Below are 72,089 nucleotides of genomic sequence, written 5' to 3'. Positions count from 1 at the left end.
CTGATTTCTTCATATGATTATTGGTTGTGTTTATTATTAAAAATGAATATGATTGATTGATAGATTGTTTAGGTGGACAACTGAATATATTTTTTAACTCAATCTAATGCTAATAAGGGTTAGGATATTCGTAATTGTTGAATAATTTCTTACACAAGTAGAGAACGTGAGACCTTGCGGAGGGATTCCGTAAAGCAATCGCGTGTAAACACAACACTAGAAAGTAGACCGAGCGTACTGAGTCTAACTACTAGGATTAAACCTAAATTCACAGACCATAAAGCATTCGACTGAATTACATCTTGTAAGCGTACCTCAAGGTGGTTCAGACGGATATACTCTGGCGACTAAGCGTACCTGTTGTCCAGTGGCTTAAGGGATTTTGGAGATAGCTAAGCGTACTTGTTATCTTACGGTTAGTAATAATCTATGATTAATGATGAATGGATGAATATACTACTTGATGAATATTTAGTTACGAAGAAGGATTCCTCGATCATCTCACTCCATATTGCTTGCAATCTTAATTAGTTTTCATTGCTTTATTATTTATTTAGCTTTTGAATCTAAAACAAAAACCCCCATTTGTGACATTTTTGACAACTAAACTCCCTGCTCTTCGTGGGAACGATCCTTGCTTCCATTATATTACCAGCTAATTGTGTGGAAATAAGATTATTAATTTGTTGAGCCTACGACACCCATCAAATATTGGTGGTCTAAATGACACAAGTTCGTTCCATGCAAGGTATGACCTATATAACCTGGATCCATGACACAAGCCTGTTTCATAAACATGGTGACCTATAAACTCGATTAGGATGTGAAGGCACGTTTATATGTGTATATTTAGTTATTAAACATTGAATATTGGTAGTCGAGTAAAGATGCTAGAAAATAAATAACTATTGATGAGTTAATGTCATAAAGTAGGCCCTATGAAGGTGTCAGCTTGTAAGTGTGGTGGAATGTTGGAACCCCTAGTTTCATATTTCCTATACCGAGGTTAAATGAGATGTTCAAGGGTTCATGTGCACCCTCACTTTGTAGATTGGCTTAAAAGATGATTTTTAGAGATGTTCTTACCTAAACACCTGACTTGATTTTAACTTAAACAATAAATGACCAAGGATCCTAACATTCGCGCTTCCAAGTCCAACATCATCGTTGGCTTACTCGGTCCACATTGACCCCATGGTTGGCCGTGATGCTGCACGATCAAGTTTTTTTAATATATTTATAGAGTTATTTTATTAACCTTGTGTAGCGTTGAAAAAGCGGGGATCTAACAACCACACCCAATATTTCGCTTAGCAATCTGTATGGACAAACTCCAATATACTTTCTAGAGAATCAACTAGACAGTCAGACTCAATCTAGAGAAAAAGTATATCAAAGAGTTTATATCTCAATCTCTCGATTTGATATATACTGAAGAAAATAGAAATCTGCGAGTCTTTATCAAATACTAGAGAGATAATTTGGATGGTACCAAAGACCAATATCCAAGTGTCAATCAATTTAAATCAACAACCAAAAGGTTTGATATTCTAATTGATTGAACAACACACAACCTGTGATATTTCAATTATATAACAAAATATAATGCGGAAAAGAAATAACACAGACACCAAAATTTTGTTAAGGAGGAAACCGCAAATGCATAAAAACTCCGGGACCTAGTCCAGATTGAACACACACTGAATTAAGCCGCTACAAACACTAGCCTACTCCAAACTAACTTCGGTCTGGACTGTAGTTGAACCCCAACAATCTCACACTGATCCAAGGTACAGTTATGCTCCTATGTGTCTGATCCCAGCAGGATACTACGTACTTGATTCCCTTAGCTGATCTCACCCACAACTAAGAGTTGTTACGACCCAAAGTCGAAGACTTTAATAAACAAATCTGTATCGCACAGAAAAGTCTATGATAATAGATAAATCCGCCTCCCACGAATATACCTATGAGTTTTGTTCCGTCTTTTGATATATCAAGGTGAACAGGAACCAATTGATAATCCGGACTTATATTCCCGAAGAACAGCCTAGTATTATCAATCACCTCACAATAGTCTTAATCGACGCAGCGAAAAAAGATATTGTGGAATCACAAACGATGAGTCGAAGATGTTTGTGATTATTTTTTATCTTTCCTATCGGAGATAGAAATCTCAAGCCAATTATTACAATTGTTCTCGTACTGTAATGACCCGTCCCTCCACCGATACTGTCCCCACTTAGCCACTGCGGTTATCCGGCAGTGTGGGGTTTTCAACGGGCATCGCTGCGGTAATCCAGCAGTAACTTCCCGGATGGTCACCCATCCCTGGATTGCTCCCGCCCGAGCACGCTTAACTGCAGAGTTTTCTGCCAACTCTGGAGCCAATTGTACTGAAAAGGCCTCGGTGTTAGGGAAGGACAAATCATTACTTATATTCCATTCGGCCAACCACTGCCGAATATCGGGGTATTACAATACCACCACCTTAAATTGGAGCCGTCCTCGGCTCCAGAATATATTCACAAGCCCAGATCTCCGACGTTCCCTGCCCCTCATGAGAAGCACCTGGAACAACCCCGTCCAGAGTGCCTTCCCACCCTCGGCAGGTAAACCGCTGTCGGCTCTGATACCATTTGTAATGACCCGTCCCTCCACCGATACTGTCCCCACTTAGCCACTGCGGTTATCCGGCAGTGTGGGGTTTTCAACGGGCGTCGCTGCGGTATTCCAGCAGAAACTTCCCGGATGGTCACCCATCCTTGGATTACTCCCGCCCGAGCACGCTTAACTGCAGAGTTTTCTACCAACTCTTAAGCCAATTGTGCTGAAAAGGCCTCGGTGTTAGGAAAGGACAAACCATTACTTATATTCCATTCGGCCAACCACTGCCGAATATCGGGGTATTACAGTACCACCACCTTAAATTGGAGCCGTTCTCGGCTCCGGAATATGTACAAGCCCAGATCTCCGACGTTCCCTACACCTCATGAGAAGCACCTGGAACAACCCCGTCCAGAGTGCCTTCCCACCCTCGGCAGGTAAACCGCTGTCGGCTCTGATACCATTTGTAATGACCCGTCCCTCCACCGATACTGTCCCCACTTAGCCACTGCGGTTATCCGGCAGTGTGGGGTTTTCAACGGGCATCGCTGCGGTAATCCAGCAGTAACTTCCCGGATGGTCACCCATCCCTGGATTGCTCCCGCCCGAGCACGCTTAACTGCAGAGTTTTCTGCCAACTCTGGAGCCAATTGTGCTGAAAAGGCCTCGGTCTTAGGGAAGGACAAATCATTACTTATATTCCATTCGGCCAACCACTGCCGAATATCGGGGTATTACACGTACGATAGAAACAACAAGACCAGATCACAACTACGATAAAGTAGTATCGATCTGGCTTCACAATCCCAATGAAGTCTTTAAGTCGTTAACCTGGTTTAGAAAAAGAAACCAAAGGTTAAAGGAGAATCGACTCTAGTTTAGCACAACTAGTATCACACATAATGTGTGGGGATTAGGTTTCCCAGTTGCTAGAGTTCTCCCTTATATAGTCTTTCAAATCAGGGTTTGCAATCAATGTTAGCTTGGTAACAAAGCATTCAATATTCACCGTTAGATGAAAACCTGATTACATTCAATCTAATATTTATCAATTGTTAGATCGAAAACATAGCTTGTTATACACAAATGAAATGCACGTTTCTAGGCTTGTGTAACCGTACCCAAACTTGTACATTAGTTGGTTCAAAAATAGTTAACCAAATGGTTAGCCATATGATCACTTTCATATCAACCATATTCTTCTTTACCATAACTAGTTAAAATGACTCAAATGAACTAGTTAGAGAGTTGTTCAATAGCAAGGAAATCTCATGTACTACACAAGACACAGTTGAAGCAAAAACTATTTGATTCACTTGAATCGGTTCATGAACTATATAGCCACGGTTTGAAATTGCATTCCTTAGTTAATATGAATAAGTTCACAATCATCGTTTTTAGATATAACCTACTCAAGTTCGCGGACAGAGTTCGCGGACTTAACTCACGCACCACTCTGGTTCACTTGATCAACAAAGTTCGCAAACTTCGGTTCAAGGAATAAGGACTTATACATATATGTGTTTCCACAACAATGCTTATATCCTCCAATGGTTATATAATCTAAACTCTCATTTCAATCATTGAAAAATTCTCAGAGGACGTTATATAGTTGTTATTCACAAACCATTTATCGTCAGAGCAAGTTTCAAAGTAATTGAAACATAACATGACTTTCGTCACTAGGTAAAGATAAACTTGGCTAAAGCGAAAGCTTACCAACAGATATTTCGAGAAATAGATAGGCGAGATAAACTCGACTCGAAATACCAAATGTGTATAATCTAAGTCTATATAGCAAAACGACTTTTGTCTTAAGATAGGAGATAAATAGACTTTTGAGTGATAGATAAGTTCAAGTCTCCACATACCTTTTATTCGATGAAGATCCACCAGTTCCTTGAGTAGTCCTTCGTGTTGTATGATGATTACCATGGAGTTCTTAAGCTCAACTACACTTTTTATCCTAGTCCGAGACCTTAGCTATAGTAGACTAGAAATCAAGACTTATAATTTTGATCATTAACATTGACAAACATGCTTGAGATAGCAACGCATGCGACTTCGACCGAGCAATGCTCTAACAGGCGTTACTATAACCAACAATTAAATGGAGCGTAAATTAAACTAACACTTATATCAAATATTAAGTTAAACCACATTTCATATGAGGCAGGTTTATAAGTTAAGCTTCAACTTACAAGAAGTTAGATAACACTTGCACGACACTAGTATAGCTTTGAACATCTCCAACGCAATGGGTAAAGGTCTTAAAGTAGCACGACACCTGGGATTTAAGAACCTTTCCACCAAAATTTTGTTTCCAATATAAGGGTGATGGTCATAAAGAAAAATGACACCTAAATGGGGGTAAAGGAGAAAGTAAATTAAAAACTAGTATTAAATAAAACCATGAGGATTGGAGATGAACTTTAGGTAAAAGCATTTTATTTATTTTATTTTATTTGTCATTAACAATTAACCGAGAAAAAAAGGTGTTAATAGGACCTCCACCTAGGATAATCTTGACTCTTGCATTGGAGATGCTCTTAGGCTCAATTGAACATGTTAGGACTACACTTAGCGTCAAGCACAAAAGTAAACCGGAAGTTACTCTGAAATTTGGTTTCGAATCTAACTTTTGATTTTATTGTTTTTGGAAATGGAGAAATAACTCCTCAACAATTCTCTCTCTACGGTCAAGTTTGGTCGTCGATCTCTTGATGTTGTCAAGGTTCTCTCTTCATCTCTTTAATGGTTTTATTCTCTCCTGGAAGAAAGTTTTGTCTGCACTGGATAGTGAGTTCTTAAGTTTTATTTTTTCCTCTCATACTCATAATTTAATCTTCCTTTTCCCTCTTTTTTTTTTCTTTTTGTCCTTTTCTCTTCTTTATTCCACTGACCATCATATTCTGTTTTTTCCTTATAGATTCAACATCTAATAACATGGCTGAGTTCGACGAAATCCTTCATAGAATTAATAGACTCTTAGAAGAACCGCAAACCCATTCTTATGAAGATATTGACGATACTCTAGAAGTAGTACAGGAAACTAATAAATGCATCATCTTCATATTTAACTCTGGTAAATAATATAACCTAGTAGTACATTAAATGAAGTTCTAGTAAAAGCTTGGAGACCGTCTGGTTCATTCAACATCACAAATCTAGGCAGTAGTCATTATAATGCTAGATTTCAATATCAGTGTGATCTGGAAGCTACTTTTTAAGGATACCCTTGGTTTTTAAAAGATGATCTCATGCTTATAGAAAGGCGCCAAGAAGAACTGCTGATAGAAGAGTATGATCTCAGGTTTGTCTACTTTTGGGTACATGTTTATGGTTTACCTATGAGTTCAATAAAAGTATTCAATATGCTTAAGAATATAGGGATACTAGATCCTATGGTGATAAAGTAACAACTAAATGGGGGGAGTACGCATGGGCTCAGGTTCAACTGAATATCAGGAAACCTCTTCCTAAAGAAATGACTGTTACTCTGAAGTCTGAAATCGAAGAAAAAGATAACAATCTTCTTTCATTATGAGAAGTTACCAAGATTGTGATTCTGTTGTGGTTTTTTTGGACACCTCAGGAAGCAATGTCTTCATCTACTAAATACTCTTGAATCAACACAACAACTCTCCCTTAAGAGTTTTCATCAAGGATGAATGAAAGTCATAAACGAGATACTCTGAAGAGATTAATGCTTTTTACAAATCCTCTGATCCAGGGATTATTTAATCTTTAGGAAAGCAACAAGTGAATAATATGAGTAGAAACAACCAGGAACCGTTGATCCGGGATGGTACAATCAAGGTTGGAGCGGATGCCACGTGTAGTATCCAAGTTAATCTAGCTGCACTAAGAATGGAGGAGACTAACATGCACAAGAGAGATATTATGTGCCTCATTCATCAACTGCGGCTATAGGGATCACAGCAAAGGATATCATGAATTGTAGTATATCTACAAAAAATTACAAAATCTAGAGGATAGAAGGCAATCCACGTGTCTCGGTGAGCAGATTATCAATATTGAAAAAATATATTAGGAGACATGAATAACAAATCCGGTAACTTGGCAGAAACGTTGAGGTAGGGAAGGGGTACACTCCAAATTTGAGGTCAAATCTAAATAAAAACGTTCTCATAAATTTGAGTTCTTCTTGGTGGATCATCCACAATTTAAAGATATTGCTGTTAATTCTTAGTCAACTAAACATCCAGATATTATTTCGAAGATTAATTATGCAGACAAAGAACTCAAAAAATAAGGGAGAAATTCTTTTGGTAATATTTTTCAGGTAGTTGAGGAAATAAAATCAAAGCTTCTGAGTATTCAGATGGAGACCCATAATCGTGATACCATAGTTGAAGAAAAGATTATTTGTGATGAGATTGATAAGCTTAATAAACTCTAACATATGTATTATGAGGAAAAAAACAAGTTTAACTGGATTCCTCGTGTAGATAAGAATACTCATATTTTTTAAGCTTGTTGTTCTTCAAAGAAGGAGAAAAAAATAAATCAAATTTCTCCTTTAAAACTTCAAGATGGTGGTTGGATAAGAAATCCACATAGTGATGTTGCTTGTCTTATGAATCATTTCACCTTGCTGTTTAAGAGAGTCCAAGAGGAAGATAAACATGTCATCTTATTCCAAGCTCCAATAAAGATTGATATTACCAGCAACGATGATAGACACATTTTTGTGTCTACGTTGTCCTTTATTTCATGTATTGTTGGTACTCGATTTTTGTACTTATTATGGTATTTTATGTGTTTTTAGGTATTTTTGGAAGTAAACATTCTTGGAAAAATCGGCTCGAAAATTCGTCTAAAGCACCAGAAGGAACGTGTTATTCAGACTCTCACTTGTGGATAAGGGGCACCTAAATGATAAGGGGTACCCAAAAGGATATTTGCACCCAAGCAGCTGATCAGAAACACCCCTCATGGCATCTGCTATTTGCACCCCAGGACCGGATAGGAGGCACCCATCTTCTTCTTCACGGGAAAGATATTTGGCGGGAAAAGAAATCTCAACTGTGTGAGATTCTGGTCATGATATTATGGGGATATTTGTGTCTTTAAGACATGATTATCTTCTTACCATGATAGTAAGATTTTGTACGTGTCTTGAATGGAAGGAAATCATATACTTTTGGATATTTTCGAAAACGGGGAAGGAATTATTCACGGAATTAATTGAAGATATTCTCTTCATTATTTGGCTCAATTGAATGAGAAGATTTGGATATACCATACAACTCAGAAGACGTGTGAAAATGGAGAGGAAATATTTCCGTGAAATACTTTCATTAACTGCAAAGATCTTTTGGAGTAATTGAGATGATTGTCGACCTAAGATTGGCTTCACAGTATAAATAAGAGTGTCTTGGGTATCAGTGAGGGGATAGAGAGTTTGGGAGAGTTACAGAGCATCACAGAGCCGAAAAATCGAGTTGCAGAGAACACCATTTCTGCTGCTGCAAAACTGAAGAACACGAAGAACAAACTCACGAAGACAGTCGTTTATCAACAATGATAACGACACAGAGGCAGGGGTCGTATAAGTTGAACAACGACAGTTGGCTTTTATCGTTTTATGTAACAGTGTTTTGCAACAATTAAAAACGTTGCAAACACCCGATTTTTAATAGTTTTTCTCCAATTCATCATTTGTAAACACTTTGAGCAATGAAATCAACTTTTGAGCGCGTTCCACAATGATGAGCTAAACCCAATCCTTGGGGCGACGGAGGATGCTATCTTTCCAATGAAAAAGTGGTAATTCTTAATTATTTAATTTGTGCAATTTTTATTTATGATTATTTGCCTAGATTGAAAATAGATTTTATGGTTTTTGTTAAACAATTGTATTTTCTTTTGATGGAACATGCTTAGCCTAGGGTTTTGATGTCTCATGCTTTGGATTAACATTTGTTGTTTCTAAAAATCTACTTTTGCAATAGTTGAGAATCAATTTGAACGTGTGAAATTGCATGATTATAATTAGTATCACTTTGGAATTGGCAAATAGCGGAATCCTAGTCCCAGTCTCTCCATAATTCTCACAACACTTTTTATTCGAGTTTGTTATATTTTTTTTATTTATAAAAATTAAGTCTAAAAAAATCTTCCTTCACAAGTCTCAACGAACCTTTTTACTACAACAACTTTGAAAATACATCAAATTTTTGGCGCCGCCGACGCGGACTTGTCTTTAGGCTAGAGTTTTTAGATTTTTTTTTTAGGTTTTTATTTTTATTTGTTCTTATTTACGTTTTTGGGTTTTTGTCTTTTTCTTTCAGATTTTGGAATTTGGAGCGAAAGAAAATTTTGCCAAAGCTTTTGGTGAATACTTAAAGACTGGAGTAAAAGGCAAAGCGAAAGAAGAAGATTTTTTTTTAAAAAAAGAGAGAAAAAAAAAGAGAGACATTTTTTTTTGTAGATTTTTTTTTTTAGACTTTCTTTTTCTTTTGCACTTTATATTTTTGGACTTTGGACTTTAAATTTTGGGACATTATTTTTAAACCCTACGGAAGGGTAGTTTAAATATAAACTGTTTGCAGAGAAGGACGGTGATTACGATATCACCTCGGCCCCTCGGGTTCGTACATGACATAGGAGTCGTGGCCCGAGTCGACTACAAAGGTTCATCCCCCGTCTGGTACGGGAGGTAAGTTTGTCGAAACACTCGCGAATCCCCTGTCAGCGAGTTACTGTTCCTTCGTATGCATATATGTTGAGGACTTGAAAACGGCTTTAATTTCCTAGTAAAGGGCAAGGACTGGCCATACAAGATAAGGGTTCGGATTTCATCACCGTTCTCTTCTTGCCCGCCTTAGGAAAACGACACCAAACGCGAACCTAAGCCTAAAATTTTGACTAGAACGAGACCGATAGGGTAACGAGCTTAACAGGAAAGTCATTCGAAAAATATTGGTTACTCTTTTAAGCATACTTCGAAGTTCTTGACGGTTTCTGTAAGTTGAATGCGTGACTGCGCCGCCTTGTAATACCGGTGAGGCCTTGGGTATCAAAGCTCCACCGAGCTTCCCTCGCCTCTATTCAACTTACTTTGACTCGGATTGATTCCAGAGGGGTTTGCTTAAATTGTAACGAATTCCCGTTCGAAGGATTAGAAGCTGGTCTAGAAACAATCTAAGTGGAGCCATCATGCTTTTTGTTTGCTAGAAATCAGTAGGTTTGTGGTGGAGTCAGCCTTGTTTGTGTTTGCATAGAACATCCCTTCCGTTTTAGGACTTTCTTTTTGATTTTTTTTTCTAGTGTATGCCCGAAGTTTTTAAACGGGCTTGGAAAAGAAACACTCTAGGTCGTTTGATTAGTGACAAACCTAGTAGTTCTTCTTGTGAAGGCGGGGAGCTCGAAGACTCTTCTTTTGAGAGCCCCGTTTTTGGAAACTTCAGTTTTGAGAATCTGTCTCTTCGTGAGGAAAGTACCCCTAGTACTCCTAGTCCTTTGGTAGTGCCAGAAATGGCAACTTTGAAAGCTTTGCTAAACCCAACTAGGACCTCTCGTCCGTCTTGTATCAAGTTAGCTGAAACCGAGGCAAATTATGAACTGAAACCTGGGACTTTACAGATGCTCCCAATGTTTTTAGGGAAGGAGAATGAGAACCCCTATTTTCATGTTAGGGAATTTGAGGAAGTTTGTAGTACTCTGAAAATTAAAACCTAAGTGATGATGCGTTGAAACTTAGGTTATTCCCCTTTTCCTTAAAAGATAAAGCCAAATCTTGGCTGTATAGTTTGGACTCTGAGTCAATTGAAACCTATGACCAACTTACTTCTGCCTTTATACATAAGTTTTTCCCAAGGCATAAAACATCGTCTATTAGGACACAAATATGTACTTTTCCCAACAAGAGGGAGAATCTTTATATAGGTACTTAGAAAGGTTCAATGACTTGATATCTCAATGTCCTCATCATGGTTTGGAGAAGGTTAGGTTAGTTCAGATCCTCTACGAGGGTTTAGATTATTCAACAACAACCATGGTTGAGTCCTTATGCACAGGTGGGTTTGAGAATAAAACTGTTGATGAAGCGATGACATTTTTGAATGAAATCGCCGATAAGACCCAACAATGGGAAAATAGTAGGGAACCCCAGAAAACAATTCTTCTAAGTAGAGGAAATGTTAATAGGGTAGAAGGATCTCATGAGTCAGATGCCAAAATAGCAGCTATAGCCAAAAGGTTAGAAGCCTTAGAATTAGGTCATTCTAGTGGTAGTAGTGGAAGAAATGAGCCTTTTTGGGAAGGCCATGCTGTTGAAGAGCAAGCCAATGCTCTTTATAACAACACTAGGTTTGATAACCGACAGAAGTTTGACCCATATTCAGAAACCTATAACCCTGGCTGGAGAAACCATCCAAACCTTTCTTGGTCCAAGGGCCAGAATCAAGGTCAGTCTAGTAATGCTCAGGTTCCCCCAGGTTTTGGCTATACTAAGAATCCTTCAGCCCGGCACAGTTTCAGAACCCTTCGGATAAGAAGATTATGAGTTTAGAAGAGTCTCTTGCTTTGTTAACTCGTAACACTGTGCAGTTTCAGCAATCTGTTGCTCAAGGTTTAGAAGAAAATAAGAGAATAGGTCAGGCTAACTCTCAGGCTATTTCCGAGTTGAAAACCCAGGTTAGTCAGATAAATGAGTCTTTAAGAGAAAGAGGTAAGTTTCCTAGTCAGACTCAACCCAACCCTAGAGGAATTAATGAAATAGGTGAAAGACCATCTGATCATGTGAATGCTATTAAAACCCTTAGGAGTGGTAGAGTGATAGACAACAAGGTTTCCATGCCTGATAGTGAACATGTTGTAGTTCACCCTTCTGAACCAGAAACTGAGGAGACTGATAGAGTCTCTAAAGAGACCAATGAGGGTCATATTGCCCGGCTTTGTCCCTAGAGCCCCATTCCCACAGCTGCTAGTTCCAACTAAGAGGGAGTCCAATTTTAATATATTGGAGGTTTTTAAGCAGGTAACTATCAACCTTCCACTACTAGATGCAATTAAGCAGATTCCCTCTTATGCCAAGTTTCTCAAGGATATGTGTACGCGAAAGCGAAAGCTTAATGTCCAGAAGAAAGCCTTTCTAGCTAGTCAGGTGAGTTCTATTATTCAGAATACCACTACTCCTAAGTATAAAGACCCAGGGTCCCCTACCATTTCTTGCACAATAGGTAAATACCGTGTTGAGAAAGCGTTGCTTGACTTAGGAGCTAGTGTGAACTTACTACCATATCATGTGTACCTTAAGCTAGGACTTGGTGAGATGAAACCTACCCAGATGACACTTCAGTTAGCTGATAGGTCCGTTAAAATTCCTCGTGGTGTGTGATCGAGGATGTTCTCATAGAGGTTGACAAGTTTATTTATCCAGTGGATTTTGTTATCCTAGATACCCAACCTGTCCCTGACCCAGAGAACCAGATACCGGTAATTTTAGGTCGCCCGTTTTAGCTACATCCAATGCGATCATTAACTGTCGAAATGGTATTATGAAATTGTCTTTTGGTAATATGACTATTGAGCTGAACATTTTTAATATTAGTAAGCTACCCTCTGAACTAGATGACTCGAACATAGAAGAGGTGAACATGATAGGAACATTAGTCGAGGAGTCATTACCAAACACTTTGTTAGAAGATCCATTAGAGAAATGCCTAGCTCACTTTGGGATTGATTTTGATGATGATAATGTGATTAATGAGGTGAATGCTTTGTTAGATTCAACCCCTTTGTTAGATACTAGTAATGGATGGAAACCTAAAGTCGAACCACTACCAGTTTCTAAGTCTACCCTAGTTCCCGTTAGAAGAGCCTCCTAAGTTGGACCTAAAACCATTGCCAGATTCCCTGAAATATGTTTTAGGCCCGTCTGAGACTTTACCTGTGATTATTTCTTCCGTCTTGGATAGTGACCAGGAAAGTAGGCTAGTAACCGTCCTTCAAAACAACAAGGAAGCTTTAGGGTGGACCATAGCTGACATTAAGGGTATAAGTCCCACTGTTTGTATGCATCAGATCTATTTAGAGAGTGATACCAAACCTTCTAGGGAGATGCAACGTCGACTAAACCCTAATATGAAAGAGGTAGTTCGAAACGAGGTCCTTAAGTTGTTAGATGCAGGCATTATACCCCATTTCAGACAGTAAGTGGGTCAGCCCCGTTCAGGTTGTACCCAAGAAATCCGGTATTACTGTAGTCCAGAATGATAACAATGAGTTAATCCCGACCCGAGTGACCACGGGTTGGCGTGTTTGTATTGACTATAGGAAATTGAACAAGGTCACTAGGAAGGACCACTTTCCCCTTCCCTTCATCGACCAGATGCTAGAGAGATTAGCTGGACATAGTCACTACTGCTTTTTAGATGGCTTCTGGATATAATCAGATCGTTATTTGCCCAGAAGAGGAGAAAACCACTTTTACCTGTCCCTTTGGTACCTTTGCGTATAGACGCATGCCTTTGGGCTTTGTAATGCCCCTGCGACTTTTCAGCGTTGCATGATGAGCATATTTTCTGACATGGTAGAACGGTTCTTAGAGGTCTTTATGGATGATTTTTCAGTGTTTGGTTCGTCTTTCGATGAGTGCTTGCATCATTTGTCACTAGTGTTGACTAGGTGTAAGGAAAAAATTTAGTGCTTAATTGGGAGAAATGTCACTTCATGGTTCGTTCAGGAATTGTTTTAGGGCATATCGTATCTTCTAAGGGTATAGAGGTAGATAAAGCCAAAGTTGACCTTATTAAGACTTTACAGGTCCCAAAAACCGTAAGAGATATTAGGTCATTCTTAGGGCATGCAGGTTTTTATCGTCGATTCATTAAGGATTTTAGCCTAATTTCTAGACCTCTTTGCAATTTGCTTGCAAAAGATGTTAAGTTTGTCTTTGATGATGCTTGTTTAGAGGCTTTTGAGAAGCTTAAGAATTTACTCACTACCGCCCCCATAGTCCAGGCACCCAACTGGAACCTACCCTTTGAGATCATGTGTGATGCTTCAGATTATGCTATTGGTGTTGTGCTAGGTCAGCGAGAAAACAAATTACTTCATGTGATTTACTATGCTAGCAAAACTCTGAATGATGCCCAGTTGAACTATACCACTACCGAGAAGGAACTGTTAGCCATTGTGTTTGCCTTAGACAAGTTTAGACCCTATCTCTTAGGTTCTAAGATCATCATATATACTGATCATGCTGCTTTGAAATATCTTTTGTCTAAGAAGGATACAAAACCTAGATTGATTAGGTGGATCCTTTTGTTGCAAGAGTTTTTTCCAGACATTAGAGACAAAAAGGGTGCCGAAAATGTTGTAGCAGACCACTTGTCTAGGCTAGTTGTTAGTTCCCCTGATGATTCCCTTCCTATAAGGGATAGCTTTCCTGATGAACAATTGTTCTTTGTTATCCAATTACCTTGGTATGCGAATATAGTGAACTATATTGTTACTGGTCGAATGCCCCAACATTGGGGTAAACAAGATCATTCTAGGTTTTTAGCTGAGGTTAAGCACTTTGTTTGGGATGATCCTTATTTGTTTAAGTATTGTCCAGACAAGATTATTAGGAGATGTATACCTGAGAGTGACCAGTCCAGTATTATTTCCTTTTGTCATGATCATGCTTGTGGGGGTCACTTTAGTGTTAAGAAAACTGCTGCTAAGATATTGCAGTGTGGATTCTGTTGGCCTTCGTTGTTTAAAGACTCCCACAGTTACTGTGTGACTTGTGAACGTTGCCAGAAATTAGGAACCATTTCCCGTAGGAACATGATGCCCTTGAACCCTATTTTAGTTATGGAGGTCTTTGACGTGTGGGGTATTGACTTTATTGGTCCGTTTCCTAATTCTTTTGGTAACTTATACATCCTTGTCGTTGTAGACTATGTCTCTAAGTGGATTGAGGCGGCTGTGTGTAAAACCAATGACCATAGGGTTGTGATTGAGTTCTTGAAAAATAATATACTTACACGTTTTGGTACACCGCGAGCTATAATTAGTGATGGAGGGTCGCACTTTTGTAATGGACCTTTTAGGATTTTGATGAAGAAATATGGTATTACACATAAGGTAGCTACCCCGTATCATCCACAGACTAGTGGTCAGGTAGAAGTTTCCAATAGGGAGATAAAACGTATATTAGAGAAAACAGTTAATCCTAATCGGAAAGACTGGTCGTCTAGGCTTACTGATGCCTTACGGGCTTACCGAACTGCGTTTAAGACCCCCATTGGAATGTCACCTTATTGACTTGTGTATGGCAAGGCATGTCACTTACCAGTTGAGTTAAAACATAGAGCTTATTGGGCTGTTAAGCAGCTAAATTTTTCACTTGACAAGGCAGGAGCCCATAGGAAACTCCAGCTCAATGAGTTGGAAGAGATTCGTAGAGATGCATACGATAGTGCTAAGGAGTATAAGAACAAAATGAAACTTGTGCATGATATAAATATCTTAAGAAAGTCATTTTCTCCAGGTCAAAAAGTTCTTCTATATGATACCCGCTTGCATCTTTTCCCTGGGAAGTTACGTTCTCGGTGGACGGGTCCTTTTATTGTTCGCACTGTCTTTCCTCATAGAGTTGTTGAGATCGAGACACCGGATGGTAGTAGTTCTTCGAAGGTTAACGGTCAGAGATTGAAACTCTTTTTAGATCCCTTTCCTACATGTGATATTGAGGAGGTCCCTCTGGAGGACCCTGTTTACCCTTGATTGACCATCGAGGCGATTGTATGTTGTTGTATATTAGTTTTTGATTTCTCTCTCCACCCAGGTACTATCTTTCCGACTTCTCTCTTTACTAATTCCTCATGTTACTTTACTGTTTGGTATTGCTCTTTCATTAGAAACTTTGAGGACAATGTTAGATTTAAGTTTGGGGGTGGGGAAGAAACTTTTTGTTAGCTTTTAATTGCAATAAATAAACTCCAGAGCCTAGAAATTTATGCTTATTAAGGTTGTCACTAACCAATCTAAGTGGAGGGGAACATCTTGGTTATAGGAGTTGAGGAACCAATCTGATTAGATGGAAACATCTAAAGAGTCTATTCATAAAAGCACAAAGCTCAGGTGTTATAATTAAAAAAAAATGGTAGTTTCGCCATATCTCGTTGAATCCTAATCCTTCTTTTTTTTAAGTGATTTGGTGGGGCACACGATTCAAGTTGTTACCTTTGCTAGGGTGGAATAGAGTGATTGAGATACCCAAAAAAAAAAAAGAGACCAGACCATTAGACCAACCGGAATAAATTCAATAAAGTCGACCACTGGTGCCCTTGTATATGCCAGTTGTGTTGACCTAGAGTTAGGTTTATCGACCACTGGTCCCCTTGTATATGCCATTTATGTTGATATTAGTCAGACCGGTATCTCAGTCCATTAGGATAGGTTCATCCTGGCAGAGGCCTTCAGACAGATATGGGAAACACCGTTCACTTTAAACCATCTTTTTATTTATCCATCTTCTTAATCTTTCCATGCGATTGGTTGACTCCGGTTATGATGTCCAGAAACTATCTGAGTAGAGCTCTGTCACTTATATATGAATTTTAATATGCTGGGTGCAAACTCGTGTACAACAATTGGAATTTCGCATCAGGGTACTTCCTCCTATAGTCAATGATTGTATGCCAACCAAGGAGATTCTTTAGTGCCTTTCAAGGTTCTGCGTAGATAGCTAGGGTCTCTAGTAAAGGTTTTGTGGGTACACCTCTGGTAAACCCTCCGGAGACAACACTCCGCCGCTAGGGCCACCTAGCGGTCTAACGGCTTGTTGCACGTGCTAAGTGTATATTTTCTAGATTAGTTTTGCTCGAGGACTAGCAAATAATAAGTTTGGGGGTATTTGATAGACACAATTTTGTGTCTACGTTGACCTTAATTTAATGTATTGTCGGTACTCGATTTTTGTACTTATTATGGTATTTTATGCGTTTTTAGGTATTTTTGGAAATAAACATTCTTGGAAAAATCGGCTATTACACGTGTTATTCAGACTCTCACTTGTGGATAAAGGGCGCCCAAATGATAAGGGGTACCGAAAGGATATTTGCACCCAAGCAGCTGATCAGAGACACCCCTCATGGCATCTGCTATTCGCACCCCATGAACGGATAGGGGGCACCCATCTTCTTCTTCACGGGAAAGATATTTGGCGGGAAAAGAAATCTCAATTGTGTGAGATTCTGGGTCATGATATTATGGGGATATTTGTGTCTTTAAGACATGATTATCTTCTTACCATGACAGTAAGATTTTGTACGTGTCTTGAATGGAAGGAAATCGTATACTTTTGGATATTTTCGAAAACAGGGAAGGAATTATTCACGGAATTAAAAGAAGATATTCTCTTCATTATTTGGCTCAATTAAATGAGAAGATTTGGATATACCATACAACTCAGAAGACGTGTGAAAATGGAGAGGAAATATTCTCGTGAAATACTTTCATTAACTGCAAAGATTTTTTGGAGTAATTGAGATGATTTTCGACCTAAGATTGGCTTCACAGTATAAATAAGAGTGTCCTGGGTATCAGTGAGGGGATAGAGAGTTTGGGAGAGTTACATAGCATCACAGAGCCGAAAAATCGAGTTGCAGAGAACACCATTTCTGCTGCTGCAAAACTGAAGAACACGAATAACAGACTCACGAAGACAGTCGTTTATCAACAGTGATAACGACACAGAGGCGGGGGTCGTAGAAGCTGAACAGCGACAGTTGGCTTTTATCGTTTTATGTAACAGTGTTTTACAACAATTAAAAACGTTGCAAACACCCGATTTTTAATAGTTTTTCTCCAATTCATCATTTGTAAACACTTTGAGCAATGAAATCAACGTTTGAGCGCGTTTCCACAATGATGAGCTAAACCCAATCCTTGGGGCGACGGAGGATGCTATCTTTCCAATGAAAAAGTGGTAATTCATAATTATTTAATTTGTGCAATTTTTATTTATGATTATTTGCCTAGATTAAAAATATATTTTATGGTTTTTGTTAAACAATTGTATTTTCTTTTGATGGAACATGCTTAGCCTATGGTTTTGATGTCTCATACTTTGGATTAACATTTGTTGTTTCTAAAAATCTACTTTTGCAATAGTTTAGAATCAATTTGAACGTGTGAAATTGCATGATTATAATTAGTATCACTTTGGAATTGGTAAATAGCGGAATCCTAGCCCCAGTCTCTCCATAATTCTCACAACACTTTTTATTCGAGTTTGTTATATTTTTTTTATTTATAAAAATTAAGTCTAAAAAAATCCTCCTTCACAAGTCTCAACGAACCTTTTTACTACAACAACTTTGAAAATACATCAAACGACAACATCTCAAAGATTCCCTCCTCTAAAGAAATATGGAATGTGCTGAAGAAGATGAAAAATCTGAAGTCTCCGGGACCATAAGAAATGTCGGTTTTTGTTAGTCAAAAAAAATGTTGGGATCATACTGGTGCTGATGTTACTTAGTTCATCAAAGAATGCTTCTTCACTGCCCCTCCCCCCGAGGTTTGAACTACACTAGTATTATGCTTGTTCGCAAAGTTAAAACCCCTTTCTGTCCTTTTGAATTTCGACTTATAGCTCTTACCAATATCCTTCATAAAGTGATAACTAAAATACTATCCCAAAGATTAAAAGTGCATCTCAATGAGTTGGTAGATTCAACACAATTTCCATTCATCCCTGGTAGATTGATTATAGATAATATTGTTGTTGCTAAGAAAATTCTACACTTGATGTCTAACTCGTCATTTGTTATTGGTTCATTTGCTCTAAATATTGATATATTAGTAAAGCATATGATTAGGTTAGTTGAAGATTTCCTAGTCATTGTCTCAAATCTTATGGGATTATTTGTAAGACCCATGAGCTTGAAATAAGTGTCAACTACCTCCTTATCCTTTTTGGTAAATGGTCAAGCGAAAGGGTTTTCCACTGGTGAGAGAGGATTGCGTAAAGGATACCCTTTGACTTTGTATCTATTAATCTTATGCTCTCAACGGCTTTCCTGGCTATATAATGGTTATCAAATCTGTAGGAATATGCACATGTTATGTCGCACTTGATGTTCGCAGATGATTTGTTCCTCTTCGACACCTTGGAAGATAAGACAATAAATACTCTGCAACAGATTCTTCATACTTATGCTGAGTGGTCTTGACAAGCTTCCAAAATGCAAAAATATATATGGTATCCATTTCAGCAAAGGTTTAACGCCTGATAGAAGATTGGAGATATCATATAAGGTGGGGGAAAAACAAATGAACATTAATGATAAGTACCCTGGGCATCATTTCTCTCATGAAGGTAGAACAATTAATCAAGCATGTTATTGGCACAATTCCTCCGTACTATATGGTCACCTCCATCATTCCAAATAATATTCTGGAAAATCTAACTAGAACTATGCGCAATTTCTGTTGGGGGCATACTAGAGAGACATGCTCATCTTATCAACTGGAAGCAGTTCGAGAAACCTAAGGAGATGGGTGGTTTAGGTATAAGATATCTTCAACATCTAAACAAGGCAATGATTGCTAAACTAATATGAAAACTTCTAGATTATAATGATTGCATGTGGGTCCAGATTACGAAAGCTAAGTACTTGAATAATAAAAAGTCTTGGATTGTGAAGAAACCTTATAAATGTTATTCCACTTGGACTTCAAAGTCGAACCTCAGAGTTGATACGAAGGATGGGTGATGTTGAGTTGTTGGGAATGGAGAACAAATAGACATTAGAAATGATCCTTGGGTTCCAAATTTGCAGGACAAATCCCCAATGTTGAGTAATAATGCCGAAATTTTTATCTCAAAAGTTAGTGATCTTCTTATAAAGAATCCTAGCACATGGGATGAAAACAAGCTCCATTAACTCTTTTCTCATAATGAAGTAGCAAAATCTTGAATATCTACATACTAAATGTGTAAGTGGAGCAGGTGACTGATAAACTCTTGTGGATACACAATCCTAATGGTACTTTCTCAACTAAATCCTTTATAAAAACTCTACAAAGACAAATTACCTTCTTCATCTAATAATAACAGTAGCATTTTGTCTTCAAAGAAGTTTTGGATGATAAAAAACCTTCTATCAAAAATCCACTTTTTGGTATGAAGACTCTTAAATAATGGATTGGGCTTGGGAAGTAGATTGATGAATATTATTAGTGAGACTAATCTTGATTGCAAATTATGTCATCAAGCTGCGGAGACTGCAGAACATATGTTCTTATATTGTCATGTTACTCAAGTTGCTCAGTTTGCTTCACCAATAAGTCTTAGAACTATAGAGATTCCTAACCTGACAGTTAGAGGCCGTGTTGAGAACCAGATGGATGATGGTGGTAATTATAAGAGATTGAAGATCGATGCTTGCCTTTTATGAATTATTTGGAAGACCAGGAATGATGTTGTGTTCAACAAGGAGAAGATTAACATATAGCGTATGATACGAGATACTATTTATTAGTATAATATGGACCTGAACTTGCAAGATATGAATACTATACGTACTGAACAAAATCTGTTGGAGTCTCAAAAGGTCATCTGGTCCCCTCCCCCTCTATCCAAGATTAAAATCAATTTTGATGATGTTGCAGGGACTAGAAGATTTGCATGTGCAGCTATTGCGAGAGACAATAATGCTGGTTTTAAAGGATGTCAGACTTGTGATTTAGAATTCATCTCTCCTATTGAAACCGAGGCTGATGGTGCGAGCTTACGTCAGTAGAGGGTTTAAGCACATTCTCGCAGTGATCAATATTCCGAGGTACAATAATGTTATCTTTGTTAGAGCAATGCTCGGTCGAACTCGCATGTGTTGCTATCTCAAGCATGTTTTTCAATGTTAGTGATCAAAACTATAAGTCTTGATTTCTAGCCTATTTATAGATGTCTCGGACTAGGACATAGATTGTGTAGTTAAGCTTATACTTCATGGGCGTTCATCATTTAAAGACGAATAACTACTAAGGGGAGCTTGTGGAACTTCATCGACAAAAGGTATGTGGAGACTTAAACTCATCTATCACTTGGAAAGTCTATTTCTACTATATCTCATATATTGAGACATAAGTCGTATTACGATATAGTTTCCTATATACACATTTGAGATTTCGAGCTGAATTTATCTCGCTTATATATTTCTCGAAATATGTGTTGGCAAGCTTTCGCTTCAACCAAGTTCATCTTATATCATGTGAAAATTGTCGAGTAACATCTTACATGGTTTGTGTGATACAATCATTTGGTGTAGTCTTGGAATGTTTCGTTATGATTATTTCAATAACTTGAAAATCGCTTTGATGCTAAAAGTATGTGAAAACGACTATTGTCATCCTCTAAGAAAGTTTCAATGATTGAAATAAGAATTTAGAACACTTAACCATTATTGGATATGTCATGTTGTGCACTCTTGCACATATGTAATCCATGTCCGGGAACCATAGTACGCGCACCCGTTTGCATACCTGTTGGTTTGAGAAATCCGGGAACCTAAGTATGCGTACCCGTTCGCGTACTGGCCTACACGTTCATGTCCGAGAATTTCTGATGGGACTGAAAGTAAGCGTACCCGTTTCCGTACTATCGGAAACCAATCTTGGTCCGGGTATTTCAAGTATGCGTACCCGTTTGCATACTTGAAGGATAAAGTTCTAAAATCGGTTATGAACATGAACATAAACATAAACATTTATATAATAAGGAATGCAATCTTTGAAAATCGTGGCTATAATGTTCATGATTGATTCAAGTGAATCAAGCCGATTTTGCTTCAATTGTGTTCTTGTATAATTCTATGAGAATATAGCAATTGAACAACTCTTTAACTAGTTTCATTTGAGTCATTTGAACTAGTTATGGTTAAGATGAATAAGGTTGATATGAGAGTAATCATATGTGATACAGATTTGTTTATCAAGTCTTCGACTTTGGGTCGTAGCAACTCTTGGTTGTGGGTGAGATCAATTAAGAGAATCAAGTGTATAGTATCCTGCTGGGATCAGGGACGTAAGGAACGCAACTGTACCTTGAATTAGTGTGTGATTGATTAGGGTTCAACTACAGTCCAATTCAAAGTTAACTGGTAGTAGGCTAGAGTCAGTAGCGGCTTAATACAGTGTGGTGTTCAATCTGGACTAGGGCAAGGGTTTTTTCTGCATTTGCGGTTTCCTCATTAACAAAATTCTGGTGTCTGTGTTATTTCTTCTCCGCATTATATTTTGTTATATAATTGAAATATCACAGGTTGTGCGTTAAGTTCAATCAATTATAATAGCCGACCTTGGGTTGTTGATTTAAATTGATTGACACTTGAACATTGGTCTTTGGTACCGTTCAAGTTAGTCCTCTTATATTCAATCGCAGATTTCTATTTGCTGGTTGCGGATTGAATTAATAGTTAGACATATTAAACTCTTTGATATACTATTATCTAAATTGAGTCTGACTGTCTAGTTGATTCTCTAGAAAGTATATTGGAGTAAGTCCTCTCAAATTGCCAAACGAATTATTGAGTGTGGTTGTTAGACTCACGCATTTTCAATCCTCTCTTGGCGCATCAGCATCCATATCTCTAAAATCAAGGATTGTTTAGTTCATTTTAATTCTGTTGAATTTAGTTTTATCAAAAAGGATGGCAATGTTGTGGCACATTCCTTAACTGCTGTAAACCACATTTCGACTAAGAGCAAGTCTTATGGTGGAAGGATTCCATCTTCTGCGACACCTTTGCATTTGCAAGAGACCATGGAAGCTCAAGTCTAACGGTATAACGGTGGAAAAAAAATTCAAAACGACAAAAAGATTTGTGTTTTACGCTAATTGGAATATCGTTTTTTTAAAAGAGAAAATAAGAGTTTTAAATTAGTTAAAATCTGTACACATATATAAGCTTTAAGTTTGACGTGGTGAAATTTCAAGAGTCAGAACTTCTCTACCTGGACCCACTATCTCTTATAACCAATAAATAGCCGCCACGTTGATGGTTTTTTACACATGAATAAAACAGAAAATATTCGGCTCTCACCGGATTTAGTTTGTCAACGTAATTTCAGATGACGTTTCCCAAAACGCCAATAACATTCGCGTTTTACGGTAAACTGAATTGCGTTTTCTGACAAATAAAACGCCATTTGGATTTGCGTTAGACGCTATTCTGATTAGCGTTTCTATTTGGATTTCATGTTTTCTTCCACAAAATTATGCAATATGCATTGGAAAAAACGTATGATTCCAACTTGAAAGTCATTAGATTTGAGATTTCACGCTTTTTCCAAGCTTACAATGACTTAGACTCCATCATAAGACTTGTTCTAAGTGGTTATCCTCTCCTCCTTGTAGTACTCATCTGTTAGATGAATCATTTTTTTTCTCATTTGTTTTTTTTTTTTTTGGGAAAAGAAAGATGAATCTTTTTTATCTCTGTAGTGTTATTTAGAAGAAAAAAAAAGATAATTTGCAATACCTCCACTGAAAAGATTTGTAATTTGCATTATCTCCCTATAAAAATAAAATTAGTAAAACCTCCTTCCGTCTAGTGTTCCGAGCATTCTCGGTTAGCTGACCTGGAAAATTCATACACGTGGAATAAAAGTAATTTTTTTTTGTGAAGTACCCAAAATATCCTCATGTTCCCCGATAAATTAGACCCAAAAAAACAAAAAACCAGTCAATCGACCGTGTTAGATCTTGGATGTAGGATATGGTTTGTTCTAAAAGTTGAATAGATCCGTTAATGCACTTTTACTGTAAATGATCTAGAGCTCGATTTAGACAGGGAAAACATAGGTTGTGAGCTGATGGTCAAGGGTTCAGGGTGATAAGGTCCACGAGTTCAATGTCTTCTTCTCAAAGGGGTCTTTGATTTCTGCCCCTCTCGTCTCTTTACATGGAAAATAGGTTAAGACGAAGGGTAATGATTTAAGATGAGCAAATTGATGGCGAAATTGGAAACAATACAGAATCCATGGATCAGTTGATCATCTAATTAACTAAGGTACCTGTTCAATCTGTTCTTACTCTTACTTACGATGACCCAGTTACAGTAAGACGATGGAAAACTTGCAGAAATTCGATCGGTGGTGGTTTAGGGTTTAATATGGACGGATTTTAGGGCTTACTTACGATTCAACAGTTGGGTTAAACTTAAGAGTCGATAGCTGTTGTAATGGATTAATTTTGGATTGTTCGATGATATATAATTTATGATTTAATTTAGAATGTACTCATCTATCTATGTATATTGATGCCAAAAAAAAAAGAAAAGAAGATCTCTCACAATTTTTTTTAACAATTAATTAAACAAGAATAATTTAGCCATTACAAGAAATAAATGGATAAAGAGTCTTGAATTTTACTTCAAGATATATCTGTCTTGACTCTTGTTTTATTCAAGGACGTTCTTTTAGATACCGAGGAAATACTAACAATACCCAATTAGGTAGTTATGTTAGTTATAATTTGATGAACATAAAAAATATTGAATTATTATAAAATTTTGATATCGATACCCCTTTCAATTTTCTTTTTTAACAATTAATTAAACAAAAATAATTTAGCCATTACAAGAAATAAATGGATAAAGAGTCTTGAATTTTACTTCAAGCTATATCTGTCTTGACTCTTGTTTTATTCAAGGACGTTCTTTTATATACCGAGGAAATACTAACAATACCCAATTAGGTAGTTATGTTAGTTATAATTTGATGAACATAAAAAATATTGAATTATTATAAAATTTTGATATCGATACCCCCTTTCAAATTTTTTTTTTTAACAATTAATTAAACAAGAATAATTTAGCCATTACAAGAAATAAATGGATAAAGAGTCTTGAATTTTACTTCAAGATATATCTGTCTTGACTCTTGTTTTATTCAAGGACGTTCTTTTATATACCGAGGAAATACTAACAATACCCAATTAGGTAGTTATGTTAGTTATAATTTGATGAACATAAAAAATATTGAATTATTATAAAATTTTGATATCGATACCCCCTTTCAAAATTTCGTTATAACCATATATCACCGAAAAAAGATATATCCCCGTATATGCGTGTAAAAAAATCCATACAAAACCTTTCTACCAAATACAAAATTTAATTTTAATTTTTTTTTGTTTTGATTACATTTTTTTTATCAAGATGTATAATTTATTATTCCGCAAGGCGGATTACAAAGAGTTAGTTGGTAGCCTAGCAACAAACTGGGCACCAACTCCTTTCTGGATAAGAAGCTCTATTCTGTTAAACAAATGGTTTGCCCAGGTCGAAACACAGTACCCCAACACCTGTAAAGGGAGACACTCCGGTGACATCGAAACAAGTATCCTTACCTCCTTCCCAGTTGTGGACGAGAATATTTGCAGGTCTCAAACTGGAGCCAACGTCTGAGAGGAAACCTAAAGATATTTCTTTTCTAGCAGGGACATCGGCTCTAAAACATGCGTCCATTAAAGTATCACGAACGATATCATGGAAAAATTTAAGTCATATATCACTAGCGCAGTGCAAGGCATGATCATCCAAAATATTCATATCTCGATTACAACTAGAACAACGGCTACCTATTTTGAAGAGTGGGATACCTAAACGATAACACAAGACTGAGCTAAATTGGCGTGGACCGATACTCCGATTTAGGCCACTAATACGACAAGGCAAAAGATAATCTTGTGCATGTTTGATTTTGTTGCATTGCCAAAAAACTACATCACGTTCCGACATATGAAAAGTGGAAGGCATACTCGTTTTAACAGCGTCGAAGTAGGTAACTGCCAAGGTACTCATAAAATGGGGGCAGTTTCGTCAAGGCTAAAGGAAGACGACAACCCACACTTCTCGGTGTATAGGTCCAGCGCATGTTGAAACATGGAGGAATTCTCTGGCATGTTAACATTTCGAAGAATTTTATCCTGTAAGGATTTGGTTTGTACACATTAAGCTACGAAGGAATAATTAATTGTGAGAAAAATAAATAAATTTCATAGCTTTCCCAAGGCTCAAGAGCCAAATAGAGACCAACCTTTAGCATTCTTTTCGATGACCCTAGTGTCTACCTCACTAGAAACGGCGAAAGAGGGACTTTGGCCTCCACTCGTACTGGATAAGAGCGCTTGCCTTACCATAGTTGTTGATCCTAGCCTTGATAGAATTCAATGGGTCCAAAGCTTTCTGGTACCGATAGTCATGGTGTTCTCGTTTATACCGAGACAATTGTATTGGTCAAGGGACTGACAATGTGGTAGTAAAATGCATTAAGGTTCCGACGCGTGTCGTTCCTGCAATAATAAAAGAAAGAGATAAAAAACACCATATCAACAAAAGAAAACAAGGAGCCTGACAATGAAAACAAGAAAAGCAATGATCAATTAAAACCTAAAAGTCTGTCATCCGTATCAACTCAACTATCTATGAGTTTTACTTATGAAAACATCCTTTTTGCGAACTGGAATACGACATAACTCTAGAAATGCAGGCCAATTTCTCCAGAAACTAGTTGGATACTTGAATTGCCTGCACCGCATGTCCTCTGTTTCCATCTTAATGATCACCAAACAGCTTCACTTGTGGGATGGTAATCATTACAAGACGACGAAGATTTAGGCACAGATCTGCACTACAGAGGAAGCATCAAGATGTCGATAACTAAATATGAACAAGTTAAATACAAAAAATAAAAGAAAATGATACTATCCCAAAATTGTGCTATACTACTCGAATCGGGCTCCTCTATTCTAACATAATTACGTCTTTTGATAGATTTCTTCAACGTGCAATAACCCACATCAAATTGAGATCAAATTTACATACTTTTATGAAAATGAAGAGATAAAATGGGTTTGTGTTTTCATTTCTGTTTTGTTGTTCGGGTATAATGTTTTTGTATGTCTGATGGTGCCCGTAGATAAATGTTGGGATATGTAGATAAAGGGGCACCGTTAGTATCTCTACGAGGGTATATACTAGAGCACCCTTATTCATATCCGTAAATTAATATTCCTCCATCTTGTTAATAAATGACCTAGTTTAAGTTTGCACAACTTTCAAGGCAAGTAGAAGGGAGGAGTGTTTTTAAGTTTTTTTTTATAATTATACCTTTATGAATAATAATTAGTAAAATTTAGAAATGACTTACCTCTCACGGTATGCCACGAATATGTATTCGTAACTTTATATTATTGAAAAGCATTTTAAAACATCTATGTAACGAATATAAACATGACTATCAAATTATACATATTTCTTATACTAACAATAATCAATTAAAAGAGTAGTTTTAGAAATATCCCTTTATTTGATGAAATTATACATATTTCTTATACTAACAATAATCAAGTAAAAGAGTAGTTTTAGAAATATTCCCTTATTTGATGATATAGGTCACCTATTAGAGCAAGGACTATGGATAGATGTCGGGAAACCGAGGTTATGGTCATCTCGAACCGGCATGCTTCCATATAAGTCAATTCCATTAAACATCCTACTTTAGATAACTAGATCGAATCCTCCACTTACATCTTTAAATTAGCATGATCAGATAATACTAACACGAATATATAATCAATACGATAATAGACAATCACGCACGACACAAAGATTACGTGGTTCACCTTTGTAGGCTACATCCACAGCCAAAAACCACCCTGAGAATCTTCATTATCATAACAAGTTATTACATCGGCACACATCATATAATCAACTAGTCATATAACCCACTAGCGCTGAACGGTAGAAATAACAAAACATATTACGAAGAGTTTACCTCTTCCTCTGTTCTTATTCTTCCATGAACCTCCACCGCCATGGTTGCTTCGACTTTAGGCAAGAACATGAAGAACATCATGAATTATAACTTCTCCCATATGAACCTTATAAACCCTAGATTTCTCTCATACCCGCTCTTTTTATAAGTCACTCTTCTCACACAGATTTTACCCCATCACCAATAATTGTAGGACAAAACAGTTGTGATCCTCGATCACTCTTGTTCTTGAGAGCATTGCCAAGAAGGTGGATTTCTACTCACAATATAAGCCCTCTTATATAGTAAACAAATCCTTACTCCCAAAGTCTTAGAATTCCTAAAAATAGACTCACACCTTAATTAGGAAATTCTAAACTAGGAAACCACATGACTTGGAAAACACATAAATTACGTTCCGTAAGTTGCAGAATCTTCACGGAACAAAACCCCAACAATAGACTATTTAGCAGTCTATCCCTTTCCAAATGGTCGACAGTTTATCCGAAATAGTGACAAATCCACCATGAGATAAAAGATAAACAGTGTATACGGCATATAGTTGTCCGTTCAAAATATGAAAGTGGTTATTTTTAAAAACGGCTAACCAAGAGCTATGTAAAGAAAGAATCCCCTGGCTTCAGTTTCGAAATACCTTATGTTTACAACTGGTCAAAAATTTGATACGACCGATTATTAGCCAATTAAAGAGAAACAAAAATGTCGTCTAAGAAGAAAAATCAATTCAAACGGAAACTAGGTGCTTTGTGTTTTTATTTTCATTTTGCACGGTAAACAAAGAACCGTTTACATCTGTTTTTTTCAAACAACAAACCATTAGCCGTGTAGAGAAGACTTTCACCCTCTCCACTGACCGAATGGGAGTTTTGATTGAGTTTGGGGTGAAAGGGGTTTTTCTCTACCCATAATAGGATCAAATTTGGTGAATTCTTTCATTTTTGAATAAGACTCTCAACTCCCACGTCCCTTATTATTAGTAGGACAAAATTTAAAAATAAATAGGTCACCTGTTAGCGAGACGGAAAGAATATCAGTATCCCGTCAATTCTTAATTATCTACAATCTCCGATGGTTGAAAATGGCAGTGACTAAATACAACCCACACTAAGTTAAATGCAACCCTGTCAAAATATCAGAAACCTCGTTAACGTGGGTATACAAAACTCACTCTGATCATCACCTCTAGTTTTACCTGAATATCCAACCCTTTGAATCTAGCTGATAACACGATTATTCGCTATAATTACAGTAACGATGATTACATCGAGAGCAGCCTACTTACCATCATATCGTCAAAAAAGTTTACCTATTCAACTCTTCAAGGAAACTGATAACAAATCACGAATAAGAGGCAACCCTAGAGATCGAAACAATTCTTCTATTTCCCATTCAATCGGTGAAGATATTGATTCAGATGGAGAATCAAAATTCCCAACTATTTTAGTAGTTCACAAACACCGATACATCAAATGAGTATACCCATTTACTGATTATTATATCAGGTCTTCTCCGGTTGTGTATCTGATTATTATATCAGATCCTCTCTGGTTGTGTATCGTTACACGATGACTATCATAGTTTTTTTTTACTCGGTATGATGATCATCATAAATAGGTTATGGACGGAGGAATAAACATAACCTCATTAAAATTCGCTCTCGACTTTTGTCCTCCCGTTACACCAGAGACTGTTCATTTCTACATGATCACCATCGTAAAACCAATTAAATACTTAAGTAATCAACACTGATTGAATCGATGTTGATTATAAATATCAGAGTGTTAATCAAATTGGTTTGTGTATTTGAGTAACGATAAGGGAGATAATAAGTGTAAGTGTCCCCTACCCATATCAACAAGGTTTATAAAATTTTCTAAGGTTGTAAACAATTAAGTTGTGGGTTGTAAACAATTTTCTAAGGTTATAAAATTTTGTAAATAATGTTACAATTATAAGCCAATTTTTTTCCAAAATTAAAATTAAATAAATGAATAAAAAAGATACTACATGATTCAAATTTAAATTATTCATGGGGAAAAGATAACGACGGAGTGACCGGTTACCGGCTATGCACGAGGTTCGAGTAAAATTCAAAAGCAGAAGCCCTAGCCTTTATAAGCGGGAAATCGACTATCAAAAGCCCTAACTTTTTCATTTTGTTCCTCTGAAAGGTAAAGTTCTAGAATACAGAGAGACGACGAGAAAAACCTAAATCCCTCTTTCGCTATCTGACCATCAAGAGAGTGAAAGAGAACTAGCGAAAGAGTGAGTGACAGATTTCATCAATGGCGGAGAAGCATAAACCTCCTCTTAGCCTCAATGATCGACTCAATCAGAGCCTCAGGAAGCCTCTTCATCGTCAACAACCACATCCATCATCATATGAAGAGGAAGCCCCTTCCATTCCACCAGGTAACATTCTCTCTCATTTTGATCTTTTCCGTTTGTGACCTAGTTTTATTTTTCTTCCTTTTTTGTTGATTTTTTTTCTGATTTTTTGTGGCTTTTTTAATTCTTTAGAAATGACAGCAGAAGAAGAAGAATCGAAACCGCAGAAGGTGAAAGTACAAGGTAGACGCCGCTTATGTAAATTCTCATCCAAAGAAGGCGATGATGATGATGATAGCAATAATCCAGTAGCAGGATTTGATGATGGGGAAGGACCTAGTTTTGGTGGAATCATGGATGCTTTTGATTCACCTCCACCTAGAATTAGAGATATTGTTGATGAGTTGAGTTCTAAACTTGATTTTTTATCTATGGAGAAGCCCACAAGGAAAGTTGTTGCCACTGGTGGTGGTGGTGATGGTGGTAAGGTGGATGAAGATATCTCTTATACAAGTATTGCTTCTCAACTTCAAACTTCATCCCTTCGTTTTACCAATAATACCCTAACCCAAAAAGTACAAGACCAGACTGCAAATGGAAATGTTGACCCTGAGTTTGGAAGTGCCGGTTCTTCATTTTCTAATTCGCCTGATGTTCCTCCCAATAGCTTATTGGAAAAGGTTCATTCTCAATCTAGGATTAGTTTTGTAAAGAGTGAAGATATTCAACAGAAGAAGGATAGTCCCAAAATGGATGAAACTGCTGGTTTTAAAGTTTCCGGTGGAGAAGATGATAGTGATGATGACTGTATTGTTATAAGCAATAAAACATCAAACAAGCTGCGAGAAATAGTACCACAGACTCGAGCTACTGGTTTTGTTAAGGAAGAGCGTGAGACTAATTTTATCTCTGATGACGATGAGGATGAGTATCATGATGTTTTAGATAAAAGCGTTCCATCTGATTCGTCTGCAGAAACTTATGTGCATGGGGATCCTTTTATTTTGAGTTGGAAGACATCAAATTTCACCCTTCCTGGTGAAATTGCAAAGAAGTTGTATCCACATCAACTAGTTGGTTTGAAATGGTTGTGGTCTCTTCATTGTCGGGGGACTGGTGGGATTTTGGGAGACGACATGGGCTTGGGGAAAACTATGCAGGTAAAACTCTATGCCCCAGCTTGCTCTATATAATAACTTGATAAAACTGTCGTGATAATCTATTTTGGGCGCCATATGATTGTCTATAAACAATATGTTAAACATGCAATGACGGCTAAGCACTGACATGTTGTTTGGAAGTAGGTTACAATACAACTTGGACGTTTCAGATCATGTGTCACACATTACCATTTATCATTAAGTGCATAGATTTTTTTTTTTGAAAAGTGGATGAAATCTGCATATGTGCTTGATATAGGTTATTTCGTTGATAGTTTTATTATCATAAGTGAATGTTAGAAAACTTTCAATTCATGCCCTAAAGAATTATTCTTGAACATTTCAGAAAGGAAAATGTAACTCTTTCTGTTTGATATCGGCTATGTTTGACCATTTTCCGAAGTTCACTTATTCGTTAGTTTGTTTGTTCCCTTTTTCCTGCCTTTTAAAATCTACTGCCGCTTTCTTTCAGATATGCAGTTATTTAGCAGGACTCTTCAACTCACACTTGATTAAAAGGGTTTTGGTTGTAGCCCCTAAAACACTTATTCCTCATTGGATCAAAGAGCTGTCGGTTGTGGGTCTTTCTAGGAAGACAAAAGAGTAAGTCTGAAGCTCTTTACCACTATTTGTTTGTCTTCTTTATTATTATTGCACTCCCGCACTGCTTGTAACTCCACATATCATTTTGTAAAAAATTTAACTGCTTGCCTGTCCTTGCATCCAGTTATTATTCAACTTCGTTGAAGCTCCGCGATTACGAGCTTCAGTATGTACTGCAGGTATCACATTGGTTTATCTCTCTCTCTCTCTTTTTTTTTTTTGAAGTTTGAAAAAATCTCACGGGCAATTAAGACAAGAACATGGAACTAAAACCAAGAATCTGCTATCAGCCTGTGAAAGCTGAGTAAAACTATAGCGGTGACTGGTGAGTGATGAATTCTATAGGTCAGATTATTCCTGTTATGTCAAATTTTCTGTCTTGATATGGATATGTGTGAGATCTCCCCGGCGAGTCAAAGAGGACTTGCTATGATAACATGATTTCAAAGACAGACTATTTTGTGGAGTTGAATTTTGTCTGAGAAGAGAAAATATAGATTGGTAGAGAGGGTTGCTTATGGGTCATGTTTATTGTGAGCTTTTATAGTGGTTAAGATGTTCAACGGGACAATCTTGCCTTTCTATACGACATCTTTCAAACATGGATTATCTTGCCTTTCTGTACTACATCTTTTAAAAGGAAACTCAAGAAGGGACTTCATTGAAACAAAAGAATTCAGCTAATTGAATTTGGATATTTTTTATTTTTATTGACTCAGTATTTGAATTTGGAAATTGGGAACTTAGTTTACAGACATGTGAACTACAATCATCTTGTTGTAGGAATCCTACTTAGCTTCTGGTTCTATACAGTTTAACATAAAGATGCATGTGCATCTAGCACCTACCACTTACATGCTTGCCAAGTCAAAGTCTACAAATGAGCCATTTTCTAAACTGTTTATTTCTTCATACGAAGCATGGAACCCGATGGCCTGCTGATATAACTTGTGTCCCAAAGAAAGATAATAAGCAAGCTAACTGCGGTTCGACAACACGTAGCTTACTCATAGGTGCTGTTGTGCACCTATTAATTGTACGATCTTATTCATGTTTGGGGATATTTTAACTAGCGAACTTCACAATTTATTTGGTGGTTATATGTTATAAGAATATATTCTTTAATGTGGTAACTCAGTACTGTATAGACATGATGTCTCCACGGAACCCCACTGGAACAAGTTCAGGCTTGTGGACATGAAACAACTGAAATCCATTCCTAATATCCTACTTTATATAGATATCCCCTGTTGAACTTCATTCTAAAATCATGATAATTGCTTATGCTCTACAGAATTCAGGTATTCTTCTCACGACATACGATATTGTGAGAAACAACTCAAAATCCATAAGAGGTGGCGGGAGCTATAACGATGAAGAAAGTGAAGAGAGCATCATCTGGGAATATGTAATACTTGATGAGGTACATTCATTATTTGCTGGTAGTTGCTTGGTAGTTTAGTATGATCACATGTTACATCATTTTCAAATTTCCTGTACCGTGCTTCTAATTTATTTAATGTTGATTTCTACATTATAAAAACGTCTAAGCTTGACTGTACAAATTACAGCATTAGGATAGATGTTTTGTTGGTTCTCGAACAATAGGGTTACAGTATTACAGATTTAAAATTTGTGTTTTCTCGGTCAGTTTGGTCTCCAACATTAGGATGGATGCCATCCTGAAGTGAGATCATTAAAGGCCTTCTTCCGGTGAGATGTCCTTCTCCTATGTGCAAATCTAACCTTGTCTAAGTTCAATAAGAATCTATGTCTGAATAAATGCTCATTTTCAATAAGAACTTTGCACTCACCAGCTCTCCCTGTGCGGCACACAGAAGTGGTTTAATATATTAATGACTAGGAGGCTGCGTAAACCAATTGCAGTTCAGTGTACAGTGGGCCAGTGGCCAGCTGGACAATTGGTAAAACTGATCTGAGTGCTGAGGTTTTCAATATTCCTCATCAGTTAGATAATCCGCCACATAATATAATTTCTAGTTTCCCCAAAATTGATTATAAATCAACGATGCACATGTCTTAAACAACTGTTCATCTGTATCTGTGTATAATGGAGGTTAGAAACCTTGAAATTTGCTGATTCCTGGATATATTTGGCGAGGAGAACATTTTTATGAAAGCAGCCCTGGATTAATTACAGCATAGTACATGATTGTCTAAAACAGTATAAGAACTGTGGACTGAGAAACCTGTCTTTGACCCCTTTGACAGCTATTATTGTAGTCCAAATCATTCCGCTGGGTTCCGGTGGTGCATGTGAAACACTTTTCTGAAACCCCTATCCAGTAATTAACTCTTTTCATTTTCTAATGTTACCTGTTATTTATTTGGTTGGATAAGGGCTGTTTGACGCTTCTCCTATGTTTTTGACTCATTTTTGAGTGAGCATAACTTGTGAAAGCTATTGCTGAATCCTCCTACCTGACAGGGTTAAGACAGATAATGTGAATCATTTATATTTCATTTTTAACTTATAATGCTTATTTGAGGGTTCATCCAAGTGGGGAACACTTTGTCTAGTGCAAAACTATGCTTGAGTTTAGTTGTTTTGTCGTCTATACTCTTTAGCAATATTCTTGTGAAAAACCAGTACCAAAAAAACCTACTGCTGGTCTGCTAACATGTATATCTTTCTATGTTGTTTTGTTTGTTCTTGTTTCTATATAATTCATTAAGTATGTTTGATAATTATTTTGTTTGCAGAGTGGTTCTTTCTTCGCACGACAATTTTTCAGTTATTTAACTCATTTTATTTGATAATGTTATTACCTTAGGGGCATATCATCAAGAACCCCAGTACACAAAGAGCTAAAAGTTTACTTGAGATACCTTGTCCTCATCGCATTGTTATTAGTGGCACACCAATACAAAACAATCTGAAGGTAAAGTCTTTCTTTACTTACTGTAGAGCTATAATCCCTCATTGAATTCATATCATATTTAAATTATTTCCCCCCCTAAAACCACTGTTAGCATTCTTTGCTAGATAGCTGTGATTAACAATGTGGTTCCATGTTATTATCAATCAGGAGTTATGGGCCTTGTTTAGCGTCTGCTCCCCTCAACTTTTGGGTGACAAGAAAGAGTAATATATCTTCTCAAGTTCCTGATTTAATGCATTGAGATCTTCTGTTGGTATTGACATTTAATGTTTGCCAGGTTCAAGGAACGGTACGAGGCTAAAATTCTCCGTGGAAATGAGAAAAATGCGACAGATAGAGAAAAGCGTATTGGTTCTACAGTTGCGAAGGTACTGAGGTTGACTTTCTTGCTGTGTTCTTTTTCCTAGTATAGCACGAGAAAATATGTCACATACAAAATATGTCACATACCCACATTTTCCTTTATATAGAGTATCAAATATAAAATACCGTCCTCTGCATCATTATCTGCGTTACATTTAATTGAAAGGCCAAGTGGTTGTCATGTACTTACCGTTGACCTATTTCTTCGGTTATCTTGGGAAACTAACAAGTCCTAAATTATGCTTTCACTTAGATCATATGTTCCAGAATAAGGTAGCATGTGCCTATATACTAAGGTAGTGGGTGCACCGATAACTTTACTGCAAAGCAAGATGCAAAAGTAGAAGAGCAGTGTATCAATTTAAATTTAGAACCATATGAAACATAACATATGCCAGATGTTTTTCAGGAATTAAGAGAACAGATTGAACCATATTTCTTGCGTCGCATGAAAAGTGAAGTGTCCTTCGAAAATGGAGCATCACAAAATGCTAAACTTTCAGAGAAGAACGAGATCATTGTTTGGTTAAAGTTAACCCACTGTCAGGTGATCCTGTTTCAATTCATCGTTTCTTTCAATTTTCACCCTTTTATATTTCTCAAATGTAATATCTATTGCTGCTTGTTTGATTCAGCGGCAACTGTACGAAGCTTTCTTGAGTAGTGAGGTAGTTCTGTCATCATTTGATGGGTCCCCATTGGCCGCAATAACGGTAGTGATTCCGTGCATTTATATTGCCTTTTCAAGATTATTGTTCTCAAGGCATTATCTTTTGCTTTAACTTCCAGCTGTAATCCTTTTGTAAATGGCACCAAGATCAATGTATATTTTTCTGAAGGAACAAGTTAGCAGTAATCACAATCATTATGCCCATTGAAGCAGTGCTTTTCCTAGGTTCTAGGTCTCCTTTCTTATTTTGCAACTAATAGGTTATGGTCCCATGTTTTTATTTGCTGGTCTCCAGTCTCCACCACACGTCGATAGTTCTGAACTACTTAACCTGCTTTACATTTCTTCAGTTATCCACTTCATAACTATGACCATTATACTTGCTACATCTAATTTAAAAAAATTTAAAATAAAGCTGACTTTCAACTTTCAACTGGTGATGCAAAATGTATTTATCGAATAACATATTTCTGGTGCCACAATTTCAGAAGTTTTAGCTGTTACTTGGTATGAGTTCTGGATTCTAGTTGGAACAGTTTATTTGTTCTTAACGTCTAACCTTAGTTATGATAACATTTCTGAACCAGGTATTGAAAAAAATATGCGACCATCCTTTACTTTTGACAAAAAGAGCTGCAGAAGATGTACTGGAAGGGATTGACCCTACAACTAATCAGGAGGAAATGGGCTTGGCTGAACGAATTATCTCACAGTTAAAACATGGGTCCGATATTGAAGATGCTGAAAAGATAAATGACATGATCTCCTGCAAGATATCTTTTATCGTAACTTTGCTGGTTAGAGATTGCCTTATCGAACTAATTCTCGAGAATATTTTTATACTCACTTAAATCTGATATGCGTCTTGCTACTTCGTAGGAGAACTTGATTCCGAAGGGTCATAATGTTCTGATCTTTTCCCAAACTCGCAAGATGTTAAACCTTGTTCAGGTAATTCTATCATCTCTCTCTCTGGATTTTCCTGTTCTAATGTTCACAATAAAATTTATAGCTTCTAATGGCAAAATAAATATGCATCATTATTTGAAACTTGGGAGCAAATGATGCTAATATTAGCCATACAGTCATTATGAAGATACGAAGTCCAGGGTCAGTCATCTTTAGTAGTGAACTAGGCTAAGAGTCTAAGACCAGAGTACTCTTGAAAGCACAAGTGCGAAATAAAAATATCAACTTCCTTTTGTTTCGAACTTTTTAAAATGACATAAAGCCCTTACGACAGACACTCTTTGTCAAGTTGCGGGACAAGCAAAAGAAACATGTCGCTGCTTGAGATTAGAGGAAAGAATTTACACTAAGGATAGATAGGGTACCGAAGTTGGTTAGTAAACACCTGAAAAGCTGTCTGCGAAGTCTGCTAATATCTTGATGTTAGGCATCAGTGGGACCTATGACGGAAGCTGGTTGGTTTAAAGTTTGAAGTCTTCATGACTTGTCAAGAAAAACTGACATACATCTAATGTTAGGATATCAGGGAAACAGTGACCCTTCAGACCTAAATTCACACCCTCTTATATGTTCTTTATTAAAAGCAGACTAGTGTTATTCAACCAAATATTATTTCTTTTATATCTTTATTTATCCTATTTTACTATTCTTTTTTTCTAGTCACTTTAGTTTTTTTATTCTTTTATAAATTTAATACTAATCTCATTTTTAATTTGATATCTAGAGTCTAGAGTGATTCTCTCGCGCCTGCTTGAACTTATGATTTATGCTTAGTCACATGAATTGATTACTGAATGACATTTGTTTTGCTTAGGACGCCATACTCGCTATAGGTTACAATTTCTTGCGAATTGACGGTACTACAAAAGCTGTTGACAGACAGAAGATAGTGAACGTGAGTATTTATTCTGCCTATATGATACAACATTTTGCGACTTCTAAATTTTTCTCTTATCGTTCTCCTTTGTTCTGTCTCTAGGATTTCCAAGAAGGTCGTGGAGCTCCAATATTTCTTTTAACGTCTCAAGTTGGTGGTCTTGGTCTCACCCTTACAAAAGCAGACCGTGTTATTGTGGTTGATCCCGCGTGGAACCCGAGGTGAAATCTTAGCAGAGTTTTGTTATTTATGGGTATTTAAATAGGTTCTTCTATTAAATTGGTTGTTTGTGATGTTAGTAATTAAGCCTATAACTGTGAAATAAGGAAAACTTCCTCACAACACATCCATTCATCCAGATTAGCAATGAGGAAACCTCATGTATATAAATATCATCACGCTTCATGATCCTTGATAAAGAAGAATATAAAAGCAAATGCAGCATCCTTACAGCCAAACAACCTGTGTAGAATAGCAAGTTGAACATATAGTCAAAGCTAAACTGTTGCAAAATTCTTATTGTAAACATGATCTTTAACCAGTACCACCCACAAGTAATTTGAGGCATGGAACACTAATTCATTATTTTCTACCATTATGTAAAGATCTGCTTCACAAGCTTTTTCTCAACTACACCGCTAATCTACTGGCATAGAGATGCGTATTTATGGTTGTGTCATGAATTCTTGGAAACCTGACGCAAATCTTTGGTATGCTGTTGGTTATTTTGCAGCACGGACAACCAAAGTGTCGACCGTGCATACCGAATTGGCCAGAAGAAAGATGTCATTGTCTACCGCCTTATGACGTGTGGCACCATAGAAGAGAAAATATACAAAATGCAGGTCATTATTACTTCTTAGCCGATACTTAGTTGTGCCTCAAATGTGTACTTGTTGTTTGGTTGTTGTCCAACACGTACATTGTAGGGAGAATATACGCATGTCATTGCTAAGTAATTAGAAGCGGGATGACCTATCAGTTGTCAATAATTATAATATTGCTTATTATTAGTATTTGCTCGTGTTGTTTAGGTATTCAAGGGAGCTTTAATGAAATCTGCGACAGAGCACAAAGAACAAACACGATACTTCAGTCGGCATGTAAATATAGACTTCCCATTTCTCTACTTCCTTTTGCATTGAAAGTTTTCTTTTAAGACATCCGCAATATGTTAACATATCTGCTAAAAACATGTAGGATCTACAAGACCTTTTCAGTCTCCCGAAGCAGGGATTTGATGTTTCACTTACTCAACAACAGTTGCTTGAAGAGCATGATTCCCAGCATCAAATGTAATTACTCTGGCTTTTACACTATTTATTCAGATCATATCTTATTATTCGACAGCATAGGCCACATGCTTGAAATTTAGATGTAGTTGCAGTCCTTAACTGCTTTAAACATAATAAAGTATTGAACAAGATATCAGGGCACCAGGGTATTTACATATGCAAAGTATGATGGGTTGAGGGATCACTTCTCCACCCACTGAGGTTTAGAGTCAGCCATGTCCCACTATGTTTATAATAACTATTTCTCACACTTTCTTCTATGATAACATGCATATGATCAGCGGCTGAGTTTTCCAGAGAATAGTTTCTTTGTCGTGTAGATAAAGATCAAATTTTTTCGTTGTCATCCAGTGGGCTTAAATTTAAAACTTTAAATGCACAATCTTGTAGTTTCTTTCTTGTAAACTACAAGATTTGATCTTTACATGGCGGAGAGATCATCCTCTGGAAAGTTAGCATGTGAATCATCTTCTTATGCTCTCAGATTTAAGTTTGTGCACTTGGAATAAACAATAAAGAGTATGTGATACATAGTGGATCATGATGGGAACTTCTAAAAAGGTTTGTTGCAGAATATTCAAACAGCTTAGGCAACATCATTGAATCCGCAATTAAAGGTGTTGAGGTAGAAGCTGAACTGAAAATAAAACCTATGTCCCAGTTGTGGCAGTCTCGACAATACTGATAGGCAGTGCAGGTCAGCACCTCTAGGCAAACCAACTACATAAAACAAGCAGTGGTTTAATAAGAGAGTAAATGCCTAAATCTGATACCATATCTAGCATTTGAGGCCTATAAGAAACTCTTTTTGAATTTATTGACAATTTCAAACTTTTGAATCTGGCATCGTCTGGAGTGAATAATTGGCAGAGTGCGAACCTAAACTACAATGTCAACATTAGAACTGAAATTTCATTGCCGTTGCTACCTTGTTCTGCAGTGCAGAAATCTGCATGAAATAATTGGCAGAGGTTGCCTCGGTCATTGCCTGCTTAACTTGACTTTATGAGACTGGCTTTTGGCCTGCTATCGTAGAGTGTGAATCTGTTTTTATGGGTAATTGGTGACACATATCTGGGCTGTAAGTTTGTGAGGCAGTTGTCACAAACATACCGTTCTTATACTATTATGTAGTATCTATCAGCCTTTCTCGACTCAATGAGTAATGCAATTATTTGTTCCTTTCAGTTAGCTGTGTCCTTTACATGATCACACTACTCTTTAAAAATAGATAATTTAGTGCTTCAATTGATGGGAGTTGGGACATGGTCCTTCGTTATGCAGTTCAGCTCATTTTTTATTCAATATAGAGAATATGCTAATTTTCTTATCCTAATAGGAGCGACTCTTTGAAAGACCATATAAAGTTTCTCGAGTCTCAAGGAATAGCTGGAGTTAGCCACCACAGTTTACTTTTCTCCAAGACAGCACCTGTACCAGAAGATGTTGAGGTGCCCAGGTAGGAAATTCTTTTTCTCTTATACCTGTATTGTGATTATGTATTTTCTTCTTATGCCTGTATTGGAATATGTATACGCATGTAGCTAGCAAAGTTTTGATGGCTCGGTGTATGTTCTACATTTGTGCCCATGTGTTCGCTTCCTCTCCCTTATGAGATTTTTATATGTATCCCGTACTTCTAATGTTGGGACTTTTGATTTTTAATATAATGGAAATGTATAGAGCAAGACTATTCTTATTAAATGAGTTGCTGCCCCTCTGAAGTTTGCCAAAAGAAAGAGAGAGTCAGGGTTTACTTGCCTTGAGCCTTTCACTTGGTCAAGTGTTGCTTGAGTCGGATGTGGTTCATGTGGCTAGTGTTTCAATTACGACCTGATATGATCCGCTGAAACTGTTATGACTCAACCTGGATAAATCTGATATTAGAAGCAATGGCAACTTCGTCATTAAATTTTGAAATTCATTCTCTAATATGAAACCTAATCTTTGTTTCCACCTGTTTGAGACTACAGGAGTAATGAAACTTATTTTGTGGGGACAACCTCTTCAATTTCTTCAGTGGAGCACAACATTGATAAGTAAGATCCTTGCGAAATCCTTTACAAATGTATTCTGATACGTAATCTCTGATACTGTTATTTCGAAGAAAACAGTATAATAAAAGATGAAAGAATTGATTCCTTTATGTTTTATAGGCCAGAGTTTGCGTTTAATCCGAAAGACGTTAAAGTGACGCGGAAAAATTCACCTGCAGTTGTAAAAAGTCCCACAGAGTCAGAAGTTAAGGACAGAATCAATCGTCTAAATCAAACATTGTCGAATAAGGTATGATATCTTCACTGCTAATTGCCGATAACTGACATCAGTTAAGATTTTAGAGATTCATCAACTTACATTATTAAGTTTTTTTTGGAAAATGTGGATGATAACGGAAAACTTGCTCTTTGACAAACCTTGACCTTGTTGATTTTTAACTTTTAGTTAATGAAAAACTACTAGCTCAACGTTAATGTTTCTGGGGAAAGTGTGCTTCTAAGTCACCACTTCATCTTATTGTCATCATTTAATATAGATCGATGAAGAAGTGGTCTGACTGTCAGTTTACTAAAATATGTTTGGTTAATGCTCAGTTTTTATGGCAGTTTGAGATAACTTGCCAACTTCCTATATGCGCTGTAAAAACCAGTGTTATCACACTGACATGTTTTGTTTTTTGCTTGACTGAAAATGTTTTTCCAGGGTATAATCTCAAAGCTGCCAGATAAGGGACAGAAAATAGAGCGACAGATCGTTGACCTGAATTTGGAGTTGGATAAGATTAAGATGGCTAAAGAAAGCAACAAAAAAGAAGTCATCGACTTGGATGATCTCTCTGATGGTTTTCAAAGAGTATCTGTATAGAGGTTATTGGTATAGGGTATAGACTATAGAACACATGAAAACCAAAACTTTTTAGAACCTGGGCATTCAGAAGAGCTTGTTTCTGTAGTCTGGGATATGTTTATTTTGGACAAATTGAACGTCGTTTGAGAACCATCAAGTGGCCTGATGGTTCTCATGCTCCCTTCCTTGGAGGAGGTAAGGGTTCGAACCCTGGACCTTGTAATTGCTAGTAGTATTTAGGGTCCACTACCCATAAAAAAAGAAAGAAAAAAAAACGTCACTTGAGCAGGCAGCAAAATCTAATTATCTATTAGATATTACAATGCTCTTTTAAGTGAAGTCGGTTATTAGTAAAAAGTCGAACGGTTTATTAGTAAAGACGGCAAATGACAATTTTCTTATCAGATTTTTTTTTGTATCTTGTTATAGGTGCGGCATGGTTTATTAGAAGGACGACAATGTGATAATAGTGTCCCTCTAGTTGGTTAGGAGGTGTCCAAATTGTTTTGTAAATTGTCTAGATTACCTTTCCCATGTTTTAACCTAAATCAAAGCTAAATTGAAAATTTGTTTTCCTTCTTCTTCGTCTCTTCTCCTCCCATCAACTGTAACCTCCATTAAAACTCAAAATTTCATCGTCTTCGACGATTCGAACATTAATCAAGTATAATGACTTATATGAGATATGTCATGAAAAATCCAGTTAGGTTTAGTTTATTTTGTTCGATTTAGGTTTAATTTTTATCAGAAATTAGGGTTTTAGGTGAAAATTGAAATTCAAATTTCTGGGTTTATGTGAGTTACGGTCGATTTTAACTCTATTACGAACCGTTACTGGAGAATTTGATGTTGTTACGGTTTGTATCGAGCATTTGGTTACCAACCGTAACTGGTTTTACAATTGGGTTTTCCCCAAATTTAACCAGTTACGGTTGGTAGGTCATCTTTTACGAACCGTAACTATGAATTACGGTTGGTTACGAGCAAAATGCCAACCGTAATTAGTTCTGAAAATGTAAGAAATTGAATTTTTTTACGTATTTGAGCAACAAAAAGTTAGTTGGGACTAATTTAGAAGTATACCTGGTCATTTTCAGGCAATAAGTTTTCACTTTGTTGGTTAATTTCTTCAATTGATTGAGATTGACCTTCACCTTGGGTTAGAACTTCTCTACCATCTCCAATTTTTTTTTTTAAACTCTAGAATTTGATTTTGTTTTGATTTTGAGTTAATATAAGTGAAATTAATCATTAATTTATCATTTCCATTTTTTTTTGATAAGGGACGCCTTGAATGATCATGTAATGACCCTTTTTGTCCAATTAAAATGATGCCCCTCTAATAAACCATGACGCCCCTATAACGGGTTATTTTTTTTATTTTTTTTTGTCAATTTTCATGGCGCCGGGAACCAACAGAAATTACCGATATAAATGTTATGCTTCCCATTTTTTCTGTCGTTTGCCGTTTTCTGACAATTTTGGTACAATTTCCGATGATAACGAACGATTGTCCGGCTCTGAAAATCATGTCCATGTGATGTGTTGATTTTTTTTTTTTTGCCACCTAAACTACAAAGAAAACCCATAAAATGAGTGAAATTTCATCTCAATACGATAGACCCTTAGAGAGATCTGAAGCCTCAGGTTGGGAGTGATGTGGACTGAGTGGAGTTACTCTCCAGCTAACAAGTGTAATTTTTTATGTTCATATTTATACTCCACCTACCCAAGTCCTAAGCCTTTATTCACCCTAGTAAATCAAATCAGATCCTTACTCTCTCAATTGTTAGCTAGGGTTCTTCAAGCTTCAAATTTCTAACAAGAAACCTTCATTTCAAGTAATTGGGGCTAACAACAACAAGGTACATTATAATTAAGGGTTGTTTTCCTTTGCTTCTCTTTTATTTTTTACTTTGGTTCCATTTTTGCTGATATTAACACTATGGGGTCAGTGAAAGTAGATAGGAAAAGAAAAAAAAAGGGTAATTTTAGTGGTGGTCGTGATTTTGCTGAATCTTCTAGACAAGCTGAAACAAGATTTAAGTATAGATCTTGCTCTAAAAGTTTTACTTACCAGAATATCATTTACAAGAATACTACTTACAAGAGTCCTTCACAAAAGAAATTTAGAAAGCAAAAACAATTATCTAGTAGTAGTAGTTGTTCTGACTCTTCTGAGGAGTATGGTGGTGTTACTAGGAAGAAATTATGTTTCTCTAGTAGTAGTTCTGATGATTATGGTGTTGTTTGGAAGAAAAGATTTCATGATCAAAAAGATAGTTCACGTAAAAGAGTTCATAAGAGAAGAAAGGTGCGTAATGAGGACATATTTGTGGGGGATTGTGACTATCTCATGTACTTGAAATTATTGAACGGGGACAAGGAAAAGGATAAAGATGATGGTGAATATGAAAATGATGCTATTGTTGCTGATGGTAATAGCGATGATGACGAGGATGGCGAAGAAAATGAAGTTATTCATGTGGATACGGACGGTGATATGCTGGACATGAGTGGTAATGGGACTGGTGTGGGGAATGAGCTTACTCCTGATGATAGCAATGGCGGGGATGTCGAAGAAAATGAGAATATTCAAGTGGATGTTGGCATGACTGTTGTTTCAGGTGATGGAATTGATGTGGGGGATGAGCTAGATCCTGAGTACAAGATGTTTTGCGAAAATTTGAGGGAAGATGGTGAAATTTACATCCTAGAGATGGAGAGGGAGAAGGGGGGCTTTGAGCCATCAGTACCATCTAGTTGCACCAAGGGTAAGTCTATGACAGTCAATAATTTTCACCCACTCCTTGATGAATGCAAGCAGGAACTGACATCTACAGCTGATGAGGGTTACTGTGAGTTTCTTAAAATAATTGGAGTAATTGATGGATCCTTGATTATGAGAACAAATGATATTATTCCGCCAACTGGAAAACACAAGGTTACTTCGTCCGTTCCTGAAAAGTCTCCTAAAGATGGTTTCCCTTGTAGTAAAAATCAGCAATGTGAAGAAGAGAGCAGGGGTACTATATCTGATCCTGGAAAAGTTATGAAAGATGGTTTGTGCTACTGCAAAGACGCGGCGGAAGAACCACATAAACCTCAGAAATCCTGTGACTCACAGGTTAGAGTTTTGTTTATCACTAGTTGAGCAAAAAACTGTCCCTCCATTGTGATTTTGTATTCCTCTTTGGTTTTTTTCTTGTATTCTCACTATGTTGTTTTTCTCTGTAGTTGCTTCCAAACTCTAAGACGGATGGAGATGATCTGGGTACTGATTGCTCCCGTTCGGAATATAAAAAAAGGCTTGAAGAATGTATAAACATGCCATATGATGAGAAGGAGTTTGCTGATAAGTGGGAATTAGCATCCCGTCGCAAGGAGTGTGAACGAGTTAGTGAAACAGGTGGACATTCTGTATCATATGCCACTGAGAAAACAAGCCGTTCCTATTTGGATCTGCACCCTGGTAAGAAAGATTCCACCTATCCTTGGGACGCTACATATCTACGTCGCGCTCTAGTTATTGATCATGTCAGTTATCAGAATTTATGGGATTAAATTAGCTGTTCTACATTCCTTTATAGGGTCAATTTGTTTGCCTTTTTTTCTTCCATTTTTGAACGTTGCAAATTCTGTGACGAATGACTGCGACCAGGTTCAGTTTTTTGATGAATATTCTTGGTGTATGCATTCATTTATTTTGAAGAAGTATCATATATTTTCATGTTTGTGATGCTATTTCAGAAGCCAATTACCTTTGCTCTTTAATAAACTTTCTGATCTAATCTGTTCTATTGTTAATCTGGGTCGCTTATCTATCTATAATTTAAATTAAATGTTGTGTATCTCAGACTAAATTAACCTTTCCGCTTAGAAATAAATCTTTGGTATTCATTTTGTAGATCTTGCAGAATTGGTTGATCACGCTTTAGCACGTCTTGATGGGTGTAGAGCATTGTTGCTTTTACGTTGCTTATTCTTCTATACTGAGGTACCCTCATCTGAGTGCTTTCACTTGTATATATTGCCTCTTACCTGCATCTGGATTCCTGTCTGAGTTTCTTAAGCCTTTTGTATTCACTGAAACTTTCTCAGATAGTCATTGTGGTCATGTTACAGTAGCTAGGTTGTTCTTATACGCTTGATTTAGATATTAAGACTCACGTCACTTCACTGAGTCAATTCAGATTTGCTACTAATTTTTCAATGTGAAGCGAGTGTTAATGTGCTTTATTAAGGTTTATTTTGTGGCGTTATATTCTGTGCTTTCATGCGGAGTGTCTGGGAAGAATTTTTTTACCCTTTTTAAGGATAGGAGTGAACTGGAGAACCTCATAGAGGTCTAGACTTCTATATTAGAAAGAGCCGAACAGCAGCGGTTTTGCTTGACAGAAATCCTTGCTTACATGAGGTGCCTTATTTTTAGTTGTAATATTAATGCACTCTGGCCAGGGAGACTGCCTGTTGGTGCCTTGATTGTGAATATGCGTCTTCTTTACCGATTTCAATGTTTCGTTTGCAAGGCAGTACAGTATGTGTCCCACGAAGCATTTCCTTGGTATAGAAATGTGATATTCCATCTAATGTATGTCATCTGTGTCCGTGCAGCATAAGGCCGACGAAGGAGCATTTATACCGTGGAAAGACCCCTCGTTTGAGAAGATGTTGTTGGACCCTGTATAACAAGAAGTGCAGAATGCTTGTTAGCTGAGGAGATGTTGTTAAGTAAAGGGGGAAGACAACTTTACCTGACCACGTTAAAACAGTTTGCAAGTTGTATTACTCTTGGCAGTAAAATTTCCTTAGCAGGAAAATATCTATATTTTAAGACCGCCTTAATCACAGTAGTCCATTAGTTACAACTTAAGTAGCTAGTACTAAAAGATGGAAGTAATTTTTATGCAACTTAGATGGACATATTTCGTAATTCTCTTTAGCTGTTTGAGATGCTTTGAAGTCATTTCGGGATGGAAAATATAGATATCTCGCGTCTCATATCACTACAAACAAACTGGAATATAAAGTTTACCAGGTCTTTACATGAGGTTGAGGTCAGTGACTTATGCAGTTTTCTTAACTGAATTGGCGAAAACCCTCCTTTAGCGAACCTTCAAACACAAGCAAAACGGTACTTCCTGCAAGACTACCAGAGCTGCAAAGACTATATTTTCCTCTACTACTGTCTTTTATCAACGCCAAAAAACAAAAAAGAAAAGAAAAAGTACACTACACTCTTTTCTCTAAGTTGCAATTTTGATGCATAGCTTCACAATTGGATTGTTGTTTTCGTATGAGATTCTACATGATATCGTTTTTGTGCTTTTCCTAGGGATAAAAGAACATGCACTTTTTATTCCTCGGTTCTGTAGTTTTATTTCCTGGCCACAGAGAGACCCATTATACAAGTGAAAACTACAGGGAGACCCATTCTCCCAGATTTTTCCACTGTCAAACCCACAGACAGAAAAGTTCAGGCGCGCACCCATTTTCCCGTCAAAAATTCGTAGCAGACCCATAATTTATGAAATTCTGCTTCTCAGTTTTTAAAAGGCCAAACTACCCTTTTCTTCGAGCGACGAACAGAGAGAAGTGAGAAGAAAACAATGGTGAACTCCGATTCTTCGTTTTTAACATTTGGATTTTTCTCTTTGTCAAATCTTTTCCCAAATCCTTTTCTGAATAATCTTCTCAATAAAACTAGGGTTTCTGTTTCATATTTGGAATTTCTTCTCTTTGGTAATCCAACTTTCATCATTTCCATAAAAACAGAATGATAAGATTAACGGTGTTTTGTTTGATAATCTTCGTCCCCCTCATATTCGGTATCTTACAGCAAAAGGTAAGATTTCACCATTCTCTGCTCTTGTAGTGTTTTGATAAATGTCCAGAGAGTTTAATTATGTGAATCATCAGTAGCATTTTTCTAGTATAAAACATGATTTCTCCATTCACGAGTGTATCCTACTGATCTAGTTCATTGTGTTGTCTTTGATTGCACATGCATAAGATGTTATGCATATTTTTTTTGTACTGCATAACTTGTTATGCACATTTTCTTTGTACTGCATAACTAGTTATGCATATTTTTTTGCATCTGCAGTGATTTATGATAAGCATAACCTTTGATGCACATTGTTTTGTACTGCACAATGTCTTATGCATCTGCATAACTGGTTATGCACATTTATTTTACTTGTGCTACATAACAAGTTATGCATCTGCATAACTGGTTATGCACATTTTCTTTGTACTGCATAACTAGTTATGCACATTTTCTTTGCATCTGCAGCGATTTATGATAAGCATAACCTTTGATGCATCTGCATAACTAGTTATGCACATTGTTCTGTACTGCATAATGTCTTACGCATCTGCATAACTGGTTATGCACTTTTTTTTGGTGCCACATAACAAGTTATGCACATTTTCTTTGTACTTCATAACTAGTTATGCACATTTTTTCTGTACTGCATAACTGGTTACGCACATTTATTTTTATGCCACATAACAAGTTATGCATCTGCATAACTGGTTATGCACATTTTTTTTGTACTGCATAACTTGTTATGCACATTTTCTTTGTACTGCATAACTAGTTATGCATATTTTTTTTGCATCTGCAGTGATTTATGATAAGCATAACCTTTGATGCATCTGCATAACTAGTCATGCACATTGTTCTGTACTGCATAATGTCTTATGCATCTGCATAACTGGTTATGCACTTTTTTTTGTACTGCATAACTTGTTATGCATCTGCATAACTGGTTATGCACATTTTCTTTGTACTGCATAACTAGTTATGCACTTTTTTTTGTACTGCATAACTTGTTATCCACATTTATTTTTGTACTGCATAACTGGTTATGCACATTTATTTTTCGTTAACTGGAAGTGAAAGTATCAAAGTAAAATAAAATGTTGATTTTGTTTGTGTTTCGTTCATTTTTTTTCGAAATGTTGTTTCTAGAATTTGTAAACTGTAAGTAGTTTCTAGGTTGGTTTTTTAGAGTATGAAATTGATTTTTCATCCATTTTTGTTGAAATTGATTTTTTTTCTGTTTCTTCTACTTGATTTTTTCTTCTTCGTCTGTTTCATCCATTTTTGTTGAAATGTATTCTAGGGTTTAGTCAAAAATGATTTACTTCTTTGAATCATCGATTTTAAATGATTTATTTCTTTAAATGATGGAGAAAAAATCTTTGCAGATCCATTACAGAGATTAATGGAGGAATAAAGAAAGAAACCGGCGGAGAAGAAAAAAAATTATGCCCCAAAACGATGAAGGGTAATAGAGTCTTTCAGTACGTTTTAAATATTTTTAAATAATTATGGGTGCGACTGTATCAGAAATTAATTGTGGGCCTGGCGGTAAGAATTTTTTTTTTTGGGCCTGCGCCTAAGTTCCCCATTATACAAGGCCTACCATTTTCTTCGCCCACGGCCCACCTAGACTAAGAAGATAGGGGGTGTCTAAACTAGATAAAAATATCAAGTTACCCTCACAATGAAAATATAATTCTAAGTCTTAATCCTTCTAAATTTGAAACCTATTCAAGTCTTTTGAAAATTGAAACCTTAAAATCATTTCTCTTATAAACCAAAATTAACTGCATCGATTTAAAGGAAATTTTATGATCCATTTTCTATTTTATTTTTAAACTAAACATCGTTGATTGCAACCCATTACCCGTAATTATATTTGTGATTGGTTTATCCATTCAAAATTGAAAATTACAAACGATTTCGGATTTTCGTATTTAACCATAATTGGTCGACGTTCATGTCCATATTGACTGAGTCCTACGATAATAGGTCGGTGTTTATGACCACGTCAACCGATTTATCTTGTATGTGTTTTCTGGTTGAATAATATTTAACCAAAATTTGTCGATGTTCATGTTCATATCGCCTTATTTTGGTATGGAAGAAATAACCAGTTTTATGTATGTTTTATTTTTGCTGCTAGAAATTAAAAACATAATGTAACTGTTCACATAAACCGATTATATATCTTTTAATTTCTTAACTTCTAAGCATAAATAACCACTTAAACCGATTCTTAGTGCAAAAAATGCCAACTTCTATATGTAATTTTTAACCTAGAATCGGTTTTTATGAGCATTTGTACGGACTGATTTTTTTAGTGCATTGTCAGGAATCGGTCTATGTGTAACCTTTATTTCAAAGCCTAGCTACCTATGAAGAATCCAGGAACGATGCTAAACAATCTTCTTAGTATACTTTATAGGCTATGAGAGGAATTATCCTTATTTGCATCCAATTGGTGTACACGAGTTTGCGCTCAAGCGTCTAAAATTCATATATAAATAAACAGAGCTCTACTTAGATAGTCACACTATGGACATCAATATCCGGAGTCAACAAATCACATGTGGATAGATCAAGAAAATGGATATGGAGATAAATGGTTTGCGAACGGTGTTTCCCAGAATATTTACGCCAAGATGAACCCTAATGGATTGACTATTGAGGTATTGGTCTTAATCTTAATTTTTTAGTATCAACTCAGCTGGTATATACAAGCGACCCATTGGTCGATTTATTGAATTATGTATATTTTTATTTATTTTTATTTTTTTACGTGATAGTTCAGATTGATCATGCGTTCCACGCTTACTTAGGCGACGGAGACAGGGAGAACATACACATATTATTTATTTATTACATAATAGTTCCCATGGATCATGCGTTCTACGCTTGCTTAGGCAACAGAGACAGGGAGAACACACACATATTATTTATTTTATTTTATTGGAAAATTTTAAAAAAATAATAAAATATTGGTCTTGACCTCAATCACTATACTTCATCAGACGATATTAGTGTCCCATCATTTTTTTTATTTTTTGCAAAAAATAAAAACAGAAAGTGACATGGTTTCGACTCCGAGATACGATGACAACTACCATGTTATTTCTAACACCTGAGCTACGTCCTTTTATGAATTGACTCTTTAGTTTGAGTCCCTCATGTCCTACAACCAAGATGTTCCATCCACTTAGATTGGTTAGTGTTAATATGAATTGGTACAAGTTTCTAGGCTCTGAAGTTTATTTATTGCGACTAAAAATTAAAAGTTTCTCCCTTACCGCCAAGCTCAAATCTAACATTTTCCTCAATGTTTCTAATGAAAGAGCAATACCTAACAAGATGATTCAGTAAATAGAGAAGCCAGAAAGATAGTACCTGAGTGAAGAGTAACAATCCTTCTACGAAGAATAAGGAGGAAAATAAAAACCTAAAACAAATAACAACAATCTACAAAAACTACTAATATACAACATAAAAAGATAAGGGTAGCCAAGTACACCACAATATTTTTGTTTCAACCTATAAGTCGTCTACCGAATGTGATCGTCTATGGACAGAGTTGAGAAAATACGATAATTCGGTTCACACTTTGTGTGATCGTCTATGGATACGAGATCGAGACAAGACGACAACAAAGTGTGTTACTCGATAATAGGCTCGGTGATAACCAAACTCTATAGGATCACTTATCAAGTAATGCGGAATTAATGTATATGTGTATTTTACCTTATTATAATAAACAATTATAATGTGGAAATCAAAGTAAAAGACACAACAAGATTTTGTTAACAAGGAAACCGCAAATGCTGAAAAACCCCAGGACCTAGTCCAGTTTTGAATACTCTTAGAATTAAGCTGCTATACAAAATCTAATACCAACTTCGTATAGTTGAGACCAAGCAGACTCACGGAAATACTTAGTTCCCTCAATATCCCTGCGCCTTCGACTTCTAGAGTCACGCACGTGAATACCAAGTCATTTGGATCGTATTCCAAACAACAAAGGAATAATCTATTTGGTAACCATTCTAATCAATCTTGATAAAATATTTAGATGAGTTGTTGACAAAGGCTCTTCCGTTTAATCTATAAACTCCTTTGTCTGGTTTGATCAATCTATCCAATAACCACCAAAGTAGTCAAGTTTGGATTCGCACTCAATCAAAATAAATCTCAAAAGAGATATATTGAGAATACCGATCTCATGCAACTAATCAATCGAATAAATCCGATTCTAGTTGGATCCCAGCCGATCAAGCTTTGTGCACACAATTCACAAGATATGAAAACTAATAAGAAATCTTCTTCGTCTTCAAATCTTCTTTAATCTTCAATAACCTGCACAAAACCACTTGAATCTCTTGTGATCAATCACTCACCGAACGGAGTCTGTTAATAATAGATTATCACAAGATGTCTTTAGATCTACAAACAGTTCTAAAGATCCCATTGATACTCTGATCTAGTTTGAGTGAGTCTTATATCAGAAGAGAAGATTCTCAAGCATAAACAAACTAGTGCAATCAAAGTTTCAACAACCGTTAGTCAATAAAATCAATCGAAAACTAATAACAATGCAATTATCTAGTTTCCCACCAACGGTACTCGTAGAGCTTCTTGATCCCACAGAAGTCTTTAAACGAGCGGTCGTAAGAGATTTCACCTAATTAGGATACTTTCCTCTCTGAATAGACGGCTCCACCAGAAACAACAAGAAATGAAGTTGTTGACATCTTTTTACTGCAAATCCTTATTTAATATTTACATGGATTTGCATTCTTGGGATCGGTTATACCACACTTCTAAATGAGTTTATAATCGGTTCACCTATTTTCCAAGCCTACTATGTGATTGATCAAATTCCAAATCACATACATGGGTTCAATCGGTTCTACCAATCACTAGGATCATTTATACCGAAATATGGAAACACTTGTGATCGGTCACACCAGTCACTAGGATCGGTTACACCAGTTACAAGGATCGATTTCATCTACACATGGTATTACTTGTGATCAGTCACACCAGTTACCACGACCAGTTACAGCAATTACAAGGATTGATTACGCACACACTCATGATCGATAACACCAATTACAAGGATCGATCATACCATCACATGGTGATTACTTAGGATCGGTTACACCAATTAACAAAAATCAGTCATACCAAATCATAAGTCAGGCATTGTGATTAATTATACCAAGATACATAACCTAAGTTAATATTGGTTCTACCATCTCACACATATTGGTCATTCAAAGATTTGCAATGAATAGCCGGACCAATAAGCCTAATGATTTCCTTTTCGATTCACGAAACAAGTTCATGAATGTACTTCCTTTAAACAAATGTAAACCATTGTTTCCTAGGATGAAATCTTCACCATAATCCACACACATAATCATAACAATATATACAAGATTATGTAGATGTCATATCTGCGAAGTTCAAAAGATAAGCGTTATATTTCATAGTCTAATTCCCTAATATTATGATCATACTATTATGATCATGTCACATTACTAGAGTATTATACAATATGTACATTATATACAACTTCACAATTATGTTTTCAATATGCACGACTTGAAAGATACGCTAACAATGAAACAAGTTCAAGTCAATATTACTAACCTCAGGTGGAAGGATGATGTCGTCGTTGTAGTTCGCTAGTTCTTTGCATTCTTCATGTCTTCGGAGTAATACTTGTATGTCTCAACATTCCTAGACTTTCTAGTCTAACCTAAACGAAGTTGACTCTAGTATTTAATCAAACGACTCTAGATGAGTTTTGATACTAAAATATAACAACCAAACTTGGCATACCTACGCTTGGTGAGTCCAACCGAGCTATGCTCTAACACAACATACAACCGCCTCGACGGTCAATCAAGGTCAACATCACCTGTATAAAAAAGGCTCTAAAAATGGCTTCAATATTTGACCGTTAACCTTTGAAGAACTACTACCATTCGGTGTCTCAATTTCAACAACTCCATGAGGAAAAACAGTGCGGACCACAATAGGACTGGTGCACCGAAAACGTAACTTCAAGGGGAATAGATGTAAATGAGTATCATGTAGGAAAAAAAATGACCTAGAAAAAATGACTTTCTTAAAATATTTTTATCATGCGCAAGTTTCATTTTTTTCTTATACTCCTTAGCACTAACGTGTGCATCTCTACAAATCTCTTCCAACTCATTGAGCCAGAGCTTTCTATGAGCTCCTACTTTGTCAATTGAAAATTTTAGCTTCTTAACAACCCAATATGCCTATGTTATAACTCAATGGATAAGTGGCATGCCTTTCCATATACAAGTTTATAAGATGACATTCCAATAGGGGTCTTAAACGCAGTACGGTATGCCCATAAGGCATCAGTAAGCCTCGTTGACCAGTCTTTACGATTAGTATTAACTATTTTCTCTAATATTCGTTTTATCTCCATATTGGAAACCTACACCTGACCACTAGTTTGCGAATGATATGGGGTAACTACTTTGTACGTATACCATATTGTCTCATTAAAAGTGCAAATGGGCTATTGCAAAAGTGTGACCCTCCATCACTAATTACAGCTCGCAGTGTACCAAAACGTGAAAGTATGTTATATTTCAAAAATTGGACTATGACCTTGTGGTCATTGGTTTTACACGGAACCGCCTCAATCCACCTAAAGATATAATCTATAGCGACAAGTATGTAATAACCAACAGAATTAGAAAATGCACCCATAAAATCAACGCCGCACACATCAAAAATCCCTATCACAAAATACGGTTCAAAGGCATCATATTTCTACGAGAAAGGATGAGATTTTGTTTACAAAGATTAAGTCTATTATATGTCACTGTGAAAATAGTGATGAAAGATAGAATGAATCTTTGTTTATTCCGCATATTGATATTCCCTGATCCATATTTTTTATGTATATACTGTGCGGCTCCGTAAGTTCTCTTATGTTGAGTATTTCCGATTAAATTAATCATGGGTTTTCTTGTGATTAATTTAGTTGAGATTTTTGGATACAAATTCATATTCTTATGTGATTTATTAATATCCAAAGAAATCCTTCTTTTCTTGTGAAAGTAAGGTCGCTCTTGTTGTTCTTTCGGGAATGACATTTTATGGGGGAGAGTTCTTAATTGAACTTGTGCTTAATTGCCAAACCTTTGTGGGGAGTGTGGTTGTGGAATATTATAGGGGTTATCTTGTATCTTTATAAACTCCTTGATGAATGCATTTAGTTTCGACTATATGATTGCATCTAAAAGGTTGGTATGTACTTTGTTTTGGTCATGAAGTGTCTCTATGGAAATTTCATTAGGATCCCACTAGTTTTCGTACCTTTGATAATTTTATTGACAAAAAGGGGGAGCATTAATGTGAAGTTCACACTACAAATACAAATGGTTTTCGGATCATTATGTAAGGGGGAGTGCTTTTCATGTGAGATGAAGTATTGACTAGGGGGGGGGGGTGATATATATCACCATAGTATTGTTGTCAAAGTTGTGATACCATTGAACTTTGATGTTGTGTGATAATACTATGACACTGTATAACAATGATTGAGTGCTTTTGTTTTCTCATTGTTATGGATACAGATCTTCAACAACGATGATGTTGATTTGAATATCTTTGGAATCATTGGAGTACTTGGAAGTGACGAAGATTTCGAGTAATGTTGAAGAACCAAGGATATCATGCATGTGGATGAGAAGCTGCAAAGTTTATTTATTTTGTATTCCATATGTATTGTTAGTTTTGTCACTAAAATTGACAAAGGGGGAGATTGTTAGAGCACGTCTCGGTCGAACTCGCAAGCGTTTCTATCTTCAGCTTGTTTGTCAAGTTTAGTTTCCAAAACTATAAGTCTTGATTTCTACTCTACTTATACCTAAGTCTCGGACTTGGATAGAAAGTGTAGTTGAGCTATAGACTCCACGACGTTCATCATGAAAAGACGAAGAACTACTCACAGAACTGGTGGATCTTCATCGACAAAAAGGTATGTGGAGACTTGAACTTATCTATCACTCAAAAGTCGATCTACTCTATCTCCTATCTTGAGACAGAAGTCGTATTGCTATATAGACTTCGAGTATACAGATTTGCTATCTCGAGCCGAGTTTATCTCGCTTATCTATTTCTCGAAATATGTGTTGGTAAGATTTATCTTTGGCCAAGTTCATCTTTACAAGTGACGAAAGTCATGTTGATCATTTCAATTCCTTGAAAATCGCTTTGAAGAAAAATAGTGTGTGAATACCCTCTATTTAACATCCTCTAAGAATGTTTGAATGATTGAAATGAGAGTTTAGAATATATAACCTTGAATGGATATAAACATTGTATGTGAAGTCATACTTGTGTAAGTACAAAATCCTTGAACCAAAGTATGCGTACTTTACTGGTTTAGGATGTCCAGAAGCTAAGTCCGCGTACTGCAGGAAGTTCACATCCCGTGAATTTCTGCTGGAGTTTGTGAACTGAAAACAAGCTCAGTCCAGGTAGTTATGTATGCGTAACGATATGCATACTTGATTGGGTTATTTTCTAAAAACGGTTTATTCATGAACTAAAACATTTATAAATTAAGGAATGCAATCTTTGCAAACCGTGGCTATAATGTTCATGAATCAATTCGAGTGAATCAAAATCGTTTTTGCTATGATTGTGTCTTATATACTTCTATGAGATCTAAGCAATTGAACAACTCTCTAACTAGTTCTTTTGAGTCATTTGAACTACTTATGGTGAGATGAATAAGGTTGATATGAAAGTGCTCATATGGCTAACCATTGGTTAACTATTGTTGAACCAACTAGGTGTACACGTTTGGGTACGGTTACTCAAACCTAAATGAAGTTACATTTCATGTGTGTATAACAAGCTAAGTTCGATCTAACGGTTGAAAGATATTAGCTTGAATCTAATCAGGTTTTCATCTAACGGTGAATATTGAATGCTTTGTTACCAAGGTAACTTATATTGCAAACCCTGATTTGGATACTATATAAAGGAAAACTCTAGCAACTGGGAAACCTAATACCCACACCTCATGTGTGATACTAGTTGTATAAGCTAGAGTCGATTCTCCTTTAACCTTAGGTTTCTACCGAGACCCTGTAAGTTAACGACTTGAAGACTTCATTGGGATTGTGAAGCCAGACCCAACTATTTTCTCTGTAGTTGCATGATCTGATCTTGCTGTTTCTATCGTATCTGAGTGCAATCGTAAATTTGGTTTGAGATTGATTTCTTCGATAGGAAAGATAGAAAAGTAGTCACAAACATCTTCGTCTCATCGTTTGTGATTCCACAATATCTTGTTTAGCTAGTCGATTAAGATTATTGTGAGGTGATTGATATTTCTAGGCTGTTCTTCGGGAATATAAGACCGGTTCATTAAAACACGAAATAAAACTCGTAGGTATTTATGTGGGAGATAGATTTATCAATTCCTATAGACTTTTTCGTGTGATACAGATTTGTTTATTAAAGTCTTCGACTTTGGGTCGTAGCAACTCTTAGTTGTGGGTGAAATCATCTAAGGGAATCAAGTGCATAGTATCTTGTTGGGATCAGAGACGTAAGGAGGACAACTGTACCTTGGATCAGTGTGAGATTGATTGGGGTTCAACTACAGTCCAGACCGAAGTTATTTTGTAGTAAGCTAGTGTGTGTTCAATCCAGAATAGGTCCCGGGTTTTTTATGCATTTGCGGTTTCCTCGTTAACAAAACTTATGGTGTCTGTATTATTTCTTTTTCGCATTATATTTTGTTATATAATTGAAATATCACAGGTTGTGCGTTGTATCGATCAATTGGTGAATCAAACCTTTGGTTGTTGATTGAAATTGATTGATCCTTGAACATTGGTCTTTGGTACCGTTCAAGTTAATTTCTCTTGTATTCGATTAGGCTCGCAGATTTCTATTTGTTCGAGTAAGGATTGAATCGAGAAATTGAGATATAACTCTTTGATATACTTTTTATTTAGATTGAGTCTGACTGTCTAGTTGATTCTCTTAGAAGTATATTGGAGTTAGTCCATACAGATTGTTAAGCGAAATATTGGGTGAGGTTGTTAGATCCCCACTTTTTTAAGGATAGACGAGTTGTCAAGGAAATATAACTTTACCTGGCTTCACGAATCCCTATGAATTCTTTGTAGTCGCTAAATCCTAAAAGGGTTAGGAAGAGGACGACTCTAGATACAACTAGGACACACCAAAAAGTAGTGTCGGGATTCAGAGATCCTAGTTGCTTGAAGTTCCCCTTTTATAGACATTCAAAGCATAAGTTGCTTTAGTTTTAAGATAAGATAACTTTGGAACTAAGCAAACAATATCCGTCGTAAGATGAATCTTTGAATCTGATTTACATAAGCAAGATATACACTCTGATTAGGTGAAACAGTAACCGAACCGTGTACAAAGAGTATGTTCAACTTGGTTAGCCGAAACTAGCCGATTTGAATTTAAAAGCTTTATACTCATTTTCATGAAAACTTATGACATTAATCTTGAGTCACAATCATGCATGTGATCAAATAAGTCTAGTGTTTTAGAGAAATTAATCAAATACTAATTATCTCATATAAATAATTTAATCGCACTTGAAGATAATCTACATGGTTAGTAAATGCACAAAACACAAATACATAGCCCGTTCTTGACTCAGGTTAGTCAGAGCACGTGTACCGATTTGCAATCATTTGATCAAACCAAGTTCCGCAGCTAACATAACTATTTAGGTATGCATACCAGTTTGGAAACCTTAAGACTACGACCGGTTCCGGAGTCCAAATAACTATTTTGGTTTGCGTACCGGTTTGGATACTTAAACCGAGTTCAAGAACACATAACTATTTTTCTTTGCATACCGGTTTGTAAACTAATCCGATTCTGTAACCACAGTTCCTAAACGGTTTGCATATGAGTATGCACACCGATCAGGTTCTTGAGTTGAACATATTTTCACATGATATACATAAGAATATGCCTACCACAAATTTGTAAGTCGATATGTAGCTACTTCGCTATGTGTACGAATACAACTAATACTGGTTCAGACTTATAACAATTTTCCCAGTTTATTAGACTGATAACACTGTCTTGTTATCTTCAGCCAAGCCAGCAGCTGAGTCAAGCCAAGAACCCGGTTCACTTACTGGTCCAGCCAGTTCGGTTATGTTTTGGTCCAACCAGATTCAGATCCGGTCCATTCGGTTCAGTTAAACATATTCGGTTTTGGTCCAATCCGGTTCTGAGCGTTCGAGTCAAACCAGTAGCCACGTCAACATCAACACGTGTGTTTTATGAAAAACTTGTTTCGTCAATAACTTCTTCGTTTTAATTCCGAATTGGGTTTTTTTTCTTTCTAAATCATTAAAATTTATTACTAAACATCATTTACACCTTACAGAAATCCCAGATTTTTCTAAGGCATTACAACTAAAAAAGGGACTAAAAAGCTCAGCCCATTACATAGAAGCCCAACAGCTAGTACAATTAGACATCCAAGGTACTAGAGATACTGAAAGCAAAATTAAAATCTAAAGTATAGATCAGTCTCATTTTCAAGCTTTCCGAGAAACAAAGTCTTCACTTCAAAATAATGCACTTCTCCTCTACTCAACAGAACTCCTCTCTTTGCCATTTTATCTGCTGAAAAATTGATCTCCCTATATGAGTGTCTAAAAGTGACGACTGGAATGGCTTTAGTGAATTTAATCCATCTGTTCTGTACCATCCATGGTACTTTATCATTTAAGAAAGCTTGTATCACAACATTAGAGTCTAAGTTGAAACATACATTCAATAACCCTTTTGATATTGCCCACTCACCTTCTATAATCAAAGCCATCACCTCTGCCAAATAATTTGTGGCAATCCCCATTCCACCAGAAACTGATCCCATGTTCTCTCCTAAGTGATTACTAGCAACAAAACCAATCCCTTCCATTCCTGAGTTCCCTTTGGATGCACCATCACAACAAATCAAGGTCTGATTCTGATAGGGAAATTGGAAGAAACATTGTTTCAATCTTACATTTTTCACTTTAATCCCTGTGATTTTTGGCTCGTTGGAATCATATTTCAATTCCCTACAACATGAAAGAAGAAATTCTAGTATTCTAGAAACTTTTATATGCACTTGAGGCAGCAATATGATTGAGTTCGAGGTTCGTGGATGGCGACATGATCGAGTTCGAGGTACGTGGATGGCGACATGATCGAGTTGCAGATGAGTATTGCTTAGACCCTTCAATATTTATCCTTGCATCACTTCGCAATCATCTAAAGCCTCACCTTGCACGTGAGCACTTAAGCCTTGCATTTATCGCAAGCATAAAATCTCGTCTTGCACGCGAGTATGAAAGACTTGCACCTTGGCAAGCATAAAGTCTCGTCTCAACCACGAGCCCAATGCCCGATATTGGTCCAAAGACTTGTGCTCAACACAAGCAATAAAGCTTGTCCGAGCAGCAAGTGCTAGCCTTGTTACGTTGCGAGCAAAAAGCCTTTCCCCAGCCACAAGCACACACTACATTATACTCAAGACTCGACTAGCTATCGAGCATCACAAGTCCACCACGTGGCAAAAAGACTCGACTAGCACGTGAGCAAATTTTATTGCAGGTTATCACAGTTGGGGGCATCTTTGTAATGTCTCTACTCACGCTTGGGGGCGACTGGAGAGTTACGTCATCGACGATCGACGCGAAGGAAAAACAAAATTCTTAGCCCCCAACAAGTTGGAGGCTAAGAGGGGGCGATGTTTGTACCGTGTATAAAATACACGGGAGGCCTGCAAATCAATACAAGGAGCCATGCAAGGAAGGTTAATGCTAGGAGTTATGCATGGAAGATTAATCCCAGGAGCCATGCATGGAAGGTTAATGCCAGGAGCCATGCATGGAAAATTAATTCCAGGAGGTTTCATGCAAGGGAAATAAATACAATTTATGTTTACCTCATAATGAGGGTAAGAGCCTTTTTTTTTTATACGAAGAAAAATATTATTGAAAGAAAGGATCAACCCCTTATATCAAGTAGGAGTTGATCAGTAATACAACTAGGAGGGTGGTCAGACCATTCTTTCGACAGCTACTCAGTGCGAGCTGTTTTAGCTAGAATGTCTGCCACTTTATTTCGTTCCTTTGGAACATAATAATATTTCCAGTTCTTAAAATCTTTAAAACACAAGATAATATCTCTAATAAAGTTATGAAATTTCCAATTGATATTAAATTGGCCCTTAGTGATAGATTCAACTAGGATAGTAGAATATGTTTCGAAGTTGACTTCCTCCAGCTTTAACTGTTTAATCCATTTCACCGCTTCCCATAATGCCAAACCCTCAGCATGCTCAGAACTTAGTGCTTGCTTTGTAAAACCGCATTTTGCTCCCCTGAATGTACCCGCAGAATTGCGAATTATCAGTCCAGTTCCTGCAAGTTTTGATAAATAATCATAAGAACCATCTATTTTAACAGTGTAGCAACCATGCATAGGAGGAACCCATTTTAAATTAGATCTGGAAACTCGAGGAGCTGAATTATGTGTTGATTTTGTCCTAGCTTCTATACTGTCCATAGTTAGCTGCTAGATTCTAATGATAAGTTTCTGGGGATTCAGGCACTTATTATCAAAGACTAAAGAACATATTTCCTTCCATATTGCCTAGGCAGTGACCAAACGCCTTATAATAGTTTCAGTGGAGATATAACCCTGACTATGATGATGAATCCAGTTCTGACATTCTTCTCTAATAGAAATCTAAGCTTCAAACTGTAACCCTGCACAACCAAACCAGACATCTCTAGAGTAGTTGCAATGCATGATGATATGGGAAGCAGTTTCTTCTGCAGAATCACACATAGGACATCTTAATTCTGCATTTGCTACAAAACGACGAGTTATGACTTTAGTAGGTAGAATATCTCGCAAGCATTTCCAAACAAAGTGCTTTATTCTAGGGAGAACAGGGAGTTTCCACATAAACTTCAGAGACTTCTTCATTTCCTCAGAAATATCAGCCTGAACATGAGTATCCATATACAGTTTCTTGTAAGCAGATTTAACTGTGAAGGAGCCATTTTTCTCTAACATCCATACTAACTTGTCTTGCTAAAGTAAGTGGATTGGGAGACCAGCAATTGCAGATACCAGTTCTGGAAATAAAACATCATTAAGAAGTCCAATATTCCAACTATTAGTTCCATGACTGAACAACTCTTTAACCAAAACATAAGATGAAGGATTAACAACATTTATTTTTGGTTCAGTAGGGATCTGAATACCAGGTATCCATACATCTTTCCATATCCTAATCTTTTCTCCATTACCTAAGTTCCATCTGCTGTTTTCTTTGATGAATTGTATTTGATAACTGATGCTTCTCCATGTATAGGAAGAGTCATCTTTAACTGTATATTGAAATATATCTCCATTTGGGTAGTATTTAGCACCCATATCTTTAGACCACAAATTATCACTTCTTGTACAAAGTCTCCAAGCATATTTGGAGAGTAAAGCTTTGTTAAAGCATTCCAAATCCCTGAAACCAAGACCCACATCCTCTTTATCTCTGCTTAAGTTGGACCATGAAATAATTGCACCTTTATTTGAGTCATTCCTTCTCCAGAATTTTCCTTGCATAATATTAAGCTCTTTGATAGTTTGATCTGGTATCTTGAAAGATGTCATATGATGAACATGAATGACATTGAGGACATGTTTGACCATAACTAATCTGCCTGGCTCAGAAAGATTAATAGAATTCCATTTAGATAATCTCTTCTCCATTTTCTCAGCTAAAACAGAAAAATGAATTTTCTTGTTCCTTCCAATGAAAAAGGGGAGACCTAAATATTTCTCTTTTGGATCCATGATAGGAACTTGTAGAATGCCAGCTAAAGTTTTACTAGAAGAAGGACTGACATTATTACTGAAGTATACTGAAGATTTATTGAAGTTAATAACTTGTCCAGAAGAGTTACTAAACTCTTCAATAATTTCAAGTAATTTCCTTGTCTAATCCAGATTAGCTTTGGCAAAGAGAAAACAATCATCCGCAAATAATATATGATTAATTTTTGGAGCTCTTCTTGCAATCTTTATACCTGAGATAGACTTTTCATGTTTACAAAAAGCTAGCTTCCTTGAAAGAGCTTCCATTGCAATGATGAAAAGATAAGGAGATAAAGGATCTCCTTGTCTTAAACCTCTAGTAGGCTTAAAAGACTGACATGGAGAACCATTTAAAAGAACTTCCACTTGTGTTGTTGAGATGCACTGGTGGATCAAACGACACCATTTGTCACTAAAACCAAATTTTTCCAAGACTTCCAAAAGAAAATTCCATTCCAATCCGTCAAAAGCCTTTGACATGTCCATCTTTAAAGCAAAAGAACCCACTCTTCCTGATTGTTTCTTCATAGAATGAACCATTTCTTGGACAAGAGAAATATTTTCAGAGATCAATCTTCCTGGTACATAAGCAACTTACATTGGAGATATTATCTTCTCCATATGTTTTTTCATTCTCCTTGCAATGATTTTAGAAATCAATTTATAAGAGGTATTACAAAGTGCTATATTGGTCTATAATCTTCAGGCTTATGAGGTATAGTTATCTTAGGAATGAGAGAAAATCTTTTGTTGTTCAGTTGTTTAAGGAGAAAACCTGAAGGAAAGAAGCTTTGAATCATTTGAATAAGATTATCTTTGACTGTCTTCCATTGAGTTTGATAAAAAACAGGAGGGAAACCATCTGGACCAGGAGATATCCAAGATTCCATAGATATAAGAGTGTCATGAATTTCAGCTTCTGTATGGATGAGAAGGAGTTCTGCATTGTCTTCATATGAGATGCACTTAGGAATGTGTTGAAGAAAATGATAACAATCTGTAGTCTCAACTGAAGTACTAATCTTCTTGAAGTGTGCTGTAAGAAGAGAATCAAGACTAGCTCTATCACTGCACCAAGTTTCATCTGGAGCTAAAAGACTATCAATTCTATTTCTTGACTTCCTCATGTTAGACCTTGTATGAAAATATTTAGTATTCATATCCATATCACCATGAAAATGATCATTTCCTTGCTGCTTTCAAAAACTAGATTCAATGTCATCCCATCTGGCTATTTCTGCTTCCAACTGGATAACCTTGTGAGTATTTTTACCATTTATATCAGATTGCTGAAGAGAAGATAATTGCTCTTTTAAATGTGTAACAGTTCTTTGAATGTGCCAAAATGTATTCTTGTTCCATAGAGATAACTGCTTCCTTGTGTTAGATTGTTTATTCACAAAAATAAAAGCTGCAGATCCAGACACATTAGAGTTCCAAGAATTAACAATTTCAGATTCACAGGTAGAATTATAACCAAGTTTCAAAAAACTTCCAGTTTTTACCCTTAACATTTAAGTTGTTGTAAAGTTGGAGTAAGATGGGGGTGTGATCAGAGCCATTTTGGGTAAGATGAGTTAGACTAGAATCAGGAAATTTTAGAAACCAATCACTATTAACTAAGGCTCTATCAAGTCTAGTTTTAATTCTACCAGTTCCACGTTTGTTACTATTCCAAGTAAATGGGTTACCATTAAAACCTAAGTCCATGAGAGCTGCTTCTCTTAATAATTGAGTAATAATACTATTACTGGAAGAATAAGCATGATTAACTCTTTCACTTTCATTAAGAGTTATATTTAAGTCTCCAAATACAACCCAAGGAATTGTAACAGCCTTACTAAGGTCTCTAAAGAATTCCCATTGTTCTTCTTATTTTTCTTTGTAAGGGGTACCATATAAACATGATAAGAACCATTCACCTTTAGAAGGATCATTTAAGACTATAACATTAATCATATTAGGACTATAGTGCACAATATCAACTTGAAAACCATCTTCCCACAACAAGAGTAAACCACCAGCTAGACCCACAGAAGGAACAAAGAAAGAGTTTGGGAATAAAAGTGATTTAGAGAGTTTTAAGACTCTATCATCATTTAGTTTTATTTCAGAAATAAAGATCAAGTCAGGATTGTGAAGTCTATTTAAATGAAAAAGATGATCTCTTGTAGGTTTTTGACAGTAGCCTTGGCAATTCCAGGCCAAAATTTTCATCCTATCTAATAAAAAATTCCAGCCAATAATGACAAAACAAAGCTTTAAATCAGGAGGAAAAGGAAAAGTAACTGAAAAGTTTAATACCTGAGTAGCAGGATTTCCTTGTTGTCCAGAAGTCGTGGTAACATCTTCCACACCATTTATGTCCATCTCCATCTCATTGATGTTATGAATATCAGTAGTTATATCAGAAGAGTTATGGGATAAGCTAGAAGGAGTAACGTGAATATTATGAGGATTGTTGGAAGGTTCCTCATTCAACTTAGAGTTGCGCATTCTCTTATTCTGCCTAGTATCTTCACCATTTTTTTCATCCTCTGCAATATTTTGAGAGTCCTCAGCAACAACATTTTCCTCTTCATTCATAAAGTCTTCCTCCTCATCTTCAGCATCAGAAGGATGATCTAGCTTATACTTTTCATATTCTTCAACAGAGAGTCTATCCAAGTAAAGCTTGTGAGCTAGAAAAGCACAATTTTCTTCATTATGATCCAACACATAGCATTTGGGACATAAGTTTTGAGGTTGGAGATGCCATTGATATTTAATCCAGACAAGGCCTTCAACTCTAGTATTCCACCAAACACCTCTTATCAAAGGAAAATTTAGATTCATCGAGACTCTAGCTGTAATATCAGAACCATACCTTGGACGACAATTTGGAGGATCTAGTGAAATCTTGGTGCCAAATAAACTGATAGCTTCTTCCACAACAACTTTATTATGATGTTCCAACCTAAGTTTTTTCAAAGTTACGTTAAATTCCTGATCAAGAAACTCATGATCTTCAGGTTTCTTCGACTGGTCATACTTTTGTATAACAAAAAGCGCATCATCTACGATCCACGACCCCCTCTTAATGACTTCCTCTTGCTCATCTTTAGAGTTAAGTTTTATGACAAAGAGGTTTCTACCCATAACCTTTATAAACTCCTTTTTATATCTTCTCCATAGTTTGTTAATCTCAGATCTGACCAACTTTAATTTTATCTTGTCTTTATGACTGATTTTACCCAAGATACTAGTAGACCATTCTTCAGCTACATCATCAATAAGCTTAGCAGAACCAACAACTCTACGTTGTAAGATAGAGTTTGGAGAAATAATGGTTTTTTTGAGTTGCTTAGAAACATCAACTACTTGATTTTGAGAGCTGCTAGCCATTTTGTGAAGATCCAAAAAGGTTGAAAAGAGACGATTGAGACTTGATGAAGACCCTAAATATTTTACTATAAAAAGGATATAAAAATGTGGGATGTTGATGAATATTTTCTGTTAAGGAAATAATATCTATGAAGTTTAGGGAGGTTGTTACGCTCGGCTCTATTTTGGGGAGGAATAATTCGGCTTTGAAAGATTCGAATAAGGAAATATTCCGCTATTTCCGTAGCTAGAATTGCGGAAACTGTAGTTTACTGAGAAAGGAGCCAAAACCAGAATTTGAAATCCTGAAACTCCATGAAAGTGAAAATTTATAAGTTGAAGATTATTGAAGATAAAGAGGATGATAACTAGGACTAATCCCAACGTGATCTTCCTAGGTCTAAAAAGATCCTTGAACATACTGATATTAAACATCATGAGGAGATGCTTAGCAATACTTGCTAAAAGACAAAACTGAATGATTGATTTGAAAGCTAGTTCCAAATAAGCATACTGGTTATACTACTTGAGGACTGAAAGGAAATTACCTGCAGAAAAATTAGTTCTCCCTTAGCAAAAAGAAAGACAGATAGTAAATTAAAATTATAAAACAAAGAAAACTAAAAGACTAGAGATTTTTGGAAGAAAAGGATGTAAAAACTAGTGGAAAAGACACGGATGTAAATCCTTACAAACTAATTGATTGAATATTGTAGTTTGATCATCTTGTTGATTGTAGTTTGAATATTGTTTTCATCCTTTGCTCAGCACCGCAAAGCTCCAGTTTTTTGTCCTTTGTGGCCCGAATTCTGCATGAGGAAATACCAGAATCCAATAGCCTCTCAATTAGAACAAAAAGAGGGTAAGAGCCTAGTTCAGAATTGTATAAATAGAGGGAATGTAATCCTGATAGGGGGGAGCTGGTAGAGAAAAAATCCCATGTAATTATATTATCAATAAAAAATCACTCCCCAAGGGGATTCGTTCGTGGACATAGGCAAACCATGCCGAACCACATAATGTTTGTGTCTCTGATATTCCTGTTTGTTTTATGTTTTTAATCATGTTTTCCTCATCATCACCAAAATCATCGTGTTTAGTGCCTGAAAATATTTTTGGGTGCAAACAAATACGTTGTCCTTAATCGAAATTTATCAAGTATGAACAAATGTTCATTAAGCTTAGTTATTATATTTCGAGAATTAATTATCAAAATAAACTTGACTCGAAATTCTTGTCTATTCATAATAGTCTAATTAGTTATGCGACATCGTCTCAAATATAAAAAAGTGAATATAACTTGAGATACAAGTAGTTCAGTCTTCACTTACCTTTTGTTGATGAAGTTCTCCAAAAGTTTCGGTTGATCTTCGCCTTTAAACGGTAGAACGTAATGATGACTCCCATGATCCACTGTTTCTCAGCTACATTTTTATTCTAGTCGGAGACGTAACTAATTGTAGGATAGAAATCAAGATATAGTTTTGACAATTAAATTTGAATACAAGCTTGAGATAGGAACACTTGTGAGTTCGACCGAGCAATGCTCTAACAGAGTTGTTAAATGTTTTGAGTGATTTGATAAAAAATGATTTCTTTTGTGGTTTAATGTGAAAATGTGATTTTTGGTTTTGGTATCAGGATGAGAATTTTCGGATATAATTGTCGCACTAGTGATTGTGGGTGTCGTTGTTTACGTGGTTTACTGAACTTCGCGATGTTGTTGCTCCCTTGAGTGATTATAATGATTGACTAAATGTAATTTGTGATGAGATCGCCATTGGATTTCATGATTGAGAGAAAGAGGGTGTGAGTTCATTAGATTTCGGCATAAAAACAACAAAAAAAGCCTTTAGCTGAGTGGAAAACTAAATAACGGTCTAAAACCAACTAATCTTGGAAGAATTCAGGCATAAAAGAGAAAAGAAGTCGTATAGAAGATAGAAAGAGTCAGAAGCATAAAGACTGGAGGGATTTTTATGTACCACAAATTCTTAATGCACCGTATCCCAAACAAAACTAAAACCGCCTCTCACATTACATGATCATTTTTGCCGATTGGACAAGGAGGAATCAGTCTAGAATGATCATTTTTGTTTCCGTTAATTAGTGATTTCAAATCTGTGTAGCATTAGGAAGGTTGGGTTTGCTTTAGATTTGTATTTTAAGCAAAATTTTGGGTTGTGCTTGAAAACTGAACTACTTGAAGACCTGTTTTGCTGTCGTGGTTTGATATTGGGTGGCTGAAGAGGTTAGGTGTTCGAGAGCTCATACTGAACTAGAATTGTTATATCATCGTTAAACTGATTAATATAATGAAATAAATCCTAGCCTTAGGATTTAATTACAGTCATTAGCTGTCATAACTGTTACAACAGTTATGCATTTACTGTTATGTTGGTAAACCTCCTGTAATTGTTTTGATATTCTGTTGAGTCAAGTCTATATAAGAGACTAGTCCTGTATCTTTAATCGATAACTTTCATAATCAATTGATCACCATTCTTACATGGTATCAGATACCAAAGGGGAACTTCAACTTCCTCTCTATCCAAAACCCTAACTACAACAAGTCCACCATTAAACCTGCAACTCTCATCCCAACCATGGTGAGAACTACTCAAACAAACATCTCGTCTTCCGCTGTTAACAACAATACTACAATGTTTCCACCATTGTTTTCTTCACAAATTCGTCTACAATCACAATCTATACCTTCTTCGTCTCAACAACCGCCTTTTTCTTCTCCAACTCATTCATATCCACCACCATCTTCATTTCAACCACCACCACCACCACCAATGTCAACACAACAATCTTCTCTTGTACCACCTTTAAAACACACACCTATACAGATTCCCAACCGTGTTACACCACAACAATCACAACATCAACAACAACATCAATAATTTTCTAACGCTTACATTCAACAACCATAACAACCTAAATTTCAATCTTCTTTCTATAATCCTTTTCAATTCCATAGTCGATTCACAATTCCTTTTCAGAATATCTCTAATTTCGTTTCTGGTAAACTTGATGGATCAAATTATCTTGTTTAGAAAGACCAGATCTCCTCTATTCTCATTTGTACCAATCTTTATGGCTTTGTTGATGGATCTGTTCCTCCTGAGACTCCTATGGTGATGTTTAACAACATTCATATTCCAAATCCTCAATATCTTGAATGGCTACAGATTGACAAGTTTTTTGGATCTTGTATCAATGCTACTGTTGATAGATCATTCTCATCAGAACTTCTTGGTAAGCAAACGTCGAGAGATAAATGGCTACATCTGGAAAAGTTATTCAGTGATCAATTTCTTGCTAGGAAGTCTTTGTTGCAATCTCAACTGCAGTCGATTAAGAAAGGTTCGTCATCAATTTATGAATTTCTTCATCAAATCAAGACGATTGGAGATTCTCTTGCAGAAATTGGTGAACCAGTTCAAGATTTAGATCTTGTTATGTATACTCTCAATGATCTAGGCATAGAATTTATTCACTTTGTTGTTAGTGTTCAAAATAGAGAACCACCATTATCATTCTCTGAACTTCGCTCTCGCCTTCTTAGTCATGAACAATTTCTCAAGGAGCAAGATTCAGATGCTTTCTCTACTCTAGTTGCTGATCCAACAAACTCAACTTTCTTTGTAAAGAAACAACATCCTTCTTCACAGGATAACTTTCGAAAACCTCCTTCATACACTCCATCAACATCATCATATCCTTCATACACTCCATCAACATCATCATATCCTTCTCAGAACAAACCATCTCAACCAAATGCTTTTCATCCTCCTCCTAGTTTTCGAAAGACTGAGTTTAATCCTTCTCAAAAGAAGGTCATTGACTTTGGAGACATTCCTTTCCAAATATGTCACAAAGACGGTCATCAAGCGAATCGATGCAGGTTTCGATATTCACCTTCAAGGAATAGTTATGCTCCTCCACAGAAGGCCTTCCTTGGTCTTGACATGAATGCTGGTAGTACCTCTACTTCTCCTTGGTCTTCTCAGGAATTTGATTACAATGTTCAATTTCCATATGAAACTGCTTATGAATGTGGAGGATACTGGAGTCATACCAACTCAAGACCTATTTGGATACCAGATTCAGGAGCTTCTAGTCACATGACTAATGATCCATCGATTTTACAAAATTCTTCTACACATTCTGGTACAGAACAAGTGATGGTTGGTGATGGTAAGTTACTTCCTATTTCTTTAGTAGGTACTTCTACATTAACTACTTCTGCTAAGAAATTTGACCTACACAAAGTTCTTTATGTGCCTCATTTGTAACACAACTTAGTGTCAGTTGCTCAATTTACTAAAGATAATAACTGTGTTTTTCTGTTCTATCCTTGGGGATATGAAATAAAGTCTTTGAAGAGCAATCTTATTCTTGCTAGAGGAAAGATGCAGAATGGACTCTACCCAATAATCTCTGGTCAGTCTAATGGAAATGCTGCTACTCAACAAACTCACTTCTCAACATCAAGCTTTTTCTACTCTAGTTGCTTCATCATCTTTATGGCATTCAAGACTAGGTCATCCAGCTGAGAAGATTCTCAATAAGCTTACTACAGCTACTGATATCAAGTTATCTACAAAAACAACTTCATCTGTTTTTGAGTCCTGTCAGTTAGCTAAGAATAAATGTTTACCATTTCATGCTGCTGGTAATCATTCTAGTACTCCTTTTATGTTAGTTCATTGTAATGTTTGGGGACCTTCCCCTGTGCAATCTCATTTTGGATATAAGTATTATATTTTGTTTGTGGATGATTGTACAAAATTTTCATGGATTTATCCAATGAAACACAAATCAGATAGTGTTCATTGCTTCAAGCTGTTTAAATCTCTTGTAGAAAATCTGTTTGATGTCAAGATTAAACATTTTAAATGTGATGGTGCTCTTGAACTCATTAAAGGACCATTTAAGGAATTACTTGATCTCAGTGGTATTGCATTAAGAATATCATGTCCAAATCTTCACCAACAAAATGGATCTGCAGAGAGAAAACACAGACATGTCACAGAAATGGGGAATACTTTATCCTTTCATGCTTCTCTTCCTAAGAAGTTTTAGTTTGATTCATTTCTAGCAACTGTATTCTTATTGACAGACTACCAAGTAAACTTCTTGAGTACAAGTCTCCTTTTGAAGCTTTATACAAGATCAAACCAGATTACTCCTTCTTCAAAGTTTATGGTTGTTTATGTTATCCAAATTTAGTGGCTTATAGAAAAGACAAGTTAAGTCCTAAGTCAGCTGCTTGTGTCTTTTTGGGCTATAATATCCATCATAAAGGTTACAGATGCATGGATTTGAAGTCTCACAGGATTTAGGTAACTACTCATGTAGTTTTTGATGAAATTAAGTTTCCTTTTGCTACTTCATCTACTTCAGTTTCTCCACCAATGACAGAACTACATGCTGATGCTTCTACTATATCTTCTACTTCTTCTCCAGAACAAGCTGTAAATGATGATACTTCAGCAGTAACTACAACAACTATACTTGGTGATTCTTCGGAGACTATTATTCCCCCTTTGTTCTGGAATGTATACCAGATCCAAATCAGGTATTCATGTTACTAAACATCTCTCTAAAGATTTTGTAGCAAATATCTCACTCAAACACCTTGTACCTGTTTCTTTCACCACTTTACATAAACCCCATCCTGAACCAAAGACTTTCAAAGAAGCTAGTAAACTTCATGTTTGGATCAATGCAATGAAAACTGAGTATACAGCTCTACATGAAAACAATAATTTTGTTCATGTCCCTTATCATCCTTCAATGAATTTTCTTGGCTGTAAGTGGGTTTATAAGACCAAACTAAAAGTAGATGGCACCATAGACAAACATAAAGCAAGGTTAGTTGCTAAGGGTTATCATCAAGTAGATGGGATTGATTTTGAAGAGACATTTAGCCCTGTTGTTAAAGCTACAACTATTAGATGTGTTCTTAGTTTAGCTCTTTCAAACAATTGGAGTATGAGGCAACTTGATGTGAGCAATGCCTTCTTACATGGCAATCTGTCAGAAAATGTATACATGGAGCAACCACCAGGATTTGTTGATCCTGATCATCCTACACATGTGTGTCATCTTCAAAAATCATTATATGGACTTAAACAAGCCCCTAGAGCCTGGTATGAAAGGTTCAGTGGTTACTTCTTAAATTTGGTTTTAAAAATTCCATATGTGATGCTTCTATGTTCATCTATCACAAAAGTTCTGAGAGAATGATTCTTTTAGTATATGTGGATGATATTATTCTTGTTGGTACTTCAGATTCCTTACTCATTGTTTTTTTATCTCATCTCTCAAGACTGAGTTTGCCATGAAAGACCTTGGATCATTACACTATTTTCTAGGTATTGCAGCTACTTCTGATACTTCAGCCTCTAAATTACTCCTTACTCTGAACAAATATTCTCTGGATCTACTTAGACAACATGACCTACTAGGTTGTAAGCCATGCAAAACTCCAGTGGCATCTGGTCCAAGAG

At 36.3% G+C, this 72,089-nt stretch overlaps 2 protein-coding genes across 3 annotated transcripts; both read left to right on the top strand.

Moving 5' to 3' along the window:
* The first annotated feature begins 29,336 nt into the window (after positions 1–29,336).
* On the top strand, positions 29,337–42,013 carry LOC113346354 (protein CHROMATIN REMODELING 24-like). 2 transcript variants are annotated; one of them, XM_026589898.1, is made up of 21 exons: positions 29,337–29,829; positions 29,950–30,905; positions 31,378–31,508; positions 31,633–31,687; positions 32,803–32,931; positions 34,304–34,411; positions 34,559–34,614; positions 34,689–34,779; positions 35,184–35,321; positions 35,410–35,487; positions 36,032–36,241; positions 36,324–36,395; positions 37,228–37,308; positions 37,393–37,511; positions 38,024–38,135; positions 38,325–38,393; positions 38,491–38,585; positions 39,925–40,044; positions 40,559–40,624; positions 40,742–40,871; positions 41,286–42,013. In XM_026589898.1, exons 1-21 carry the CDS (start codon positions 29,703–29,705, stop codon positions 41,445–41,447), a joined length of 3,105 nt encoding a protein of 1,034 aa, XP_026445683.1. In that variant the 5' UTR covers positions 29,337–29,702; the 3' UTR covers positions 41,448–42,013. The 2 variants fall into 2 exon arrangements, with proteins under 2 accessions (XP_026445683.1, XP_026445682.1); XM_026589897.1 differs by having other exon boundaries at positions 29,345–29,829; positions 29,938–30,905.
* Positions 42,014–42,986: 973 nt separating this feature from the next.
* LOC113346522 lies at positions 42,987–46,476 on the top strand. The gene is made up of 4 exons (XM_026590069.1): positions 42,987–44,556; positions 44,667–44,901; positions 45,338–45,426; positions 46,044–46,476. Exons 1-4 carry the CDS (start codon positions 43,375–43,377, stop codon positions 46,116–46,118), a joined length of 1,581 nt encoding a protein of 526 aa, XP_026445854.1. The 5' UTR covers positions 42,987–43,374; the 3' UTR covers positions 46,119–46,476.
* The last annotated feature ends 25,613 nt before the right edge of the window (positions 46,477–72,089 follow it).

This window comes from Papaver somniferum, unplaced genomic scaffold (assembly GCF_003573695.1).
Source record: "Papaver somniferum cultivar HN1 unplaced genomic scaffold, ASM357369v1 unplaced-scaffold_99, whole genome shotgun sequence".
Classification (NCBI taxonomy): Eukaryota; Viridiplantae; Streptophyta; class Magnoliopsida; order Ranunculales; family Papaveraceae; genus Papaver; species Papaver somniferum.
Note: the sequence above shows the minus strand (reverse complement) of the source record. Positions and strands in the feature narration are given on the sequence as shown.

What these genes read in the sequence shown, in the direction of transcription:
- LOC113346354 (XM_026589897.1), top strand. Translation starts at nt 29,703, where the DNA reads ATGGCGGAGAAGCATAAACCTCCTCTTAGCCTCAATGATCGACTCAAT. An exon ending in AGCTTCAGTATGTACTGCAG is followed by an intron (nt 31,688 to 32,802) that starts GTATCACATTGG and finishes TATGCTCTACAG; the next exon opens with AATTCAGGTATTCTTCTCAC. An exon ending in CAATACAAAACAATCTGAAG is followed by an intron (nt 34,412 to 34,558) that starts GTAAAGTCTTTC and finishes ATTATCAATCAG; the next exon opens with GAGTTATGGGCCTTGTTTAG.
- LOC113346522 (XM_026590069.1), top strand. Translation starts at nt 43,375, where the DNA reads ATGGGGTCAGTGAAAGTAGATAGGAAAAGAAAAAAAAAGGGTAATTTT. An exon ending in AGAAATCCTGTGACTCACAG is followed by an intron (nt 44,557 to 44,666) that starts GTTAGAGTTTTG and finishes TTTTCTCTGTAG; the next exon opens with TTGCTTCCAAACTCTAAGAC. An exon ending in CTATTTGGATCTGCACCCTG is followed by an intron (nt 44,902 to 45,337) that starts GTAAGAAAGATT and finishes TTCATTTTGTAG; the next exon opens with ATCTTGCAGAATTGGTTGAT.